The 60,948-nt window shown below is 40.8% G+C and overlaps 1 long non-coding RNA gene across 1 annotated transcript; it reads right to left on the reverse strand.

Moving 5' to 3' along the window:
• Positions 1 to 22,420: 22,420 nt before the first annotated feature.
• On the reverse strand, positions 22,421 to 47,339 carry LOC146696730 (uncharacterized). Its single transcript, XR_014923115.1, has 4 exons — positions 47,209 to 47,339; positions 34,272 to 34,331; positions 33,428 to 33,513; positions 22,421 to 22,499 (listed from the first exon to the last, which is right to left on the reverse strand). It is a non-coding gene; the product is annotated as an uncharacterized LOC146696730 (long non-coding RNA).
• Positions 47,340 to 60,948: the final 13,609 nt, after the last annotated feature.

A 60,948-nucleotide genomic window follows, 5' to 3' on the forward strand; every position in this document is an offset into this window, starting at 1 on the left:
TGCTTCGATGCTTTTTTTTTCCAACAAAATCCTCTTGTTCGCACTTCATCTTTTGGGTCAATCCCTGAATATTTTTCAAACTCTCTTCAAAACGAGCAAATTGCTGTAAGTACTCTATGTTCCCTTTTCATTCCAATTGGTTCGTGTCTTTCTGAATGTTGAAAAAAAAAAACATTTATCATATCCAATTTGTATACTTGTAGTTCTTTTGCCCTATCTGTGCTAACATTTAGCATGACTGGATTTAGTCAATATGAAAGGGCCTCTCTGGAACATTTAGCACCACATTCAAAATGACTCCTCTTAATGTCAGAACCTCACTTTACATTAGCTGAGGTGTAGAACAAGCACCCAGATAATGTCATTTTGCCACTGTGCTTTGCAGTCACTCCATTTTGACTGGGGGGAGAGATTTGGCCAGCGATGCCTCTCATCTTAAAGATCAGCCTTAATTGTGCCAGTGTGCAGGAAGACCCTGTCATCCTCAGCAAGGCTCTAATTGGCTTAAATTTAACCTTTCTGCAGTTTATTGTGCAAATGCCAGTGAAAGGACATTATAAATGTACCTTTTGTAGAGCAACATGGTATTAGAAATTGCTGCCAAGTCCTGTCAATTACTGCAACAGAGTGGAAAGACAGAAGCATGCAAATGTAATATGCATCTGTGTCACAAACTTTGCGCTGCTCAGAAAGGCATCCAAATAACATTTAACCACATGTGTCAAAACACAAAAGCAGGAGAATCTACTTCAACCCATGCCCAGACTTCACTCTGTGTGTCTTACATTCATTCCCACAAACAAGGGTTATTAAACAGTTAAGGATGACCAAAGTTAAGGTGCACTTTGAGTGCGCTCAAACAGGGTGGTGATAGAAGGCAGAAAATGGGAACCTCTCTTAGTGTCCCCGCGTCCATTACTGTATACTTCATTTAGCGCCAATTAGATTTTCATTTCCCTTTCTGCTGCTAATGCCCAGACTCGCAGGGACCATGCTAAATTAAACACTAGATCTTCATTGCGGGCTGCAAACCAATTGATTTCGCCCCTTAATCAATTTATTTCATTAGTTATACATTCCTCTTTTCCCTCTCGCCTCCTTCTCCGCTGTCTTGTCTCAGAGCCGGCATGAGGAGAGTGACCTATCCCAGAGTGTGACACAGAGGAGAGTGATTTGAATGATAACCAAATAGCTAGCGCGGTCTCACTGGTGTTTAAAGATCATATGTAAATCAAATGTCGGGGTGGGGGTGGGGGGTAGAAATTGCTTGGTGGGGTTCTGTCAGAAAACAATTTAGTGATCGTTAAAAGGGATGCCTCGCCGTCGTGCAAACCTCTGCAAATTAAATCAATGCAGCCACTGGTCTCTGCCCCCTTTCACTTCCATCACCCCCCCCCCCCTCTCCTTCTCTCTCACTCTCATTTTTCTTCTCGTGCGTGGACACAAAAAAAAGATGGGTGCGCGCACACACACAAAAAGATACCTACAGAAGAAGAGAGACTGGGAGCTTGAACCTTAAAGATTTTCTGGATAAGGTAGATAAGGACATTTTTATTACTCTGCTACTACACACTTTGGGGATTATAGCGGAGGGAAAAAATAGAAGTGCTAAGGACACAGCACAGCACATGAACGTTGACAGGCGTCATAATGCAACATGAGATGTAAAGAGACTGAAACAAACCCCACCCAGGATGATCTCACCATTTCTCCTAATGAGATGAGTTACTGTAGGTGTTCTGAAGAGAGTATCACTACAGCAGCAGTTATGGGAAAAATACTCTAAATGCTAACACCCCACCACCACCGCCACCACCACCCCAGGAGAGCCAGTCATGCTTGACTCCTATCCCCAAAGCCTGTGTGTGTCAATCAATGTCCCTGGGGAGAAGCTGCATGTTTCAGAAGACTAAGGAAATAAAAACATGTTGTGGAAAATCTACATTTGTTAGATGGAGGCGACATCACTCACTGCAACATGTTTGCAGAGTTGTGTGCTTGTGCAGGCTACAGATGTGGTTTGCAGTTGAAAAGCAGGATGTGTTTTCCTTTTCTCAGCCTTCTCCAGCAGGGATGTGCAGGCAGAGATGTGGGTGGGCTGGCATGTACGCATGCCCACATGTACATTTTACTGTGTTGTCTGCAGGGTGTGCCGTCATACACAATGTCACTGTGAACACATACTGTGAAAAAGAAAAAGAACTACCCCGTGTGTTGTTTTAGAGACTTGTAGCAGGCACTTTTCTTGAGGATAACACGCTGGTGCTTATACACACACGCGCGCGCACGCACTCGTACACCATGGCCATGTAGAGATTTTGCAGTACACACTCATTGTGTCTGCTTGTCAATTGGCACCTGATATCCACCAGTGTCTGGGAATCAAATTAAGTGAGCGACTGCTGAAAAGGCCTCCTCCTCTTTTTTTCTCATCCACCATCCCTGGGCATAATTAATTTTATCATCAGCGTCATTATTATTGTTAAATTGTTTTTCATATTTCTTCTTTTTTTTTTTCTCCCACCTCACGCCCCTCCTTCCTTGACTGCCTGGAATGCCAAGTGTATGCTAATGTGTTTTGGAGATTGCCAGCGCACACAGAGACGGAGAGAGGTAGAGAGGAATGAGAATGAGAGAGGGTCTGAGATGAGGAGAGGGTGGGAGATGGAGGTGAGACAGAGAGAAGGGGGTGGGGTGGGGGGTGGAAAGAGTAAAAGGAGAGCAATGAGCTTGGGAAGCAGGTGTGGGTGGGGGGGGGGGTGTCGATGGTGAAGGAAGACGGGCGGGAGAGGTGGTGGGGTGGGGGGCGGGGGGGTTTGAAGGCGTGGGGGGCACATTATGTATTCCACGGGCGTATTTGGAACCCAATTAATCAAGCAGAGGAGAGGAGAGATGCAGAAAGGATGAGATCGCCCTTCACGTTGATGAGGCCTGGCCGGGGCAAACGCTCAACCACCTGAGCTCCTAACAGCCATGCCGGCGCACAGGAATTATAGCAATACCTTCACTCTTTTCTCCGGCTCTCAAACGCACACGCTCTTTCTCTGTTTCTCTTCTCGTCTCTTTTCCCTCATCCCTCGCTTTGTCCTAGTGTAACACAAAGTCTCACCTTCTCTTCTTCATCTTTTTCTTTTAATTTGGGCATTTTTACCCCCTGAAGTCCAAGTCTGAGAGTTATTTTCCTTCTTTTTTTTCACTCTGTGAAATGCAATGTTAAATGTGAAGTTGTGAAAATATAATACATTGATAAATGTAAGCAAAGTAAGTAGAGAAACTAATATAATGGAGGTTTAAAGGGTGTTTTTTTGATTATGAAATTATACGATACCCCAATAACACCATCCCCATTAACACCATCCAAAGGTTATTCTGAGTGCCACCTTCACTGGCTTCTGCATTACTCCAACCTCGCCTCTTCTTCATCTTTTTCTTCACACGTTTGGGGTCAAGCTTGTGGCAACCGGCCACCAGCAGCGATCATTGGGAAATTGACAGTCTCATAGAAGAGGAGCGGCTGAGAGTAAAACTCCAGTCCCTGGTTGACTTAATTTGATTCCCCTCCCTAGAATGCAGGCCAATAGATCCCGTATCTACATAGTGCTCTGAGCAGGGTCTATAAATATTGACCCTCCATTTCCTGTGTTTGGCGTTAATGAAGCATTTAGTATACCCACAGCATTATGGAGGACCTATGTAAAGCCACCTCTCCCTTTGTCAATGCCAGTCCCTCCTACACACAAAGACACACACACGCAATAGGTGCCAGGAGCTTTCCCAAAGGTGGGGAAAGGTCACTTTAAATTGCTATTTTAGCAGTAGTACAAAAAATAAATAAGAATCTTTTTCTTCTAAACGAACTATAAGAGTGAACTGTGAAAACTATTTCCCAGAGCAAAGCAGAAACAGACTTAACGGCTGTTTTTTGTTTTGTTCTGGGGGGGGGGGGGTTGGCCCCCTGAACAGCTGCCTTTTCTTGCTAACTTAAAATACTATTTTTCCCACTCTTTATATTCTATCTTTGGTTTATTTCTAGAGCTTTCAAAATGCAGCAGAAGTAAATGCATAAAGTAAATCATAAGAAAATTCTCTGTTTATTTGTTATGTAGGTACTGTAAACATCACGTCTCTGCTCAAACTGGATTACATTGTTTGTCAAAGCAGGTCTTAAGCAAGGATTTAAAAGTAGCCCACTAGTAGCCCTAGTGTCAGACCAGATTTGAAGAAGCAGTCTGTTCCAAGGCTTAGAGAAACATAAGAAACCTGTGCTGAGATAATTTATGTGGTATGGTCAGAATATGGAGTGCAAAAGTTTGGGGAGATGAAGCTTGCCCATTAAAACTACTTATATACAAATAGTATGCAATTGTGTGCTGCAGCATTTGCAAACAAGAAATGGCTGACAAACTAAGACCTAACTAAAGATGGCTGCTGTAGTACAGTCTAGTACTAGATAGGGATGGGTATTGATAAGATTTTCACGATTCCGATTCCATTTTCGATTCTGTTTAACGATTCGATTCTTTATCGATTCTTTTTAAAAAGGAGAACACACAGGTCGATTAGCTTAGAACTTTGTTTTATATCTTCTCTTTGAACAAGATAGAAATTTAGGAGTAACATGGCCTTACAAACCTAACAGTGAGATCTTAAGAGATCCACAGCCTACGGCTCTTCAATGGGGTGTCACAGGGTCCCCAGGAAAAAAACAATTGTAAATGTAAAATAATAAAATAAATATTCTTCAAGGTTCAAGGTTCAAGGTTCTTTATTTGTCACATGCATAGTTATACAAGTATAACACACAGTGAAATGTAGCCTGACACGCTCCTCGACATGTGCAAAAAAATTGGGGGGGGGGGGGGGGGGGGTGGAGCGGAGTGGTCAGGAAGGCGTCTGGACGTGGCCGCGCCATCTTGGAAGTTTTCCAATCGTTTGCAAAAATGGCAAACAATTCCAAGGAATTGAAACAGTGGGATCCGCTTCTCAACAAGAACCGGTTTTCGATACCCATCCCTAGTACTAGAAATCATTGTTTTAGACCCAAAACCTTGCCTTAGGCTACGTTCACACTGCAGGCGAAAGCGCATCAAATCCGACTTTTTTGACCCTATGCGACCCATATCCGATCATGCTATGACAGTGTGAACGGCACAAATCCGATATTTTCAAATCCGATCTGGGTCACTTTCGTATGTGGTACTGAATCCGATAGATATCTGATGTTTTAGAAAGCGACTGCTGTTTGAACGGTCATGTCACATTAAGTCCATCTTTTACATCACTGACACAAGACAGACGCCAATTATCAGCGCCCGTGAAGACACCGTGAACGCTTCCTGACCATCCCATGTAGATCCCAAGTCTTTATATTAACGGCCATCATTCAAACAATACTGTTTGCTCTGGGTCTAAACAGAGCACGTTGTGAGTGACGTCTTCTTTTGCAGATGCGGGCCGCTTTGAGGGTTCACACTAGAGAGCGTTTGCTGTCACATTTTATTTGTAGTGTGAACAAGCAGACAAAAAAATCAGATTTGATCAAAAAATCGGAATTGAGCATTAAGACCTGCAGTGTGAACGTAGCCTTAGTTTTTGTGCACAGTCCAACCGTTCAGCCAGAGTATTTCCTCATGACTTGTAGCAGGCTGTTAAAGAACCAAGATGCAGGTGAGGAGTTCTGACTGTGACTTGATGACCACATAAATATTGAGCGTTAAAAGCTGACGTACAATAAAGGTGAAGAGCCGACAAGTGACCCTCTACAGAAGTTTGTTTTGACCAAAGGTGGCGGCGTCATCACCACCAAGCCTGAGCTATGCCTTTATTTTGTCACGCACAGAGTATGAAGGACAGTTTCCCCAACACGTCCTCGTGGAGTTTCTCTCTCTCTCTCCATCACATCACTTCCCACATCTCTCTGCTGCACCCCTTGTCTATCACCTCCACTTCTCACCTGTCACCCCCTCACCTCCCAACCAAATACCCTCCATCCTTTTTTTGGGAGGGGGAAAAATGAAATTATTTTGTTGTGGGGTCCCCGGGCGGTTTTGTAATTTCATGCCTGTGTATGATAATTTTATGCTGTCCTGCGTCGCGTAACTCAGGGCTGCCAAATGCTGACAGGTGATAAATACGATCTTTTCCGCCCCGTGTGCAACAGACCTGAAAAAAAAAAGAAAGATAGACAGAGGGGAGGGCGGCTGGGGTTTGGGAGCTGAAGGTTTGGGGGCGGTAGGGGGGGACCAATTGCAGGAGACTGGCTTAGGCCTTGGTGGGAACAGTGTACACAACAGTGTCGCCACTGTTGGAGCAATTTCACGGCTTGCCCACCCCACCTTCCTTCACCAAGACACTTTTATTCACTTCCTGAGATCACCTGCTTCCCCACATCTGCCTTATCTCCCTTTCCCCTCTCTCTTTATCGCACATCATTTTTGTTCTCTCTTTCTCTCACTCTCTCTCTCTCTTCTATATCTCCCCTCCCCACATCCTCCCCCACCCAGGAGAGACAGAGAACCTTCAGGTAGCCTTGAACAGCAGGTATAGTGATCAGTGCATTCTTTGCTTCTCAGAGGAATAACGGGAAATAAATAAGAGGACAGTCTGTGGGCAGTTTTCCACCCTGTCAAGGAAACATTCACTGTATGTGGCAAAGGGGCAGAAGAACAGGACACAGGGGGGGCGGGGAAGAGGGAGGACAAGTAAGTGACCCAAGCGTGGAGAACTGATGGCTTTCTGAGTGACGTAATTATTCGCCTCCTTGCATCGAGCAGTTAGAATGATGATATCCTGAGAGAAAAAAAGAAAAAAAGTCTGGCATGTGCACACATGCAGACAGAGCACACAGTGACCTTCACATTATACTACACGCGTGTCATGTGCATTATAGTTTACAGGTTATGGCAAACACATCATGAGGATAGTTATTTCATGTACAATATGATGGGCTTCTATGCACAAAAATACTTATATGGAAAGTCACATTTTGACATTAACAGTTTAATTCTCTCTATCTATTTTTTAGAGGCTGGTATAGGATCCTGCTGGCATTTAAACATGGAAGTAATATGAAAATTGAATATGATCGTTCTTCACAGCGTATCTGTGGATTCTGCACCATGTCCAAGAAATCCACTCAATCAATCTAGAGATGTGGGAGAGGGGAGGGGTGTCGGCATCACCACAGTTCCAAGTCATTAAGCAGCTAGAAATTAATTGACTTCACGGTGCTTATATGGCTGAGCGTGGAGTTAACCCTGGCATGGCAGCCTCTATTACTATTGTACTGCATGTTCCTAGAGCTGCGAAATTGGTGGGACACAGCAGCGGTAAAGTCAGCAAAAAACGAGTCCCGGTGTCCCATATAGTATGATTAATAAGGTGATCACATGGTGATAAAGCCCCTCAATGATACATTGTAAACGAAAGGTTAATAATGTACACGGCACCGCTTATTATTTGAGCCCATTATGGTGCAGCTAACTATATGTCAATAAATTCCAGCATAAACTGCAATCAGTGGGCTTTCTAGTTCATAAGACGCTCACTCGCAAGATGGCAATCTCTGTTACCATACGGAACCGTGTGTTTTTATAACTACCAGAGCGCACATGAATCGACCAGAGGCTCACGGCAGCACACCCACACACACATGTACACATGCACACGCACACAGGACCTCCTGAAGGCTTTCTTTGACCTCTATGTTCGATTTCTCTTTTAGAATTGAAGTCTCCAGAGGGAAAACAGAATAGAGAAAGAGAAGGAAGGAAGTTAAGAGCACAACACAGAACAACAGGAACTATCTGTGTATGCTATGCTATATTCTGCCCATGCATGCCATTAGAGGTGCGTTCAGGAGCAGGGGGTGTCAAGTACGGCATACTTGATGTTCCTGCGCACTGCCAGAATCGAGGCAGTTAATGTGAAAGGGATGTGAAGTTTTCTCTCTCTGTGTGTGTATGTGTGGAGGGTTGTGTTTAGACCTGATCTGATTTGTTTTCTTTATGCTACTTTGTGCATGAGAAGAAAGACTCTGGCTAAAGTCTACAATTTATGAATGAAGATGAAAGGGTGGGTGGATGGATTGCAAGAAGTAAACAGAGAAGTTGTTAATTTTCCCAGCCTTTCAATTTTCTGTTGAGATCAGTCCGAGACTTCTTCTGTTACTACAGGCCTTGATCAACCAGGGCTCCCAAAGTCACAATGGATATTTAGTCTAATCTGCATCCACTGCTCTTCGTCTAAATGCACCTTAGCATTAAAAGCTCTTTTCCAACTTCAGCAACATAAATAAATTAAAATCATATCAAAGGGTAAAGTAATACGTAGCTTTCAGTACTTTACACTCCACTAATACACACACATTATAGAAAATCACTTTTATAGTCAGATATCAGAACAATGTCTCGTGTACAATGTGTCTTTACGTTTCCCTCTTATCTCACAGTGCTGTCCATGTAACACACCGTCTCAACAAAATGCTGATCTTTTTACAAGAAATCATCCAAGAGGACATCTTATCGTTTTAGTGCGACAGGGGAGGGGTGGCCCATCTTTTTTTCAGTGAAACTTGGACAAAGTGTTGTGCTGTTGGGCACACAGGCTTGTTCAGTGAGTCCAGTGAGCACCTACTCCCGCATGGGACAGAGTGCCACCTATTGGTGCCCAGTTGGCTACAAGATATACATAGAGTATATACTCTGCTGTGTATGAAGCCAAAGGTTATAATTCAGTGTGAAAAAAACCAATATACCAATGTAAATACATTTACTGTGATTGTATGAAGCCTAATACACTTACAGTAGGTGAAGGTTGATTCGACGACCCAAACATTACTGTATATTGTCAGGTTAATTAGATTTTCAGATATAAACATCTACATAAGTAGGATCAAATATTAATAAAAAGTGGAGGGTTTAATGTTAACTCTTACATAAAAATCTATGCTATATGCAGTGAAGGCCAAAAATGTCAATAAAAGGATAAATCAAATGTATTTTGTATGAGAAATGTATTTCTTTATGCTGCGACTTTGACCCACTCGGAATGTGGATACAACAGACCGGGCATGGTGGGCAAATCATTAGAACTATGTCGAGGAAAAATCCCAGCGAGCTTAATAAAACAGTATGATTAAAATTCAAGCAAGGATGGTAGTTATTTCACACACAATGGCTGTCTGCTTAATATACAGCAGTATGCAGGCCCCAGGTCTCTTTGTCCCAGGCCTCAGTGCTTGTAAAGAGCAAGGTCTTTCTACATTTTCAACAGTTGTGAGAAAACAAGCTGCTCACACATTCATGCTCCACCGCGGAGAAGACTTTTGGATGAAGGGTTGCCTTAGCTCTAGCACAAAATCTGAATCATCAGAAGCTTCTCCTTCTCTCCCTCTTTCTTTCTTTCTTTCTTTCTTGCACTTGGTCCCTTGTTATGTTTCTTTTCAATATAAGGAGCAATAGCTGCTAGAAACATTCTAACTCTTTGCTTGGCTATCGGTTTCATAAAGTGTAGACAGTCTGAAGGGCACTGAATTGGGAGATATCTCTTCAGCAAGTTGTTGGAGAATTGTGATAGGTGTGTGTGTGTGTGTACAGTACACTTGCCGACTGACTGTGTGTGTGTGTGTGTGTGTGTGTGTGTGTGTGTGTGTGCGCGCGCGCACTCTGTCAGTTCCAGCACAAGGGAACTCCTAAACGGATCGGGTCACTCCTGATCACATGGCAGAGATAATGGTCCAAACAACCTTGACGAGAGTGGAAGAGGTCTATCTATTTAATTAGAAACTTTAATATTTCATTCTCTGCTATGGCTCATTAGAGCCCTTCCATCATACCCTCCCAGGCCCATGAGCACTAGCACACAGTCTTTCTGTCTCAGAGGATTCTCATTTGCCAGGTTTTCTGTTTCAGCACTGAAATAAAGCTAAAAAGAAAAAGGGGGGAGAAAAAAAACTTTATGCTTCACACTTTGTCAGTCACTAAACGCTTTTGTATTATACCAAACTGATTTTCACAAGTGCTGAATGGGTTACATCAGCATGTGCACTCATTAGAAATATAAAAGGGTAAAAAGAAAAGTATGCGATCACGCTCATGCCATTTTGCAAAATTCTTTTTCCTTTAGATGAAAGTGGAGACGGTAAGATGAGAGAATTTAGACGAGCTATTACAATGCAATGGTCATAATGAGACAGATAAATAGAGCAAGATGTGTTAGTAGGCTACTTTTCACCTACCCACTTAGGTTCTTTCATTATGTTAAAGTAAGTAAATCTTTAAATCTTATTTAAAGAAGCTTTTAATAAACATTCAGTATTTTACACCCTTTTAAACAGGGTGTTCTGAGTTCAGTCAGACACTGAGCTGAACACTAACACAAACTTTCGCTACCATACTCACCAGCCAACACATTGTTGGTACATTCAGTGTTTGAGGTAAACAAACGGTCCCCTGCTCAAATTTGTGCAAAGGATGCAAGTGATTGTTTGCTTCACTTTCTTTGTGTACGTCTTTACAGTTGTATTATCACAAAATTTCCAGAGTTTTTCTCTAAGAAAGTCCAAGAAAGGAGAAAAAGAAGATCTCAGTGTAAAAGTGTTGAATTCTCATTTGTTCTTACTATATGCTCATAGTAAGAGTTACTATCCAACCAATAGTCAAAGTATATAGGATAATATTACATGGTCTCAAAATATGTGTTTAAGACAACCAATAAGGACTTGATTGCACCCTAACTGTTTGCAGTTTAATATTTTTTTTCCCCAAATGGAGACAAAAGGATCCCACCTGTTACCTCCCCTTTCTTTAATCCCTCTCCTGACTTCAGGGAGCGGGCTGTTCAAGCCTGGTTAGGAAAGGGAAGGCTTTGCCTGATCACGCAGTGTAGTCCCAAAGGTGCTCCGGTCCTAGGGAGGCAGGAATGTGATGACAGTACACTTTAGAGGTGATTCTGTTCAAGGGCGTGTCACTCTGTCACTGACAATATTTTAATACTGATCGAGGTGTCTCTGTGGCCGCTACTTTCTCTCTGCCCTGTCACTGTAGTGTGTGCTGTATATACAAACACACAAAGGCACAAGAAGCACCTTGTCGAAATGAGTGAGAAATTTCAAGAATTTTTTTTTTGTTAGAATAAACTGGAAAAATTCTGACATTAAAATGCATCAGTCTTACAAAACAATCACAATAGAAAGATTCATGCAAACCAGTATTTAAACTGTGCTTGTATATGTTTTCACTCAGTTTCTGTATATGTGTACGTGAAGTCATTCGTGACTCTGGCAAAGTGTGTGTGTGTGAGTGTGTGTGTTTATGTGTGGTAAGTTATAAGTTTGTGTGTAAGCAGGCATAGAGGGGGGCATAAAATATGCAGGATAATTACCAGGAAGAGGTTGGGACGCAGATGAAAAGCCTCGTATTGATTCTTGAAAGGACCTGACAGCTCGCCTGAATGTTTTATTTCCTCCGCATTGTTTGTTTTGCATATAAAGGATTCCATTTTCTTGTGAATTTTGATTGCAGTAAAAGCGGCAGACCCTCTGCTTGCTGTGGGGAGGACAAGAGCCGTGTTAACTGTTTAGAGACAGAAAATGGATGTGGGATGCAAGTGACCTCAAAGACGCCTGTTTCCCTGTCAAGCTGCCAAACGACCAGACTGCCGTGTCACACGTATGATGTATGAAAATGACCCCAGACAAAGAAAAAAACTGTTGTAAAGACATGCCAACAGGAGAACCTGATTTTCACATATTAACTGCAAAGAATCAATTTTCTGCTTTTTTACATATTACGATGTAGATGCAGGCACACTTTTATGCACATGTTTAGTCAATGAAAAGTCAAGCATGAAAACGAGGCTCCGGATCTGGTGAGCCCACCGTGAGTGCTGGAATGCATCAGCGTGTAGCGTCCCGTCCCAATGTAAACAGCCAGCGCACGTGTGTGCATGCCTCCCTCCACTAAAGCTGCTTTCCATTTCCCTCTGGTGCCCATTTCTCCTCATTCAGACCTTTGTTCCACCAGCTACCACAGATGAAATCCCACCGCAGGATTTCATACACAAACACAGCATCCGGATCGCCGCCCGCCTTCAACCCGCCCCTCTCACAGTCCAGCTGTCCTGACCATTACGCTGTAAAGAATGCCGCCGTGGCTTTAGGCAGATTTTACACTCATACAAGAAAGTGCATCAGATTCATGCTGTATGCTGTCACGCTTCAGGATCTCATTTTCAAATTTTCCAAACAACAAAAGTCTTCATAATCCACAGACTTCTTTTTTTTTTTTTGCAAGCATTCTTTTGTTTTAATCTCACAGTTTCAGAATCCAGTTGTTTAATGTTGCTTGCTTACAAGAGCTGCTAGGCTGGCTAGAAACTAAAAGGATAAAAGTAGCTGTTGCCGGCTCTGTTGTCAGCCAGTTGGACATTATTTGATTAGAGTAAATCACATAAGAGCTCAGGCATAACAAAAAGGCAATAAAATCGGTTTTATTCATATCTGTAATCTAATAATTTCCAGATTGAATTTAAAGGCCTTTGTACAAGAATAAATATGCAATACGGTATTGATCTCTGAAGGAAATTCTCCTTTTGCTGGTGCACTAGGGGCAAAGGTCAGGGTCAGTCACAACACTTTGGCTCTGGAGTCTACGGGGATTGAACAGCATTTTCAGGGGTTCAGATGCTCAGTGCTTTTGTGCGCTTTTTCTTCATTAAGTAAGTGTCTTCATAGACACAATTCCATGCTGCTGCCCCATCATCTATCATCTATCAGTGATTGTATATGCAATACTTGTTCTTCTCACAGGGATAGATGTCGAGCCCACACTGGAGCTTTTACAAAACAAAACTTGTGCTGGTTGCTATGCAGCACAAGAAAAATGAAGGGATTTCACATCAACTTCTCGTGCACAGTTAAAAAAAACATATTCTAAAGAAAGTACAGCACAGAGGATACGCCAGCCAGACATCTGCTGTCAAAAAATGAGCATCATAAGGAGTCAAACATCCTAAAATTGTGCATTTTGTTCCAAGCGTTCAGCTCTATGTTCAATGGGGAAAATGTGAATTTTATATTAATATTATTATTTTTTTCACCAAATATGTTTAAAAAAGTAATAAATTAAGGAAGATTTGTTACACTTTCAACTCCTCAAAGAACAAAATACAGCTAAAAGTGAGCTGAGGGCCAACACAGTACCTCCCTTCAAAATGCACAGATTTATTTCAGATTAATGAAACACAAGAACAAACTGTATGACACATCCTGACGTAGCCTGATCCCTGCCTGAAGGATACATGTATTATGTTGATACTCATTTTTGCCTGGGCTTTTTTCTTTTTTCCTTTTTCTGTTTCTACTTCACACCTCCTGATTTGGCTCCAACCCCTCATACAGTTAAATTCCTAACACACGCTCAACCAACAATTCCACCATCTAAAATGTCAGTCCTCATCCCACTGTCACCCCCATTTCAAACCATCACCCCCATCAATGCCATTTTGCTCCTGGGCTGAAAAGCAATTGAAACAATTTTCTTGCAGAAAATTATTGTCCTTAATTGCAATGAAGGGCACGTCTTCCCGTCATTCCTTGGGAGTGTTTTTCTCTCTCTGGGTGGAAATGTAGGCATTGCCACTGAGCGTGGGCTCTCTGAAAGAGGTCATAATTACATCCTTCAGTATGCTCGCCGTTGGCAAGGATTTTACGCTTCATAATTATTAAATGGCAGATTCACTCTGCGCGCGTGTGTGTGTGTGTCAGAGAGAGAGACAGAGAGTGTGTGAGTCTACTCCTGCAAACGTGTGCATGTGTTAAAATTCAGGGTGAAAAGACTTTGAATTCTCTCTCCAATGAAAGATTGAGGAGAGACTATTTGTGTATTCCGTGCACACACTTGCCAAAAGTTCTCCCTGATTAGTTGTTTCTATCTCACTAATGTTTTGCCAATCACACTCAGCACTATTGGCTGTCACCGAAGTAAACAATGCATGAATAGCATTAAACTCATTTATCTGTTTCAAGAAGCACAGCAAATTGATTTCAAGTAGGCTATGTAACATATTACCAAAGAACAGAATAGAATCCCACATATATAAATTATTTTGTAATTGTTATTGAGACATTAGTAATTGATATTGGAGATGGTAGGCAAAGTGCCATCCTAACAAGATAAGCTCCAGTCTGCCCAACTTTCCTCTTTCAGCATCATTTCCATATCATAATTATACTGTCTCATTTACAGCTGAGATAACATCCCACACTCTGCAATCCTAATCTCCCTCCCATCTCTCACTTTTCTTTCTTTTGGCTCCCTTGCTGTCTTGTCGCTATCACAAACTTTACACCAGACACTAAGAAAAAAAATATCACAAAAAGGCAGATTTGCATGTTCTTTTTTTCACCAAAAGAAAAGCTAGCAAAGGCCAAAAATAGGTAAGTCTTTAATTTCCGCCATAGAAATAAAAATAGTGCCAAACATCTTTTTCAACAAATAAAGTGTTGGGGAAAAAAGATAGCTGGAGTCTCAGTTTGATGCTTTATTTTATCAAATATTTTTACAAATTTGCAGTCTTTCTGTAAAAAAGACAAAAAAATCAGATCACGGATCGCATCAACACAAGTTGCTCGGATGGATATTTTTCTTACCACAGATGAGTAATTTAGACTTCTATAACGCGTCAGATTCAATCTCTGTGCCCCCCCACCCCCCTTGCCTGCACCTCTCCTTTGATGAAGTGATGCTGGGGATGATTGGCCCCTCATCACAGATCAAGCCCAGGTCCCCTCCTCACTTCTATTCTCCAGGAATTCATTATGCAAAGAGAGCAGTGGTGAGCGATGGAATATTTTACTTTATTATAACCAACAGAAGAGTAAACAATTAGACTGCACCATTTATACTCCCACTCCTCATAATTGTTTTATTTCGCATGCACAGTACGCACTCAACATAAACACATATGCATGAAGACAATTTGGATACACGCGACTAATTACCATCTAGTTACTGTATAGTGTCCACTGACGGTGCTTGCATCTTCCCCAGTGAGAGATATTAGAAGTAATTAGAGGGAAACGCTATGCCGTTGCTGGGAATGGGTTTATAAAACGACATTTGCAACCAAAAGTCTGCAAGTTTATTGGGGGATTTAGCATTATTACTGAAATTAGTGCAACATAGTAGTTGTTCAACATATTACCGTACACAGAAGCATTGAAAATTACAGTTCTGGTTGTTGTGTTCTTACATGGTTATGCATCGTATACAGTGAGATGTCCACTCTTAACTACTCAGAAGATAACTTTCTGAGACTTCCATCCCAGTTTTCAGAAATTAGTAGTAAAGTAACATTTACTTGAGGTTATTTGTGTTCTTTGTGACATCATGCTTTTTAAAAGATACGTTGAATTTTCACTCGGTCCTTTACTCACAAACAGTCTGAGCTTGTACGTGTCTGTACACTTGTACTGCTGATTCATTACTAGTTAATTAATTGTTCATATGAACGTAAAAAGTATCTTTAAAAAAGGGAAAAAGTATCTCGAAGGTCTGTATATGAGTGAAAAATAAGCAGCACACAAGCAAAATTCTAAGTGTTTATTATTAAACTGATCATCTTATTCTCTTTCGTTTTGGCTTAATTGCTTTTTTTATATATACATTTTGCTAATTATATTGAGCTTACCTGGAATATATTTGTTTGTCAAATAAAATGAATTTTAAAAAAAGTCTTTCGTGCATCAATGATGCCACATTTTGTACATGTCAAATATAGAACAAGACAAATGGGACAATTATTTTAGGTGCAAACTGTTAACAGTCTAGTAAATTGCATCCTATGCATGTTGAACTTCTGAAGGTTGCATTGTGTGTTGCCTGCTTGATAAAAATGGCAGCAGTATAAAGTCCTTGAGAAGCACTTACCTACTTGCAGAAAGGGAGCTGTTTTAATGTGGGAGAGTCAATTGAAAATAATAAAAAAAAGGGTGACTCATATGTCTCTGGGGAAAACCAAACATCTCCTGCAACAAATCAAAACTTTTCCCTCTCTACTGCGGTGAGCGTGCCGAAAACACCCTGTTTAGTCTTGTTCTATTTCTTCACAAACACACATTTTTAGGTGAAAAGGAGAAATCAAGAGTTTTCAGTTGTCTCGCTGGAAACAGACACCCGAGTTGGAAAGTGGGAGAGAAGTTGAGCTGTTAGATCTCAGTGGCATACGTTCCCCTGGGGAAAGCCACAGCTCAGGGTATACATCCTGTGCTGCTGTGGAGCTCGCTCAAAATACTGTTGTCACATAGCGATCACAGGCATCCGCTGATGGTACACAAATAGTCCTCTTACGACGCTCTTAAAAGCCCATTAGACATCACCACGCGCCGTGCCGAAGACGCCAGTCTTAACTGCTCCTGATGCCAAAGGAAAGGCATGAAGACAGACCTGATGCAGAACAATTCCATCTGAATGTGTTTGTTGACTTTTCAGCTCATTTTATGCGGTAAACATCTAAGAGAGTTGCAGCAAACCTCAGATCAGGATGTGACATTTTTCCATATTCATCTTGTGACACAGATATTTAGCTTGTGACAGCTGACTTCTCAAGAGCGTTTTACTTTTGGCTTCCTATTACCATTTCAGAGTGTAACACTGCAGGACCGAGTATTATCCCGTAATTGTAGAGGTCACGCATGACCACTAACTTAACGAGGAAGCTGGTTCTGCATCAGAGGAAAGAGCCATTAACACGTACTTGTTGAGCTCTTTTTACAGTGTGTGAAAGCTAAATAGTGCCATCTGGTGACTTTAAGGAATGTGATGACAAACTATAAAAAAAATTAATTTATGTGATCATTTAAGGTAATGATGAAAACATTTCTGAGAGACTCCGTAACGTGTTTTTGGACAAATCTAACATTTCAGCTCAAATCAGTGCTGTCTATAATTAAAAAGCACTTCAAATAGTTTTACTCCCAAAAACAGTTTATTAAAAAGTTAACTTGAAGGAGAAAAAAATAGCAAATAATAAGCGGAGGTGAAAATGTGAAAAGAGCGAAGCAAAAGCGATCGAGGTGTGGAAGTCTGGGTGGAGAGGGCACGAAAGGCATGCGTGTGTGCCGTGCTCGGAGAGCGGTAGGTGAGGATAAATGGAGAGCAGAGCTCCCGTTTGAGTGTCAGAATGCGTCGGCAGCCTCGGGAGCTCAGCGATCACTCCTCCAAACGGTTGCTGTGGGGATTGTGGCTCCTGGAAGTGGAAAAACTAACAGGTTCTAAAGAGGTGTGAGCCCAGAGGGAGGGGAAGCAGTGCTTACAGCAATGGATCTGCTCAGCCAGTGCCTCTAATTGCACTTCATTATCTCATATTGATTTAATTAGCAGCTGCATTGCCTTCTGTGCACAGGGTTATGGTATGCCTTCAAACAAAAGGGGGCCAAAAGATGCATGTACTCTGCTGTATGGGAGCCTCCTCAATAAAGCCCGTCATATGACAATACTTAGCTGAGTCACCATAATTACCCTCGTGCGATCCCGCTCGTACCGACACGGATAAATATGTGTTTCGACCACAGGCCACAGAGCCGGTCTTGAAGAACAGCAGGTCACAGAGTTGAAACGCACGCTGGGCAAACCTGGACTCAAGCTTCCTGTTTGCTCTTTCTTTAGAACTGCTCTGACGTACGCGATATTTAAATAGGAAATATGTGAAAGGACGCTTTCTGTTTTTCATGCAGTAGCTGCAGGATCAACGTCATAAAGCCTTTAAATATGTAATTATGTGGTATGTGCTAATACACGCTAAGTGCAGAGCTGTCAAACGAAGCTGCCCGGGCACAAATATACATCAACTAAAATACTCTCTAACGTCAGAAGGTAAATATATTACAATAATGGGCGCTATAGTGACTTCAGTGTTTAGTCCACAGTTTAAAAACAGAGACACAAAGAGCGCTATTAAGGCAGCCAATCGGCTACACAGCATGCTAAAAGGATGACCCTCGAGTTGAGTTTTGCAGGTGGAACAGTTTTACTATTGATCTATATAGAAAGACAAGAGTTCTGCATAAGTGAAGGGAAAGAAACGTGGAGGGCAGCTAAGCAGGCGCTGCTGAAGAAACAGATAATTCTTTTTGAGTTGAGCACTTCTAATAGTGGAAGAGGAAGTTCACAGTGAATAGGGACAAAAAGCCTACAGAGACAGTTAGGATGTTTGTCTTTAACGATCCAAGGTGGCTCTGGATACAATCATCCTTGTAATAAAATTTACTATATTCTTTCCCAGCCCACTCCCTCCCATTACGACAATCTGTACCGTATGACGGGCAACAACTGCAGAGAGCTATTTTAATCAAAAGAAGATGTCCTAGAGGAGAAGTTAAAATATGTTTTATATATCTAAAACTTGGAAGACTCTGTTATTAATTTTTATACCTGTTAAATATCTTAAAGATGTATTTGACTTATCAAACAGAGCAGCCAACAGAGGCCAGATCTTACAAAGGAACCCAAATTTATTTCATATCCACAGACTTCCCTGATTGTCACAGCCTTTTTGAACACCCTCCTCCCTGCCTCTTTGACACCGACCCTTTGAAGACTGGAATACGCTGGCAGAATGAATGAAAAGTTCAAATCAGTCATAGGGTTTAAAAGGGGTTAGCTTGACTTCACCTCATTGCTTTTCATCCAACTGATATGCAGTCTTTTGACAGCTCTGTCCTCTATTGGCTCACACACACACACACAAAAAAGAAAATGCTGTGGTACCTCCTGTATGCTTCGCCCCTCTAACCTCTCTAACTTGCCCCATTGTTGGATGCTTCACAAAGAACCTGTAGTATCCTCACACGGTTCCTTTCTTATTCCCATCTACCTGATTCACCTAATTTCAAAAATCGTGCGGCGTGAATCACCACATGCAAGAGGAAAGTGGAGTGCACATTAAAGTAAACACAAAGAGTCTGCGGTTCTCAGAGAGAGGAGGAAAGTGAGGGAATGGAGACAGCAAATAAAAAACAGCACTGGTTAGTGGAGAGCGCAGTATGGAATGGAAAGCCCCAGCAGCAATCTGCTAGCACTTAGAGCGAAAGCAGCCTGGGGTCAATATCTAAAGCCAAAGACTTGGACGCACAGACAATTTCAGCCACTTGAACTTGTTAAACAAATAACAGATTGGCGAAGGTATAATTCCCTCCTTTTCTTTGCATTCCTTCTCTCTGATTCTATACATTTTCTCCACTTTTCTCCACTTGGCATAACTTCTCCTGGAGTATGTTCCTGTCTTTTTTCTCTCTCTTCTGTCTTGGCACACCGAGGCAGCGATAGATGGATGGACTTGGCAGGCGCGCATAGCCAGCCTGGTGATGCGAGAAAATCTTTTGCCAATACAGAGATGGTACAGATGGACGTGACATGTTGCTGTTTTCTGTTTTTGTTTAATATTTCTATATTCTTTCCACGTCTGTCTTCTCACATGTGTTTAAACCCGTACTCGGATGGTTCTCACAGAGGTCTTTGCTCACAGGCTTAAAATTGGCCATTAGTGTATATGTTCAAAGGGACAAATCATCAGCGGCTAATTAACCATTATTAACTGTTCTGCTGTGAAAGAAGACAAATTATCATAAATTACAGCCTAATTAAAATGTGATTGCTGGCTCAATAGTTATAAATCATTAATTTTTAACACCCTTATCACATGCGGACGGACCAATTCAACAAAAGGTCTATTAGACAAAAATGAATTCACTGGTTTCTTTCAACACGCACACCCCACTTTCTACTCCTCTCTCCCACTGCAGTCATTAGCCATAATTACTCTATGTACCGCACTGGCTCTATCCATAGATATTAAAGAACAATTAAACCACAGCCTAATTGCATTAAATGGAGTCTTGTGTAGAGGCTGCCCAATCTTAAATTCTATGCAATTAGTGCGCAAGAGATGTAAGAGTATACTGAACTAACCAACTAGGCAGGTACGTAAAGAAAGAAGGAAAATGCGTGGTGGAAGGAAACTTCATTACCAGTGAATGATAAGTTCATTTTTAAAGACTTCCATATTAAAAAATACTTCAGCAGATGTACAAAGGACTCAGCAGAAAAATGAATGACGTTAACGATGAGATTTTGAAAAAAGGCAAATACAATAAAACCTCAATTTCCCATACTATTTTATTTTTTTAGGTTTCCGTTTTTTTGTATCGCTGTATTTAAAACCAATGATTTCACCATCTCATCATTATATTTTTACAGTGCTGCACTCACATTTACTGCAGGAAATGAACCATGCAGTCCTGCACAGTTTCCAATGTTTACCGTTCACTCTCCTGCCACATCACTTACTGCTAACACAAAAAGAGCATTTCCTACGGCTATGGAGTCGCACTACCAGCATTCAACTGGTGGCGTTTTCTTTTTTTTTTTTTTTTTGGATTGAGAAGCTGCTCCAGGAAAAACAGTATCAACATAGTTAACGCTAAATTATGCAAGTTTAGGTGTACTTTAAGCAAACAGGTCAGCTTCTCTTCAGCTAGATAGTGCATTAAAAGTAAATGCACTAGTAGAAAATGCAATTTCCAATTATTTAATTGTCTGTTTTTTGCAAGGATTCAAACTGCAAAAGATTGGGATACGTGTTTTGTGTGAATTCAGCTCTACAGCAATAAGAAAAACTGTAGTAAGGGGAGTAAAACGTGAAATCAAATTCAGTTGAAGTATAAAGTTTTACAAAAGAAAACACTGTCAAATAAACTGCAAGACTTACTCATGTAAATATACTTTCAACCCTATCCACCATTGCTAATTACCCACCACATATTTGTCTTTCCTTCAAGTTAAAAGTATTAGATAGTATGTCCATATTGCCAGTCACCTTTAGGTGCAAAAACAATGTTCCTCCTGTTCAGTTCAACATCTTCTCCACATAAGTGTTGTGTATTTGCCATCCCAGGGCTCCTGTTTGTAGTTCTTCCCCCCATTTTCCTTTGCCTTCGATCTCTCCTTCTCTCTCTAACAAGCTAGCTCTGGACCCAGTGAGGTGAGCAGAGGTGAAGTTATGGGTGCGGGGTAGGTTGTGTGTGTGTATGGGGGGAGGTATTGTTTAGAGTCGCTTCCCACTGACATCCAGGTAAATGGGTAAATGTGTACTCTCATCCATATTCCAGTAACCCAGGCAGAGGCATTTGGCCAGAGCATGGCTGGGGCCAGGACATGAAATATTAAAAGGATAAAGTGAAAGGTGGAGTACCCAGAGGGCCTTTGGACAGTTAAACAGCTCTTTGTGTGGAGGTGTCTTCACTGCCTGTATCCCCACCTGGCATCCACCTCTGTGAGAGGCTGGGATTTCAGCATTGTGTACTTCAGCCAAGGTCAGCGCACAGTACACCAAGTTAGTATCAAACTGTGCTCTGTGATCAGCTCTTACCATCCTAGAGCAGTGTCAATGATGGACCATGTTTACAGCTCACAAACAAATCAATAACTCTGTGGATTGCATGACTGGACCTGGGAAAGATGTGGAGAAAAAAATGAAAGATGGTGCTCTTTCCATTTTTTTTAGCCTCACTTGGCAGGATGAAGCTCAGCCTGCTGTTTGACTGGTAGTGTGCCAAGTAGGGACTCAGATATATCAGATTTCAATTAACCACAGTTCATGAGGGCCGTCCACAGAGGTGACATGGTCCTCACACTCTCCATCCCCTGCTTAGTTGCAGCCCCAGGGAGTAGGTAATGAGATGGCTCTCTATCTGGCTCTCCATCTCCTCTCTCTTTCAGGAGGAAGCCTGGCACTCAGGGCCAAGGAGGCCTGTTGACACCTAGGGCAGGTGCTTGGCCCATTTGGCTGTGGCCTGCAGCCTCCAAGCACGTTTGGCTTGCAGTGGCCACACAGTTTGCCCCTCTGGACTGCTCTAGGCGCCTAGATAATGAATAGTCTGAATGCAGGTGTGTCCAGGTGCAAGCGTGTGTGAAATTGTGTGTGTGTGCAAGTGCACGCGTGAGTGTGCGTGAACACAGACAGATAATGCATGTAGAAATATTAATATTTTATGTAGAGGCAAAACTACTTTCACATGCTTTCTTTAACTATGATGGTTATGATTCATTTGTTTAACTCTCATAACAGAATTTCACGTGGACTGTTTGACAATAATAAAATATTCCTGCGGTCACATCTGTCACCGGGAAAGACAAGAGGCCTCCAAACCCGTAGTTCACTGCTCAATCACTTGAGCTTAATTTGTATGCTGATTCAATCACAGAAAAGAAAAACAAAGCAAGGTGCGGGAAAAAATGACAGCCAATCGATCAGAAAGCAAAGGAAGGAAGGACTGGCAATTCTTCAAGCACACCCCAGCAAATTCACACAGTTACTCAGTGTTACCTGCTGCTGCTGCTGGTGAAATTATGGTAGATGGTGGTCGTGATGAGACGCCCAGCGTGTTGTGAGGGAAAACCAATCTGGGAATTTCCAAGCTGAGACTTCTGCGATAACGATGCCTAGGTAAATGATACAGAAGCTTCTAAAGGTGCTGTTTTTGCATATGTTTGGATTATTAAGATATTTAATGATCAAAGCATTGACGCCTTTGATTATTTTACTCTATTTGTTGTGGATTTCGGCTTTCAAAAGAAGGAGAAAAAGACTTGCCCCAGTGTGTCTATGCTATGCCAGCAACATTCATAAACAGAGCAGGGCAGAGAGTTGGGAGGATGCAACAGTGCATCCGTCACCAAGAGGAATGGTCGTGTCATCACCAACTGTGGTGTGGAATCACACGCAGTCGCTCTAAGATACACTTCTTTATGGAGGCACTTTTTACATTCTGCTGAGTAGCCCTGGAAAAATAAAAGCTAAATCTTAGCTGTCACCATCACGCTCTGCTGCACTATAACACTGTCCGGCGTCTGGGCACTCCGCATGAGGCAAACAGAAACACAGAAATTCCACATATTCGCTGATAACAGCATGCATCATGAAAAAACATGGGAAGGCTGTTTGTGCCTTTAAAGGTCTGTGCTTTTGCATGCGTGCGTGTGTGTGTGTGTGTGTGCGTGCGTGCGTGCGTGCGTGCGTGCGTGCGTGCGTGCGTGCGTGTGTGTGTGTGTGATTGTATGTCTGGTGGAGAATAATAGGGATGAGAAGGTCTCGGCGTGGCTGCACAACAGCCGTTTCAGAGAATCAAATGGCTGAGCAGTCAGTAATGAGGCAGACAACAGAGACTCAGCCAGACCCAAAAGATTTGAAGGGCAGACGGGCAGGAGGTGCGGTGGATCTGTGTGTGTGTGTGTGTGTGTGTGTGTGTGTGTGTGTGTGTGTGTGTGTGTGTGTGTGTGTATAAAGGGGGGAAGAAAAATGTGGAATTAGTCAGACAGTAATAGCAGAGAGAGATGAGTATATGCATACTTGCACTTGGGGGGGGGGGGGGGGGGGGTATGACCTGAAATATAAAATTGTGCAAAACAAAAGGAGAACTAAGAGCAAATAGAAATGATGGTGATAATTGAATTGGTAGGTTGATTTGCATTAGCATCGGGAGAGGAGAGGAGAGAGGAGGATTTGTGAGTCATTAACATGCTGTTGATCCTCAAAGTGCCACAACTCGCCCACCATCTTTCCACCTTCATACACACACTGTCACACTTGCAAAGCCACCGAAGTTTTCACTGACTAAATAATGTTTAATATAGTCTGCAGCGTTGTTGTTTTTTTAATTAGTCTTAGTAATGAAATTGTTGCTACTTGGTTGATCCTGCTGCTACTAGACAAAAAAGCACAGCCCTTTTAATGAAAAAATACCAATTAAATGTATGAAAATAATGAAATTATATTATATCAATTATATATAAAGCAGTGAGAATAACAACTATACATTGGTACATGTATTGCATTATTATACAAATTTTAATGCCAAAGGTCTGTGCTGGCTAACAACTAGCCATGAACTGGACGCAAACTCCATCTTCTGAATTAGTCCAGAACACAGGACTATGTGTTGGCCAGTAGGGGTGGGTTTTTATAATCGATTCATCGATTAAAATCGATTCTGGCTTGGATAACGTAAAATCGATTCATTAAAATCCTGAATCGATTTTTTAATATAAATTTATTTTGTCCGAAATGCCAGAATCTCTGGTGACATCTCACAAAATTTCAAGAACCACCAAACAGTAAATGAGAGCAGGTACAGGGATTCTGCACATAGACTTAAACACACAGCGCGACCCGCGGATCAGAATCAGTTAGATGTCGCCTTTCTCACAGTCGGGGCTGAAAGCCGACAGCTCGCTGATCCGGGTCCGCGCTTTGTGTTCACGCCCTTTATGCGCTGATTCTAAAGCTGTTAGTTTGATCTCTCTCCAAACAATATTGACCGAACCAGCAGCAAAAGAAGATCCAAACGCTTCACATAAACATCGTCATGAATTCACTCTTTTACTGTTTTGCTTCCATTGCGATGCGCAGCTCTCTCTCTCTCTCTCTCCCTCCCTCCCCCCCCCCCTCTCTCTCTCTCTCGAACAGTTTCGCTTTCTTCATTATTCGCTTGCTTGTTACGCACAAGTCTACTGTTGTTTACAGCGCTGTCGGCCGCTGTTTTTTTCCCTTTTACATTCTTCCGAAAAGAAAACCTCATTTCTGCTGTTCAATACTGAACAAATTTAAACTTTTTAATATTATTCAAAATGCAAAATGCTTAGCCGTGTGTCTAATAAAACCGCTGTAACGTCAGAGGTAATGTTCATTAATTAATGATTTTCTTTCGTTTTTGATGTACTGCAGAATATTTTTATAAAATCCCAGGCCAGGAAAATCACCTTCATGTTTTTCTGTGTTTTATCTTCAGCTACTTTGACACAAAGGCATCTGCTGTGATGCTCACACCTTGGATAAAGTCTTGCGAGTGTCAGCTTCCTTTTTATAGATACAAAAATATGTAAATGTTCTGATCTGAATTATACTTCTGACTGTCAAAATTTCCCAGATTTAAATCGAATCGAATCGAATTAAATCGAATCGTGGATCGAATCGATTTGGGACCTTGTGAATCGGAATTGAATCAATTCTAGAAATCAGTGACGATACCCAGCCCTATTGGCCAGATGTGTTATTGTCCAAGACACATGGCCAATAAGCGGACTGAATATTTTCATTTTGTTTGTATTTTGTAGCGATTACTTTTTTCAAGTAACGAGTAAAGTAAGGGATTACTATTGCAAAAATGGTAATTAGATTACCGTTACTTACCCGTAGGAACGCTGCGTTACTGCATTACTAAAACCGTGATTTTTTTGCGAGAATGTCTCATGACAGTGACGTAAGCGAGTGCGACGTTCGTGACAACAGCTGTGTGCAGATCAACAATGGATAATATATCGAGCGGGGAGAGAGAATGACCGTGCAGCGTTTAAAGCGTGGAAGTACTGACCGTACTTTGAGTTTGATTCCATAAAAAGTGACAAAAACATTAGTGTCCGTTGTGCGTGGGAAGAAAACGTCTTTTTACAGCGAAAAAGAAGAAAACCCTAAACTTCCAAGCAAGCACCGAGTGCGCTACGACGTAATGGGAAACCCACAGAGAAACTCGCGGATTCTTCAACTGACCGCTGCGGCACACCTGCACCAGGGTAAACCTCCGCCTACCCTACTCCTGCTTTACAGGTGAAAATAGAGCAAAAGGACCGCTAGTCTTTGACTTTATTTATTTTCTGCTGTGTTTCACTTGCATCTATTTGAAAGACTGAGTGTAAACACAAAAAATATTTTATTTTATGTGCTGGAATGTGCAGAAAATAGGTTTAAATGTTAAACAAATTTCTTCCAGTCAGAGAATGTTGCATATAATTAAATTCTTTGCTTCATGCATAAAGTTAAAAGATTAAAACTAATAAAACAAGTTTTAAAAAGAGACTTTTCGATTTTGTATGATGGATTATGCAGAAAAAGTAGAATTAGGCTGAAAGATCTATCGCTTTGTTACCTATTCAGGTTGTAAATCATGTTTTTAAAAAGTAACTAAGTAACTAAGTAATTAATTACTTTTGAAAATAAGTAAACAGTAAAGTAATGGGATTACTTTTTGGGGTAAGTAATCAGTAATTAGTTACTGGTTACTTTTTTCAAGTAACTTGACCAACACTGCAGCAGAATATTGTCCTCTGTCAGTGTGCCTTCTTCCCATTGTTGCATTCTGCTGCCAGCTGTTCCCCAGGTAAGCACACACCTGCCCACCCAGACGAAGTTAAAAAAAAATGTGATTCTTCAGACAAGGACACTTACATTGCTTCATGGTCCAGTTCTGATACTCATTTGTTGAGACTTTCAGCAGTGGACAAGGGTCAGCATGGGCACCCTGACTGGTCTGTGGCTATGCAGCCCCATACGCAACAAACTGCAACGCATTGTATCCTGACACCTTTCTATCAGAACCAGCATTAACTTTCTCAGCAATATGAACAGAAAGTCTTCTCTGGTGGCTGTCCTGTGTGGTATAACAGCCTTGCATCACCGAGCCCTGGCTGTCCAGGACCCTGTCACTGGTTCACCACTGTTCCTTCCCTGGACCACTTTTGATAGATATTGACCAGTGCAGACCGGGAACACCTCACAAGATCTGGAGATTTGGAGATGCTGTGGCCCAGTCATCTAACATCATGAAACTCACTCAAATCCTTGCTCATTTTTCCTGCTTCTAACACATCAACTTTGCGGACAAAATATAGCTTCCTAATATAGCCACCCACTGACAGGTGCCATGATGAAGAGATAATTAGTGTTATTTACTTCACCTGTCAGTGGTCATAATGTTCTGTCTGATGGGTGTACAGTGCCAATTCACAACAACAGCCACCTCAAGGTGCTTTGTATTATATGTTATAGACCTTACAGCAGGGGTGCTCAATACGTCGATCGCGATCGACCAGTCGATCGCAAAGGTAGTATTGGTAGATCGCATGGCATTAAAAAAATAGATGCCAGCCTATCATCCATCCCGTCACTTGATTGATACAGGGAAGCCAGTCAGATGACATCAGATTTTTTCTGACGCTTAGGTCGCTGTGCATGCGCAAACAGCGGCGCGAAGTGTAGTAAAACTGACAAGCTAGTCAGCGAGTTAACTCCAATTTTTAGCTCTCGGTTTTTTCTCTTAAACCTGGCCGTCAGCAGCTACTGTCCGGACTATGCATCCCTGGCTGATTCAATTCAGTGCAAGTCATCAGAGTAAACTCAGGTAATGACAAAAAATTTACATAGTTAATTGTGTTGTGAAATATTGGATATTGCGGTTATGCATGTATACATTGTAGATATAAAGAATCCTCAATATATTTATAAATAAGTATATGTTTTGGATTTTTGTAGTGGGTAGATCATTTTGACTTGGTCATTTTATAAGTAGCTCACATGCGGAAAAAGTGTGAGCACCCCTGCCTTACAGTATTAGAAATAACAATCACATGACCCCCTATGAACAAGCACTTGGTGACACTGGAAAAACATGAAGAAACTTCATGCAACTGGTTGGGGTTTTCACAGTGAGCTAATGGAAAATAAAATATCTAGTATCTCTAGTCATTCCACATAGTGTCCAGTGTCCAAGCCACAGATGTGCACATTAGGTTGATTGGTTATTTTAAAGTTCCCATGGACACGAATAAAGTGAATAAAGTGCTGCATCAAGGTATGAGTGAAATTTGTCTCTATGCTTCTGCATTTTAAGTGGTCAGTAAGACTAGAAAACCGTTGTATGCATTAAGTATTTGGACAATAGCAGATATTTTGTAGTTTTGCCTCTGTACTCCATACAGTGGCTTTTAAGAATAAAGATGTAATTGAAGTGCAGTATTTCAGCTTTAAGGGGTTTTACAAAATATTTCAATTAACTTTTCAGGAGTTACAGACATTTTTCTACATAGTACTCCTCGTTCAGAGGCCCCAAATTAATTGGACAAACTAACATTTTTAAATACACGAACGGTTTTTAATATTTGAAAGAAATTCCAAAATGAAAGTGTAGAGTTTAGCCCTGTACACTTCAAAATTTATCTTACTACTTCATAAACACAAGTTACATTGTCCACTGGCAGCCATATATGCTCGTGACATAACACTGTCTCCACCATGTTTGACAGACAACATCATATGATTCTGAATCATGAATTGTTTCTCTTCCCTCTAGTTTTTCTTCCCATCATTCTGGTCCAAGTTAATTTTGGTTTCATCTACCTAAAGATTTTTATCAGCACTATGTAAGCTCTTTCAGGTGTTTTCTAGCACTGTCTAGCCTGACCCTTTTGTTTAAGTGTAATAAGTGCACTTTCTTGTAAAGCCTCTGCATTTCTATTTCCATGAAGGCGTTTCTTAACTGTAGACCTTGAAAGGGATACACCGTAATCATCAAGAGGGTTATTGTCTTGGTTAGATGTTTTGAAGTTGTTTTTAGTTTTGAAGTTGTTTTTAGTATTTTAGTTGTGTGGTCTTTGGGCTCTTTGGTATTGCTAAAACCATTATTTTTAAGCTTGTACTAGATGATTTGAACACTGGTTTTTGGTTTTCGCTCTCACACTATTTCGATTTTTTTAGCCTAATGAGGCCCTCCTTAACTTGCACTGAAATCTCTTTGAATCTCATATTTAAAATTACCATGAGAACCTATAAAATACAAATTCAACACTTTGATTCAACTTTAGATATTATGTCTGCTTCTTTTGTAGTGAAATAACTAGGGAACAGGTCTCACCTGGCCCTGAAACTGCTTGTCAGTCAATTGTCCAATTAAGTTTGAACCTCTGAAAACAAGGGACTGTGTATAAAATGGCTGTAATTCCTTAATAGTTAATGTCAATGTTTTGTAAAAACTCCTTGAATTGAAGCTAAGTCTGTCATGTATTGATTGTTTAAAATACACTGTAGTACTATATAGCTTTCAACATAATATATTGCACAACTGTCCAAATACTTATGGGCTGGAGTCCATTTGATTCCCAACCTTGAACTTGAGTAGTAATACTCCAAAATGCTTACTTACCCTTAGAGAGTTTAACATAGAAATTGCTTGACTACACTGTAATATTTAAATACTTTGTAGTTAAGATAAAGTTCTTAGTTGCAGTCTGATACAAAAAAGTTTGCATGTTGTTAGTGGACAAATCCCTCCAAACCACGAAAAATGTGTGCGAGCAGACGATGGAAGTACTGTGATATTTCCTGTCTTCCATCTCCCCGAGAGCCCGGCTCTCTGGTACTCCTGGAAGGTGGTGATGCAGTGTCGGATTGTCGCTTCCTCTGATCTGCAGTCACACAGCGGATTCCCAGGGAGCGTGTCACCGAGGGCGGGTGGGAGACGGGGCTCAAATGCTCTGTTCGTTACTCTAAACGCTGCCTAATTAATAATGTATCAGAGAGGACGCGCTGAGACACAGCAGGGCTCCTCGGCTTGTCATAAGCACTGCCGCATGCACGCACACACATACGCGTTCGAGAAGAGACTGATCAACCCCCCGCCCTCCTTCTACAGAAGCCTCCACCCAAATCTCTCCTCAGACACAGAAGCAGCAGGAGGAAATAGACACCAGCCTCTGAATACACGTGTCAGTCCATTGTTGATGAATCCCTCATCCTGCTGAAGCCCTGTACGTACATGCATGTACATACTTACTGCAAAAACTCGCAGAGACAACAGGAAAGGAGGAACTTTATTCTTTAGGGCTTTGTTTCTGACGTATGAATTTACATAAGTGAAATTTTATAGTAAAAAGAGCTGTTGTTGGGAGGAGTGGGAGCGGCGATGAGGTTAGGTTCTCATGACCTCTATGAGACTAGTTTAAACACACAAATAATAACAAGTAATGGCCTCTCTTGTCCAGTTGAGTCTCTCAGTGGTAGGCCTTAAAATCAACCACATGTCTATTTGTGCTTCGATTTTTAACATGTTATCATCCATAAGCCTCTAAGCAACAAGGATGAGAGGACTCACGCCTGTTTGTGCCATAATGGTTCTATACTTGCACTAAAACAAAGCAAAATATTGGTTGATACAGAGGCTTCAATTTCAATCATCACGAAATCAAGCAGCGTTGCACAACTATAATCTATTCATAGATTATCAACAATGTGATGGTTATTTATATATATGTTCTGAGACTGACATCCAAAGCTTCTCTTTGCCCTTTTTTCTTTCTCTCTTTTCCTCGCACTTGATTTATTTTGCTTCTTTGTTTGTGTTTGTCATATGGAGAGATGTAAATTTAGCCACCCCAAGGGAGAGCATCCTCACTAGTGGCATGAAAAAAAAAAAGACGACTGGAAGAAAAAAAAATCAGAATAACATAAACCACAAAAAAGTGAGGGGTGGAAGGATAAAGTAAAGGAGGGATTGTGGTTTGAGCAAGATGGGGGGGAGTTAAGAAGAGAGGGAGGTTTGAGATGCACAGGACTCTGTAAACAGTCGACGCGGGGGCTGGAAAATTAACGCTGCATAAATTGTGCAAAATATGTCCTATTTTCCTTTCCCTTTTTTCCTCTGCACCCTCTTTTAAAAGGGTTCAGGATGCAGGGCTGTCAGATGAACGCCAGACAGGCATTTTCCGACTTCGTTTGATCCCAGCTCCTTCTTTTAAAAACACTTCCCAATGACAGAGGGGAGGCAGAAAGCAGGTCGCAGTTGTATGTGTGTGTGTGAGGTGCTGGTGGTGAGCTGGAGGAACAGGAGAGACGAGCCGACAGGAGACACATGTAGACAGACTCTCACAGTTATCACACCCTCAATGACACTGCCTTTATAGTCCCTGCAACCAGCGCTTCTCACTGGGAGAGCGGCAGGGATTTTGTGTCTGATAACTGTGTCAGCACCTCAGCACAGCAGATCAGCACCTACTGATGCAGTGGGTGTTAGGACAGGGACTAATAGGACTCTTAAGGGCCAGTATAGGTGGACCAAAGCAGAAGAAATATATCAAGGAAGAAAAAAAAGACACTCCTGCTTAATTGGCTTGTTTCTGTTTTATATATAAGTCCAGGTGTGTAGATTTAATTTGCTCAAAAGAGGTGTTAAAGGTGTAATAATCAACATGACAATAACAAATGAGAAGCAGAGATTTTATTTTACGTCTATCAAATCACTGCAACGTTCAGCTTTCCTCTTGGTTGGAATACAATAGCCGTATTTATATACAGCCATTCTGTCCAAAACAATAATGCTAACTTCTCTCCTCCTGCTTCTGCTATTGACTTCACCCTTTGTGTCAAACTACATCTGCCTGTGCTTGCTTCACCAGCTAATGAATTCCAAACAGAGTGAAGAAAAGAGAGGGGGGGGGAGAGAAAAAGCAGGGCATCTCTCAATGGTCTCTCCCTTTCTCTCTCGATCACAACAACACCATTTCCATTTATAATTTCGATTGTTAATTTGCATGAGAAAAATTAGTTGGGTGACATGCGTGATGTTTCCCCCCCCCCTTCCCCCCCTTTTTTTCTTTCTTTTCTGCTTAATTTTCCCACTAATTATAAGCAGCAATGGCACATTATTTACATAAATAATTGTTGTTCCTTCTGTTCACTCATATTTTCCTCCTTTCTTTCTTTGTCAGAGTTGTTTTGGCATTTGTCGTCCGCGGGGGCATTTCTCCTCTGAGAACGTTTTCACATCTCTCCCGACTGAAATATCTTGGATCTTGAGTGTTTTCACCCGATGTTTGTTGTGGTGTTTTGCTGTCCTTTGTTCAATAAATAGATTTATCCTACATTTTTTTCCCATCCCCTCAAAACTTCTGAACTCTCATAAACAAATATGTCAGTTGAACTTTTCTACTATTTTTACTTTGAAGACAGACCACCTCTCCACTTTGTTGCCTGTACAGATAAGTTTGTGGTACAAAGGATCAAACACAGGACCTCACATGTGCGTATTTTTATTCATGGTATTGTTGCTGTGAGGATAGCAGATACGGCTTTCAGTTATCCGGTCGTTAAGTGATGACGTGACGAATCCTACTTCCGGGCCTAAAGTAGTCTGCGTTTAATATGGCTTTTGTGTTGTTAACATGTTTAATGTTTTGTATTTTCTTCTATTTAATCTCAAAAAGCTCCTAAAACAGTCAGTGATCACTGTTGACCTCCCTTGGCTTTTATTGCCGCTAATCATTTATTTAAGCTCAGTTTTTAAAACCTTAGGATGTAACTACAGCCCAGCCCATGCAGCAGTATATTAATGACTAACCTCGTATTGTGGATGGATTATTTCAGTTGTTCTCCTGGCTGAAGTTTGGTCCTTTTACAGCATCCTGCCATGCGATTACATTTGTTCCTGACCACCGAGAACACTCACGTTAACTTTTATCGAGTGGAAAAAAAGTTAGCCTGTTTATATTATGCTAACATAGCTGTGTCGCTAGCGGTCATCATTATATACAAGCTAGCCAAACTTCAGTAACCCTACAAACGTCACTGCTGTTTAGTTTTCTGTCTTCATTTACGTTGGAAGTGATAACAGAGCTGTACGTTTTAATTTGTTTCCAAAACCCCGCAGTCAGGACATGCTATATTGTATTTAGATAGAAGCTAGCGAGCTAACGTCCTGCTAACTTCTAACTCCATTAAATGTCATAAATTCCGTTTTCATGGATGCCTGGGTGTTAAACTCAATTGTTACACCTGGTAGAGCAGAACGCTGATCATTTTATTAAAGATGAAAGACTTTAGACAGTTTTTCAACTCTCTGCCATAGTGATCATTTGATATATGGACCTGCAGCGGAGTTTAGGCCCAGACACGGCTAGTGACATCAGACTTAACGACCGGATAAGTAGCATGCTCTTGTGTGCATTGCAGGTGGAGCTGTAAACTGCCCCCCTGCTTATCACAGTCTGGTGCTTGTGGGTATTTTCTTCTCTGCATGCCAGGGCGCGGGTTCTGACACCAACCTGTACACTTACTAACAACATGATTATTGGTTCTTTGCTGGACATTGCAACTTCTCAGATCCATCCGAACACATTGTTGCCTAAAGCCTCAACAGCAATGATTTCTCTGTTTGAGATATTTAATGTTCATTAACTTATTACTGTGGAACATGATGGTGATTTTGTCTTTCAGTTACAACCTTGTTCAAAACATGTTTATATGTCCTGTGTATGTTGTCAGAAAATAAGCAGTTAGGACAATTTTCTGCTGACGCTGAGTAACTGAATCTTTGCACCATTGCTTATAACAGCTGTTATACACATAAAGCAGCTCACGAATATCTGTTAAAATATCATTGCAATCTTATTTTTTGTGATTGATGCAACAATACTGTTGCTTTAACTGTCTATTTTTATGACGTTTTTAAGTAACTGCTAATAGTATGCTAACGTTAATGTGTGCTAACATCTATAATAACACATCTATGTTAACATTTTTAACACTTTAACGAAAAAGGAGAATTACTTACCACTTAAAATTCCTTATTAACATCTGTGCTGTAAAGTGCTCCAAAGCTGCATTCTTTTGATGGCCATCGGGAACAATCGCTGATCCCTGAGTAGTATTTTGTAAAATACAATTAATACATCTAAAAACATGCATTTACCAAACTACTACTTTCTACTTAAATAATACATACCAAAGGACCAAAAATGAATAACATTTTAATAAAGATAATATTTACATTAGTTGCATAATTTGTTTATGCATGTAATGATATGAACATGTTAGTAAAATTAAAGACTGGCTGAATCATATACAGATTATAATGTCATTTTCTTTCATTTCATTAAACCCTGTATAAAGATCCAGAAACCAGGCCTAAAGCCCAGCTAAATGTTCTGTCATTCAACAGTTTGCTGTTTCATCAGCCTCTCTCTGTGGCATTTGTAAGTCTGACAGTTCCAACTAATGGAAGATCCCAGTTTCATTAAAAAAAAAAAATTCTTGGTAATGTCAGAACACAACCGGTCAGTTCATTGTTGGATACTTTTATGAGATTAATTAGGCAGGGGATTTATACACTCTAGTGTTTTCAGTGACACTTCAATACAGCAGCTGTGGGATTGATTTTTTTTAAGGCAGTACCTCTGTTGATCATAAAGAAGATAAGTTCCCTTGTGTAAAGGATCACTGGGGGGTTTAATACTAATAGTAAAGAGCAATGGCAGGGGTAAGTAACATATATGAATTCATTTATTAACAGGCAAGCTATTTCTTTTCAAAAGGCAAAAACCGCTTTATCATTTGTTTACAGTTAGTGACAATCACTGCATAATCTAATAGACTGTATAAGTTCTTGAGCTTCTTACTTTTACATTGTCCTTTTCCCCACACTGGTGCTGAGCTCAGATGTGATGATCCAGTTTGTTCTTGGTAACAAGGGGAGAGAGAAGTCATTGGAAACAAGGTAAGAGGGCTGCATGTGGGGTACACACGTTTAATTGAAGGGAGGAAAATGAGCATCATAGTGCAGTGAGGGGCGGCGGGCAATCTTCAGAGGCCAATTAATTTGGAATACAAAACAGTGGTGCAATCTGCTCAGACTGTCTGTACGCACGGCGAGCTCACAGCAGTCCTGTCTCAAAGGCCTCGAAGATCAAATTTATTTAAACACACTTCCTTCACAACCCCTGACTCCCTAGATACGACTGCCACCTCTAACGCACACTCATTCACTGTCCATATGTTCTTTATTGTTGTTCTGAACTCTAAAAAAGCAATTACTCCTACAGTGCAAACTTATTTTATTACTGCACAAAAAGTAACAACACACGCACACACACATGTGCATGCACATACACAGACTAAGCGGTACCTTTCAATGTAGCCACAAATAGCAGGACTTTCCTCTCCAGATTATTCTCTATGTACCCAGCAGAGAGGCACACAGAAATGGCCAAAGCTCATGCAGTCACAGTGCACCTTGTCTGGACCAACTGGGAAAAGGGTTTAAAATAAATAATGAAAAGAGATTAAAGTTGTCCTAAAGGTGAAGGTAGGTCTTTAGTGACTGTACTACTGTGTTACAGAGTATAGCATGGTGGAAAAGGATGGAGAGAATCCCCCACTAAGCTTTTGGGTTGGCATTTCTTTAGATTTTGTTTTGTATTAATTGCATGCTTTGGTGTTTTTTTTTTGTGTTTGATGTGAGGTGTGGGCCACACCCATGTGGGAGTGGAGATTCTACCCTAGTCCAGCTGCCAGCTATTTGGAGTTGAATACAGGGAGCAGCTGATTGGGGAGGATTGGAGCCCTTCTCTATAAAGGGGAGAGGAAACAGGAAGTAGGGGTTGTCGTTGTTTTTTAGTAGGACACTGGTGAAGCAGGGAAGCCTCGAAGATCCAGGATGAAGTGTGCACATTTTAATGGAAAAGATTTTTAACCTGGCCTGGTTTTGCTTTTAAAATAAACTGAGGATGTTGGAGGGAGGACTCATTCTTATTGGGATGTGAGTGGATGTGCTGGAAGGCAGGAAAACAAACACTGGACTGGAGACTCTCTGTGCCCCTGACAAGGAAACTGGACCAGTTTTGGGGAAGTTCCAGCTCCCAGGATGTGATGTGGAGACCCAGCCTCGAACGAAGTCAGGCCTGAAAAGGCTAACAACCCTGACCGCGGTGGCTTTGGGCCTTGGATTCCTGGCCAGAATTGTGTCTTCAGCCAGTAGTTTTACCCGGAGAAAGAACAAATAAATCTTGTGTAACCCATTACAGTGTGCGTGTGGTGGTTCGTTACTGGTCAATATTAGAGCTACTACTTTCTTGTACGGAGGCCATTTTGGGCCTTACGTAACAACTACAAAAAGTGTACGTTTTTCAGTGCAGCCTCGAGCAGAAGACAAAAGCATATGAAGCTGCAATGTGAAGAAAACAAATAAATGAAGTAAGTATGAAAATAATTTTCTTTTTTTTAAATGGTGGAATCAATAGGATTTTTTTAGGTAATCACTGTCAAGAAAAGAAGACAGTTGGCCACATACTTATTTCAAGTATGAATTAGAAAAACAGGTTATGGTCAAAGTTTTTTTTTTTTGTTACAAAGAGTATACTTGAGCTTGGGGGCATGGCAGAGGTGAGAAAACGGATAATTGGGTTTTGCAAACAAGTGCTCTAATCTGAAGATATGCATTACAACCAAACAATAGAATATATTATGGACAGTAATGAATGAATAGCTAAAAAAAAACACAATGCAATGACACTGTGAAAGGATCCTAAGCATGCAGTGGTTACAGAGTTGAGAAACTGTAAGAACTACAGTCAGTCAAAATGTTTGCTAACGTTAATCCTGTCACAAGTACAGTTTTGCAGCATATTTTAAACACAGAATTGCTTGGTGTAAGGCAACACCCATAATATTTTAGCTAATATCCACAGACTACTGAAAACCTGGAACTTTCCAAACACTTTATTTCTGGACATTATAAACAGACAAAATCAGATGAAAGCTAAAAACAGGAATCGCTTGGTCTTTGTTTTCATTAGATGTCCTCTTGCCTTTCTTGATAATACTTACACTCTATCTACGATTAATAATGATAATGATGGGTTTCTCACCCTTTACTCCACACACGATGACTTCAGACACATACATTTGCATTAAGACAACAGAAATGAGTAAATTGGAACTGTAATTTTTTTACAGTAACTTGTTCTGTAAAGACATTTATTTTAATCAACAATAATCAAATAACTCTTTCAGGAGGTCCAAATATTTGCTAGTGTAGTTGGTTTTTTCAGTTCTCAAATCTATAGTAAAGAATCTTTTAGGTTGTATAATTGAAAAAATATTTTGGATTCATAAATATACATCGATAAATGTGTAAATATGTCTTCTAACAACTTGCTGTGTTATCATAAAGTTAGAATTAATCCATTAAACGTAAAAAAAAGCCTCCACGTCGACCGCCATCTTGAAAGCAGTGGCTAGTATGACATCCACCTAACTGCATTTTAGGTATGTGGCTAGAGGCCGGCCACATACAAGTTCTCTTTAATTTAAAGATCACAAATAGCTCTTTCAAACTACATATCACTATTTAAGATTTCAACATGCATATTTTCATAATTTCTTTCTCATGATGCCTTTTTCCTCCTCCAGCGCTGCTCTTCCTCCTTCATCATTTCCACCTCATTCTCTTTCTCCTCACCTCAAGACTTATGTCCTGAACTGAAGTCAGGGCTCTAACACATGAAAACATGCATAAAAGTGCTTTTTTATCCCCAATATTGTCTCTGGGCAGCTGACACACTTTCCCTCTGATGAACAGTGTGATTATATTCTCACATCGTATGAGTTTATTGAGTCCAACAATGTTAGATCCACGTCAAAGAAATGTTGTAATATTTTACAAACTGCAATGCTTCCTGAGCAAAAAGTTTAGGATATCCTCAACAGCTCGCCTTAGTTTCACTGTCATCGGACAGAAGATAGCCTCACTGACTCACCGACTCATATCGGGCTCCTTTCACGAAGTTTTACTGCCTCCTCGAGAGTAAATAGGCATGGACACATATTGACAGCTGAGATAAACAATGGATGACAACCTACAAAGATGAACAGCAGACACAGTTGTTTGCCCTACAGCGGCCAACGTAGCTAGGATTACGTACTTGAATTGGGAGTGGTAAGAACACAGAATTCAGCTGACTGCAATCTACTGACATTTAGTGATGAGATGTTACACACTCTACCTTTAATTTATTAACTTTGAGTATTTGAGTGGCTTATATTCAGAAATAGCCCTTGAGCTTTCAGTATAAGCTACAATTTAACATGAAAAACTTTGTTGAACTTACTAAAGATATGTTTTGGCATTGTATGCATCGCTTGGTGAGAAAATTGTGCCTGTGTTTGCTTCTTATAGGTCCAAATTTATGTTTGTGGAAGATTTTTGATTGTCCTAGTATTTATAACCCTTGCTTCACAAAAACCATGATGAATGGAGAGGATAAAGGACTGAAAAATGGTAAGAAAGGGAAAATTGTGATGTATGTCCATGCTGATGAAGGCCTTGGTAAAAGAAAGAGTCGGGGAAAGCTTACAAAGAGAGAAACCTAATTGTGTAGGAGAGAGAGAGGATTGCAGAATTGAAGTCCTCTGTGAGCTGGTTAATTTATAAGAGCAGTGGTGGGGGTAACGTGACAGGCCAAGTAATGGTAGGGAATAGTTGGAGAGATTCCTTTGTCTCTCAGGTCAGGCATCCATTCATGTCACTCAGCTTCCTCTTCTATCTTCTTTTTCTCACTCTCCTTTTTTTTCTGTCTCTTTCCCTTAGTGTATATGCTCGTTTCCCCATCTCTTACAGAAGTAATCAATCTTAATCATGGTTCGAATGCAATATTTGCCTTGGCTCACGGAGGGAACGGCACTCTCTGGGCTGGATCAGGTTTTCTCCTGTTTACACTAAAGCCTAGAAGGTCTTTTACCACAGGAAACCGGGGTGGGATGTGATACACCGTACTAGTGTTTCACAAAATTATACATATTATGATTCTGCTACATTTTATGTTTTTATTTTCTCTTTAACCTTCATTTTTATTCACTGTGAATCTGACAACAAATCCTCTGTTTACTGTTAAAGTCACCCTTTCTCTCACTCATCCTCGCTCTTTCTTCGCCCTCTCTCTATCTGTACCTCATTGCCAATGCAGGGAGCATAGCGGCGGCCATAGACTTCAGCGTGGAAACACCCAGCAGACAAGAAAAATGACGGCCAGCGCAATCTCATTTTCTGAGGGGCTGCAAGTCAGGCAGGAAATGGCTATTATTCCATCGACACTGTCGGTATTAAGTTATTTCCTTCTCTAAATACGAGAATGTTCATGAATATCTATTGAGTTCCAGGTGCAAGCGCTGGAGGTTTTGTCGCCACACACTTGGATGATTGCAGCCCTATATTCTGCCCGCTGCACCCTCACTTCTGAGATTGAAGTGAAAGACAATGGTAGTGGAAATTGGCTAATAAATCCAGAGAAGGCAAAGGGCTGTTTGAGCAATACTACCAGCTCATGCATGCTTTTTAAGAAGAATAAAACCTCCTGGCTTTCTTCGACCTTATGCTGTTCTAAAAGGAGGTGACCTCGCCTAAATTGCGGCGATGGTCCTAACAGCACTGCTTATAGAATTTTGAATTGTGGTCAAAAGGATGGCACACCATATCTCCATGTACACAGCATCAATATTTCAAAGGAATAAGATTATGCATTTCTGCTGATAGCGCCAGAAACAGTGAGACGAAAAAGCTCAGCGGTTAGAGAGAAGAGGTTCATGACAGAACTAGGCAGCCTTTGCATTTGTTTTGCACGTGCTTCTCTCGTTTCTCCTCCTCCAGCTGTGCACTTTGTTTTTCATGAAGCTCAGCCATATAGCTGCTTGTCGCGGGCATGAGCAGGAAGGTGAAAGCTGGGGGAGGACACCAATGAAAGGGGGTCACAAGACCAAAGTGAAAGCTGTAGGATGGTGACCAGTAGCCAATCTAAGACTCGAGTGCCCAGTTACCTCCCACAGCAAAGCGACACAGAGGGCAAGAAAAGAGAGAGACAGAGAGCTGGAGCTCTGCTTACATGTGTCCAGTCACAGGCAGTGCATTGTGGGGAGGAGACAGGGGCACAATTGATTGAAGGTGGTGGACCATAAATGAAGGTATTGATTTCAGGGTCAGAGCCACAGGATGAGGTCTTGAAATAAATTGAAATAAACATATCAATACATCAAGTATATTACACTATGAGTGCACACATACACTCTCACAGATATATTATGAACCTTGTTTAGCCTAATAGACGGTTGATTCATGCACATGTAATGGTTTTGATCCAAAACTGGATAATACATTCAAAATAAGATGCCATGATTATTTTGTGAGGGATAGTATACGTTTAGTTAAGCTAGAAATTGTTGACAATAATATAATCTTTGAGCAATCTGGAAAAATGAATTTGAATGTATTTCTTTACACTCAAGTGAATACCTGCTAATGGATTTACATATATTTTGCTATGAGTGCAGTCTTTAAAACGTGATTTCACAATAAAATGTTAAAAAATAAAAAATAAAAATAATAGACAACAGGTGTGGCTGACATAAGTGGGAATTTCAAATCTCAGGGGGAAAAAAATCATCTCATCTGCATAATAAAAGAATAAAGCGAGCACTATAAAGTGAACACTCAGGAAAGGTTAAAGTACTTCCAATTTATAGGTCATAAGGAGACGCTTTAGCTGAGGAAAAAAAGAGAAAAAATTGGCTAGGAGACCAACAGAATCTTAGCGTAAAGACATGGCAGCCAATTAAGAGAAAGGTCAAACCATAAAAGAGGAAGAAGCACAGGAAAGGTTCTGCACACAACATGTCCTTTTCAGCTATCTCTGGATTCACAGTCTACCTGCTGCTCGCAAAATGTCTTTATGTCTTTCATAATAACAATTTGTTTTATGAACCATGTTTCAGACAGAAAAAAAGTTTATCACCAGCTGCAGGGTATTCAAATGATCCGTCATGTTTAAGCATTACTGTATGTAATGAAAAGCTTAAATCAACACGCTTTACACAAAAGATGTGAAACCCTGAGGATGTTCTAAGATGCTAAACCAAACTAACATTACTGATGATAATCTCCTCTCTTTAAATGTCTGCAGTCTTACAGACATAAGAAATATAAAGCCAATATAACCTTTCAGTTTCTGACAAATTACTTATAGATTTCTCTCTTTTGTTTGAATAAAATCATAATTTTACAGATACTAAGAATCCTTCCTAAGGTGAGAATCTTTACCATAGTCACATGACTTATTGATATGCACAAAAATGAAAAAGACAAAATATAAGTTAACAGTTCTCATCATGCATTATGATGATTTCAGACTGGCTTGTTTTAAACTGAATGTTAACTCTTTGGTATTTTTTGGTAAATAAACCACTGCTATAGAACTTACATGGTAAATTATAATGATAAAAATGGAAAAAGACGTGCAGTAACTGACAATAATCATTTTTTTCACAAGATGAAAAATAAGTAGACTTTTTGGCACCTTGAAAGCAACTTAAACAACACAGTTTATGGAAAATTGGAATGGGCGATATAGCATTTAAATGATATTGCAATATTTTAAGAGAATTTGCAATAAAAATATTTGTGACAAAAAAGAAAAATTGAATGTTTTATTGATGCTTGCAGGCGGCAGAATCCGTAGCTCTGAGTAAATAAAGGGCATTTTCCATCCGTCTTTTCAAATGAGCTGCAGTCACTGATGACACACTTCCTAATCTGAAGTGTGAATCTACTGATCCAAGGTGCCAGCAGTAGCAGCATTATAGTGCAATAGTAGTGACACAGCATAAGTCAAATGTAAGGACAAAAGTAGCCTACGTAGTGTTTCTCTGAAGTAAAAGTATTAATTTAACAATAACTAAAGTAACTTAACTAAAGAAGTCCTGTTGCTTTTGCTTCCAAGCGCCTTAGATTACTATAACCTGGATGACTGAGAACCTATACGATCAAGCATAACATTCAACCACTAAAACTGATTTTTCTGATCAAGAATACAAGTAAATAACTGTCATTTCAAATTACAATAGTAAAGGTGTGCTTTACTATTTTTTTCGTTCATTTTTTGCAAAACAGTAAATTTGAAAATTCATCTTTAATACAGTAAATACAAGGTTGTTAAAATCGTAGCATAGCAACAACAGTGGCTGCAGTGACTCAAGACATGCTTGAAAAACTATGGGACAAGTGTAGACATATGCCACGTGTCCAGAGGGGGACACACTGAGCACTCGTGAACATTGTAAGTTTTTATTGTAAAACATTATATTCATTTCAGTTTTATTTTTTTATATGGCCAAATCAGCCATTTATTTTTAAATGTGATGCAAACTCCAATGCCCTTTTTTTTTTAAATAGTATAGTAATTTTAAATCTGATGATTCTTTTTGACAAACCCTGTGTTTTTTAGCATCAGTGATATAACTCTGATTAAACAGTTTGTGCATGCAGGTGGATTAACCATTACAGAAACAAGGATTGTGGTAATTATTACTTATTTAGGTTTATTTAGCTCAGCTGTGGCATAAACCTTACATTGGGTAATGGTCCAGTACATTTGTTTTTAAGTGTGAGCTAAAGAGCTTTACCTTTGATGTAAACTATAGCTGCAGATTTCTGGAACTGTGATTGGAGGACTTGTTACTGTTAAGTCATTTCATGTAAACACATTGTGAATACGTGTAGCATTTTTCTGTTACGCTTAGTAGCTAGGTGCCAACTTCACCCATCTGCTATTTGATGCTAAGTATTGCAGTTTGCACTTTAAGGAACTGCCTTCTGCAGCTAAAGCAGTGCTCATGAAAGCAGTAAGAACAAATCACATAACTTTTCCAAAAGCCAAATTAAAGAGCTGGATTTCTGAAATAATCATTAGCAGCTGTTTAACATAAGTTCAGAAGTTTTTAAAAACAAGAAAATCTGCAAGATAAAATGATCAGTTTGCTCCCATCCAATTTAAGATTTTATCCCCCTGAAAAAAGCCAGTAAACTCCTACTGTTCATTATTTTCTAATGTTTGTCAGTTATTACTGAACGAGCTTGAATTAAACAGGCGCTGTTATAATTGTAACTGTCGCTGTTAACTGCTCTTTTTTTCATTAAACTGTCTCACTAGTTTCGAAGCTGCTAGAAAACAATTGTTGCATTAAACCAAAGCAGAAGCACGCGCGCACAAATACACATTGTGAAAATGATTTAGGATGCTGACTTGTTGGTCAGGTTAAATGCCCCCCTCCCCACTGTATGTTTCCCATGAAGGATATTGAAAATGGCTCGTGGAAATAAAAAGGTTTGAGGAATTCTATTATTTCTCACTCTCCCTTTCCTTCTCACGGTGATTAATGTGTGTCATGTGTGCCTGTATGAATTTCTGCCCCCACATTTCAGTGCACAGCCCTCCTCCTACAGTGGCTTCAGGCCAGCCTCTCAGCAACACCATCACAGGTCGCTCCACAAGACCTGCCATGCAGGGAGTGAGATCATCACTACTGTGAAACTGTCTCATTTGCTTCAAATGCTTCAGGTTCCTCCTCCCTACTCCCCTGGACAAAGCCTTCACCTTAGGACCAGTCAACCATGTGGCCTCAGCTCCCTGACTCAGTCGCTAAATATAGTTTCTGCTTTTGTTCAAATGGTGGCAGGTTGGGGTGGAGGAGTTGTCAGGTGCAACAGCTCTAAAAAAGGAAAGAGTGTACCTGGGAAATACTATGTGATGTGCTCAGAAGAATATTTTTCTCAGTCCTAGATTACATTTGCTGAGGTAATGAGACAGAACAAAAGCTGTGTAATATCAAGCTGTTCTAATGCATTCCTCGTGTACTTAACACTGCTTTTTCCAGATGTTCCTGCCCAGAGGCTGCATGAAAACTCACAGTGATTATAGTTTTCTTCTCTGAGTAACGTTGGCAATTTTGCTGTTTGTGAAGTTGCATTAAAATGACAACACCCTCCTTTATAAAATATAAGGACACTTATACTAACATGGCTAGAATACCGCAAACTGTAACTTAAAAATAACATTTTTAATGCATCTGGACAGACAAATACTTGCTTTATTAAACAGAGAGTGGATAGAGTGATAAAATTATTATCATTAAAATGATTATTTACAATGTTTGCTCGTTTCTCCAGAGATTTTCTTTATGTTTTTAGTCTGGTGAGGAAGAATAGTTCATCAAATTATTTTTATTTTATTTTTTTAATGGCTAAAGTTTGAGTGACACCAATATAAACACTTGCCCTTGCTTCACGTTCCCTTCCTTGTGTGCAGCACATGGGCATGGGAGCATGGCATGAGGAATGACATGTGTAATGGGAAGTGGCGTGACAATTAGGAAGCTTATGTGGTACTGAAGGTGGGCTGGGTGTGGAAATGCAGTCTGCTGTACTACAGACTGCTATGACGGGTAACTAACAACATTTGGAACAAATTGCTTAAAATAGCAAATGAATAAACTCCATCACTAACGGCTCAGTCTAAAATAGAAAATCTCAAAAAGGTTGTTTATCTAGATTAAAATGTTACATAAAAGTTGCTTCTGTTTAAAAAAATCTGAACTTCAGTCAAATGTAAACTTACAACTTGCTAGCTTTGCCCTGGCTTCATTTTAATTTGTAGTTTTACTAAATTTCTCCTATGCAGGTAGTTCTTGGCACTTGCATGGTTTTCATGTTTGCATGGAGACATCTGAACTTTACCACTCTACATTTTAGCAGCCCAGTGCCCGGTTATTATTAAAACCTTTTTCTAATTTTGTTTTTCAATACTGGTTGGCAAACAGTCTGTAGGTGTATTACCACCACCGTCCTATCAGACGATGGCAGACAAGTAAGAATATGTATTTATTTCAAGGCAAAAAAAATAGCTGAATAAGAATGTAAGTAGTTTCTTGTTTGTCTGAACAGACAATAGAGTTAAACTGTTACTGAGATTAAGACTCTTCTAATAAAGGTATGTGAGTCTACACCTTTAGGCTTTACACCTTTAGTTTTATTTACTGTGACTGATGACTGATGGGTTTCTTGGTATTTGTTTCCAAACAGTTCTGTTTCAGCTCATCCAAACTCGAACAGGGTCAGAAGCATTACCAATGTTTCTGTTTTAGGGGACTAGGAGATTCATGGATAATGTTGATCAAGGTTAACAATTTTCCCCCTCTATTCCTTGCAGAAATTATTTGTGCGATAAACTAAAGAATGTGTCAACATGGAGTTTTTGTCAAAGCCAGATTATTCACATCTGCTGTGGAAAAATCACTGGTTCCAACATGATCACTTGAGCAACGCTTCCAAGGAATCATCCCTTAAAATTAAGCCTTTTTTTTTACAAAGGGAATAAGATGTACATGAGATAGTATATGAGAAGGTCAGGAAGTCAGATGGAGGACTGGCACAGAATCCAGTCAATTTTTAGAGTAAAAGATCTGTCTGCAGACCAAACTTATGAAACACACTACAGCAGATGAGGTTTTTGCTTTGGTAATGTTACTGGTTCTGTGATTTATTTTTACATAATCTCTTCATGATTCCATTAAAATTCAAATTCTGCGGTACAAATTTGGTCTCGTAGGTTCAACATCTAGAGCTCTTGAGAAAACAACCAACGTGTCTGTTCTGGTATTACTGCTTTGAACAGATTAGATGGTTATTTAAAAATGAGTGTTGACTCATTTAATTAATTTCATTTATTCAGTTTCATTAATTCTGCTTCGGATCTAATATTTCCATGCTATTCCAATTGTGAAGAACCAAATTATTCACTGAAATAAGTGATTATTCAGAGAAAAAACTTCATTTTACAACAAACGTTCTACCAGAATGGCCCAAGACTCACCTCCAAGTGAAACCAAGTGAAAAACTGGACATTAGCCATTCATCAGGAAAATCTGTCCTTTTGCTCAGAGAGATGCCTACAATAAATCTGAATGACTACAAAATTTGCAGCCTTGCAAAAGTTGGAATTAGTTTTAACACAGTTTCTCTCTTCTTGATTGTTCACTGGAACATTTCATATGTGTTAATCTTTATTTGCCTTTCTATGTTAAAAGATTGAAAAATAAATTCCAGATTTCCTTTTGTAATGAAGCAAACTGTGGGAACAATTATGAGCTTCTGACCTGTGGAGCGCAGGCATCACCTTCATTCATTAGCCATGACTAAATCTATAATGTAGGTACAAGCAAATCTATTAAGGCTTTAGAATTAATGAATAAAAGTTGAAAATCAATTCTGATTCGATTTGACAAATAGCCAGTGCAGTGTAGTGAGGCTGGGGGTGATGTGGTTTTGCTTGCTATAGTAGCTAAGTTTTGAATGAGTTGGAGGCATGAGATAGACTTGTGACTGGGACCCAATTACAATAGTTCAAACATGATCAGATGAAAGCAAATAACATTTACCAAACTCCAGGCAATGTCTCAGTAAATCCAGAATAAAATAAAGAATGATGACGAGATCCTCTCTAGCGTCACATCCTTTTACAGTATCCTTTAGTGCTTTTACAGATACTAATTTAATTTATTAAAGGAGATAGATGTACTTTTGCATTAAGTATTCTCCAAGTTTATTTTATCAAGTAAACTTTTGTTTCACTTAATGTGCAAATAGCTGTTTTTGAACAAGGTAAACTACTTGACATCACGTACAGCGGCTTGGACAGATAACATCTGCTTCCTTGCAAATCTCTGTTTGCCTTAGAAACCAATACCACACAGCTGTGGCCCATCTAAACCTGCTCCTTGCTTTCAAAAAGTTCTGCTGCATCCACAGATAATCCTTCCTTTGGGAACATGGTGTGATAAAGATGTACAAAATAGACTTAATTTTACTATTTGTCATGACCAAAACCAGCGATTAAGCCCATAAACTCAGCAGAAAAGTGGTTACAGAGGTCCCAAAAGGTTGATTCTGTTCATCTAGATGTAGCGTTTTAAGTGGGAGAAACGCTTCGTCACTCATCCAAGTGACTTCTTCAGTCTCAGCTGGCAGGCAGGTTTCCCCAACCTTATAAAAGGTTCATTCGCACAGTAACTGAACCTAGCCCACTGAATGAACAATGGGCTGTGAGGTCAGTTCTTTGATCATTAATATGGAAACTGGTTACAGAAGTCAGGACAGAAAACTGTTTTTCTGTATATTTCTATAGGACCAGAAGTCTTTCTACAACCTTAACAATCACCAAACAAAGTGCTATTCTTTTTCTGCTTCAGCAAGTAAGGATCGATTGCATGTGTACCTCCTTCAGTCTCAGTTAAGTTTCACTTGACTTTGCTATTTAGTCATCGATAACTTAGACCCACATCTTACCATCCATAATTACTTAAACAGTCACAGTACTACTCTAAACCATCATCTGCATACAACGTATTTTTTGCTACATGCTGTCCTGCATCATTTCACTGAATTTCTGTCCACAGTCAGCTCCACTAAAATGGTCTGAAAGTATAGTCATATGCATATATCTACATTATAAGTATAACTGAAGTATATCTGTCAACACCGAGATTAGAAAATATGAGAAAATTTCTAGTGCCTTACCCTGTGGCCATCCCACCACTCTACCAGTGGTACACTCAATAAATCTGAAAATCAGCACCAGGCAGCCAGTTTCTTTAAAAAGAGATTGAATTAACTAGTTCCAGAGCTGGTCCTGACCCTCCTGGGGGCCTAAGCAATATTCTGCTAAGGGGCCCTCCTACCTGACCTGTGAGCCATGTAAACCATTTGCCGCTGCCTCACATGATAGCCCAGTCGTCTCACTGTAATCCTCACTCCTGTAAAACCGTCTCCTCTATGGGTGAGTCTCAGAATAATACAGCCATAATATCAATCCATGTTTTGAATCTGTGGGAATCAGAAGAAACTGAAAAGTAAAGAAAGAAAAAAATATTAAAAATAAAATGAATCATGTATAATTTAGTCGAAAGAAACAGCAGATTACAGTTAATAAAGTCTCTGGACTGGTCTCCATATAGCTGCTGGGGAGCTAGCTGGAGAGCATGAACAAGTTTTCTAGCTTCAGTTTGAAAATACTTCTAATAATTGTATTAGTTCCTAATAATTTGTGATTAATTCATAACTAAAGTCTCTAAACAATAAATACCTGGAAGTGGCTGCAAGCAAAATGACACACTGAGTGTTGCACGCCGCTTACCCACTAAGTAAGCTAGGCAAAGAGTGCAAGAATAGCACATTAAGCTAACATTTGATGACATCAAACTAGAAGGATACGTTTACCAGACTGCTGTTCCTGTGAGCCAACCTCGTTGTATTTTACCTGTTTTGTGACCAGAAGGGTAATTCTTCTTCCTCCTTACACCAAAGTTCATCTCACAGTGGCTCCCCTGAGTAGAAACTGTAACTAATGAGTAGCCACCATTTTAGCTACTAGCAAAAACCTGATTTACTTATGTATGGCACAGACGTGTATGAATCATTCATGTTGTTATTCTTAATATCAGAAAAAAAGAAATATTATTAAAGTTATATTAGAATTAATCAAAAAGAACTAATAACCCAATTATTGCTGTGCTGTTTCTTCCCATTGTTGTTGTTGTTTTTTTTTTTTAAAGAGGTGCTTTAAATATCTTAGTTTATTTCATTTAAATTAATAACTTTATGGAAATCTGGTGAGATGAAACAGTAAAGTCTTTTTACAGCCTCTGTGGAGCACAAACCCATTATGAAGAGAAAAGTAGTAGTAGTGGAGTTGGTAACAAGCAAGCATACTAGACCAGTTTAGCCTCCCCTACTCGTCGCTGCTTGAGGCAAGTGGCTTGAGGCTACATTGGCTGCTACTCGCATAAAGTCATGTTGCAGGAAGTCTAGAAGGAATCCAGTGCTGCAGTTCAGCGATGGCCTGCTCTTTTAACATAAACTGTGATTGCAGTGGAAATCTAGCACATGAAAGATGTCTCAGATGTTATACATTTCAAAAGCCTCCACTGACTTTGCTGTAGCCATATTTCAACAAGCAACAAAGAAAATGAATATGTGGATAAAACATGGAAAATAAATGATTAAAACATTACCTGATAGGTGAGCTTGCTGTTAATGGTCAAAGGTTAAAAAATGGCATTTTTTAAAAGTAATATTCTACTGCCACTTAAAGCAGTTTTAATCTATCCATGTTAAAACTGTACAATATGGGGTCCATGCTGTTCTTTAGACAGCAGAGCAGAATGGGAGGTTACGGTACAAAGGCCTCACTCTAGGGGTCTAGGGTTTTGGCAGCAGTATGTGTTTACATTGTAATTAGGACTTAATTGTCCTAATTAGAATCCCCAAACCCTGATTACTCAGAGCCTTGCAACCTGCTGGGCCAAACGACCTGACTCCGCTTCAGTCGTCAACCTAGACACCCTGCATAATGCCTGCTCCTAGTGTAATATTCATATAATTTTGCAAAAAGGCTCTGATGACTGTGAAGGGACTACTCAAGACTGCCCGGGGAGTTTTGAGAAAAATAGATTTCCTGGAAGTGTGTTTCTTGCCTCAGGGTGGGAATATGTTAGCATAGGAAACCGTATGCACAGGCATATACACAAAAGGAAAGCCTCTGTCACAAACTGCATCCTACAGGACTCTCCTATCGATTTTTATTGAGCAGATTTTATTAAACTAGTTTTCATTCCATCACATCATCATGGCCCTTTATTGCCCTCCAAGCCATACCCTCCGTGGTTTGTTTTTCTTTCCCCTTTTCTGATTTTCTCCAGTTTTCTGCAGAAATCAATGCCAGGGCATGTGTGTGTGCAGAGGCGGGTGAGGAGGTGGGGGCAACAAGTGGAACATAAAAACACCTGTCTCCCTCACCCTTTCTACCTGCCCTCGTGGGGCTGATGGGCAGAAGGCACCATCAGCAGTCCATCTGAGTCCTGTAACTAGGACTGCCAAGCCCAGCTCCCACAGAGCACACCGGGGCTGACACGCCAAAAGGTGTGCGGGGAAGCTGGGCAGCCTGGCTGGCTGCTGCTGCTGTGCTGGAAGAAAGCATGGAGCATGTCAAACCACAGCCAGTCTCTCCGGGGGTTCTGCACGGCTGGACAGGCCTGACGTTTTCAGACACAGGGGGATGCATCGATCCACAGCCAAGTCATGAGAGGCTATCCAGCGTCAATGATAGGGAGAAAGAAAGGAGAATAGCCCAGTGTGCTTGCTGCCTTTAAGGTGTCAGTTTTTAAATTCCATACGTGCTTCATACTTTTATTTTCTAAAGAACTCAGAGGTTGAAGATGCTGGTTGTATCTTTAAAGTTCAGCTAAATTATAAATGTATTTTGGCTAAAAATCAATATCCTGCGTTTGGTCCAACCTTGCAACAGAGAAGAAATTCCACCTTTTTTTGTATTACATGCATAAAACCGAATGTTTAGTCCCACTTATGGCAATGCAAAACATACATCCACATGGTGACTCGCTAAAATACCCTTCATTGCATACCTGCAAATATATTTTTTACTCAGGTGTGAAAAATGAACCCAGTTTGCAATGTCATATTCCATGCCGAGGTGTGTGAGACCAGCATTTGGGCCGCTTCTCAGTGTGTGAGCTGCGCTTAGCCCACGCCACTCACTCACATCATTTAATGAACCCAGTCCTCTCACTAATGAGGCTAGTAAAGGACTCAAGGGTCAAGTTTTCTGTCTCTCTCTCTCTCACACACACACACACACATACACACACACAGACACGCACACAGTTCCCATTTACACTCTCTTTTGAAGCTCTATTAAAAATGTGGGGATACAAAATTTAAAGGCTCTTAGTTAATTAGCAAGGACAGGTCAGAGTGTGTTCATTTGACTCAAGTTCATTAACCTTCAATGACACCTGAATGATGAGGAGCCACTTTTATGATATTGTTGAAGGAAATCATAGACGACTCCATCTGCTTTTTTTATAATCCCATCAAGTATAAAAATGGATTGTTACATGTTTTGATGTTCGAGGCTGCTATAAAAAATATCCCCGTCATTTTAACAAACCTCTGTTGTTATTATCAATTACTCTTGTTGCTATTATGCTTCGTGATCTGCCTGGAAACATGAAAAAATTTGGCTCGTTGTTAGCGTTTTTGTCCAAATATCTAATGCTGTGCAGCCTCAAAGCAATAAGTATGAAAGTGGATTTAGACAGCCAATCAGCGTTACAGGAACTTTGTCTTGGCAGAAGTCTTGTAACTTTGAAGAAGATTATTTTGAATATAATGCAAATAAACATAGCTGTTCTGCAGTCTGAGGCAGACACTGGTGATGAATCTCGTATCTGTACATCTAAAGGCATCCTTCACTGAGAGGCGCACACAATCACAAGAAAATAATGCCTACATGCCCGCACGCACACACACACGTAAGCACATGCACATGCACATACACACACACACACACACACACACACACACACACACACAAAATCAGATTCTCCATCTCTGCAGGTGCTGTCATGGGCCCACTCTTCAGCCTCCCATCTTTCCTCCCAGCTCGCCTCTCCTTCCTTTGTTCCCAGACTGCACACCGTCATGTCCAGGTCTTGCCTCTGGGGAGTTCAGCCTGGCAGGAGGCTTGTTTTTAGAGCTTTGCTCTTTTTTTTTTTTTTACTTCTCTCCTTTCTCCTTCTTGGGTTTTTCGTTTGTACTGGTGCTGGCTAATTACCGGCGCATTCTCCTCCTGCCAGCAGCGTGCTGCTGCTGTCGAAACCCCCCCCCCCCCCCCCCCCACACACACACACACACACACACACACACAGCATCACTTCTACCACCACCTCCACCCCCACTCCTCTGTTTCTCTCTTCCTCCTCTTTAGGAGTGAGCGGAGGAAGGAGGCGGAGGGGAGGGCCAGGTTACAGATGTGTATTAATGAAGCAGTGAAGGGCAGGGGGTGACTCATAGAGAGGGAGAGAGCGAGGGAGTGAAAGAGGAGCAAGAGGCGATTTGCATGCAGAGACGAGATTCACCGCTTCTACAATGCCTCTCTCTCTCTCTCTCTCTCTCTCTCTCTCTCTCTCTCTCTCTCTCTCCTCTGTCTCTGTCTGCTTCTCTCTCCCTCCAAATCCTCCTCCCATCATCCTGCATTCTCTTACTGTTTTAGCTCTCTCACCCTCTCTCTCCACTACTTCCTTGCCTCTCCTTTGCTCTCCGGCTTGCTGCCACTGCTGATTTGAATAATTCAGCACAAGCCGGTATTCTCCAGGGCCCCATTGTCTGCGCGCGGCAGGAGAATGAGAAGGAGAGAGATAGGAGAAGAGGGAGAGAAGAGATAGGTGGGATTGCAGGGCAGTGTGTGTGTGTGTGTGTGTGTGTGTGCGTGTGTGTGTAAATGGAGAGGGTGGAGGGAAGGGTGGGGGGAGGGAGGTCCACGCTGCCTTCTTTCACCTAGCTGTGGCGTAAATCAGCACTAATGAGGTAGAGGAGGAATACCGAGGCCTCGTAACACACTACAGAAGCTTCTATTTTTTCCATGCAAACGCACTAACGCACACAGGTAGACACACATTTAGCAGTCTACATGCATACAATCACCCATAACCTTCATTGCTCTGCTGTGTTGTGGTTATTGACTTGTTGCTAACCCTCACTCCAGCGCTATCAAAAGGAGGAGGAACGCAAGCAGAGAGACAGAAATGTTGTCATAAGAACACACAGGAGAAAAAATGGCATTCGTTCTTTGCGTTTGTGAGTTGGCTTCAAATATAAAACACTTAAAAGTGAAACAGACCTTTTTAGTAATTGTTGTCATAAGAAAGAAACTTTCTGCCCTTTTGTTTTCAGCTGGAATGCAAAGTGTGAACAACTTGGTCCAAAGCAAATCCTGCATGTGCACAGCAGCTCTGTAGTGCAGATCTGCTCTCCCTCTCTGGAGGTTTTCTGATGTAACATATTTGTCCTGATGCTGTGACCATTTTAGTTTTTACAGCTGCTTGAGCGAGGACAATTTAGCTTCGTTTAGTGCAAAGAGGAGGTCTGTCTGCTTATCACATACCATAATTTGACTTTTCCACCCTTCTCAGAAATAGATAATCAGCTTCTGATTGAATCCTGAAAAAGTGGAGGCTGAAACCAAATGAGCACACCAGGCACAACAGATGCTCTCACATTCTGTCTCTTTTAGCTCCCTTTAACTTTGCTTTTAAAACCTTGATCTCCACTGCACATCTCATCTCCTGCCAGCCCTCCGTCTTACCATCCACCCACAGATTCTGATATTGGGGAGTGGGCCCAGAAACTGTCCCATCCATGAGAACTTTCCCAGACAACAGGCACCACACACTGGACTGAGATCAGCTGAATGCGACAAAGCTCCGGAGATTGTAGTCTACGCTGCTGCATCTTTACACCCAACTGGTGATTTGTTCCCATAAGAAAATATGTCAGTAATAGCTCCACCTTCATGAATATGGACCAATGTGGAAGCTTTGTACTGTCTACACAGTGACTTCAGTCAAGTACCTCTCTCTTAGGAGATGACATACTAGTCCGTCAGATGTAGGGTTTTTAGTTTCTCAGAAAAAAAGAAGAAGAAGAAGAAGAAGAAGAAAAGAAAAACATATAATGTCTAGACATCAAAGGAATGACGCAAATGTTATGAAAGGGCTTTCTTTTGTAAGTCTTGTGAACTCGCTGTCAGGCATGGGTAAAATATGCATTTTAAAATGTTTGGAAGGGTAGACTCAAACCGAGTATTGCACATTATTTCTATCACATCTTCAGCTCTATATTTGGCTCCTGTGGGTGAGGAACTCAATAAAAAACAATGAGCATGGGGGAGGAACTGATTCCCTGGGTACATTTTATAACTGTAATAATATAATCTGGGGAACATTTATTGGGTTATTTATCTGAAATAACAAGCTAAAAACATGTTAGATAGGCTCAATTAAGCAGCGAATCACGAAAGCAACGTAATGCTGGTGCACTCTTTTTCTCTTATCTCAGTTTCTGCTTATTCGCTGCCCCCCCCCCCCCCCCCCCCCCAGCTCAGCTATTAAAAAGGCTCAACCAATAGCTGTTTGTTAGCCATCAGGAAAAGAGGAAGATTTTTACCTCACACCGTCACGGTTGAATGAATTTACCCACATGAGTGCAATGGTCAAATAATCAGCTTCGGGAGGATGCTTAACCAGTCCAACTTTATCCCTGGAATAATTTTAGTCAATGAAGGGAGGAAGGGGAGACTTTCACAGTTTGCACCCGCTCACTTTCGCTGCGGCCCCCCCATCACTAGTCTCGCCAAAAGCAATGGCTGGAGGAGGGTGGAATTCCTCAAGACTTACTGCCAATTGGGAAGGTTTGAAGACAGAAAAAATTATTTAAAAAAACAGCTGTATCAAATGTAAATGATGTTGCCTTACCTGTTGTGGGGATTATGTGTGGCTATTACTGTGGCTATTATTACTACGTGAAGAGAATTACAAATGTAGTCATCATCAAGAAAGAAAGCAAAAAAGAAACAAGGAAAGTAGGAACGTATTCAACATCTGTTTTGCAGCTGGGAGTATTTCTAAGGGACACCGGGAGAAAAAGGAATTAAACACAAGAAAGGGGGAGGTGGGGGGATCTCTGGGAAAGCTGGAAGAGAAGACAAACACGGGATCCAACATGGCTGGACTGGATTAAAATGGCTGGAGTAAAGAACACCTTTCTATTTACCCAGTTTGAACTTGCATGTCATACAGCTCTGATGTCTCTGCCATGATTAACTGGAATCTAGTGGAGAATTAGACTTCACATGCTGACCTTCTCTGGAAAAATGAGGTCATTTGCACCTTGAGCAAAGTTTAACATAATAAGTACCACGTTTACGGCAAATCGGGGGGTTCGTGTCATATGCAGCTGGTGACAAATGCCAAACTACCCGCTTGATAGCCGCTTCCTAACAGCTATAAAATGGCAAAGAGCACAGACCACAAACACCAACAGAGTGTAGCAAAGCCCCAAGCCCGGCTCTACAGGGCCTGACAGTAATCAGGAGAAGAAGTGAGTGCTGAGGAAGTGTCAACAGAAACAAACCCTGTGCTTCGTTTGAGCCAGACTGAGCTGATAGCTCATTGCCAGTGGCATAATTTAGATGAATGGTGGGTGCAATCCATCAGAATCAGAGTATAGCTAGAGTTAGTATGAGCGCAAGGAGGAAGAGGAGGGGTGCGACCCTTTCCTGCGCTCGCCTGCCAGTAACGGTATCCCATTACCCTACACCTGTTAACAACACCAATCCCCTTGTATAAACAGTAAAGTGATCCACTCATTGAAGGCAGAGGGACAGAAAGAGACAGACGGTGGGATTGAGGTAGGAAGAGAATGCAGAGAATGGGACAGGAAAAAGAGGAAAGAGCAGATGAAGCAGTGGGGATAAAGAAATGTTTTCTTGTTTGATTTTAAAGAGACTAGCACCTCTGGACATGATGGATGAACCCAGGGTCTGGAGAGACAAGTCATGGACAGATGGCTCAGATGCAAACTCCAACAGCACTGCAGCAGCCTTTACAGTAAAGCAACAGGGACATCTAGTGGCACAGAGCGTAACTTCCCCAACGCTCTCAACGTGCATTTGGAACGTGCACTGATTTTATCAAAGCAGCTTTAGCTTGAAACATCTTTGAAAGGCATCTGTCTGTTTTCATTGATATGTGACAGGTGCAATTAAAAAGTTAGAGGCAACAAATCAAAATTAAAATCTTCATTTATAAACATAACCCTTGAAATTGTTTAAAATGTGTACACAACATTAAGTAGGCTGCATATCTGAGTATTTTGTCTACATTTTATTGTTGATTAAAGGAGTAGATGTCAGTTTTGTCATAGCAAAGGACGATATATTAAAAAAACAGGTTTATTTATGAATGAAAACAGCTGCTGTGTTCATTTCTTTCTTAAGTTTTTACATTCGGTTACGGCACAAGTCAACCACATTCCTCACCTACCTTTGCCACAGAGACGATCCCTCAGCAAAGAGACATTTAATGAGATACAGAGAAGAATTGTTAAAGCCACCAAGTTGCCACAGTCTTCCTCTGAAAGGCAACTTTTATGTGTGTTTATTTTATTGTTCCTGAATGGATGGCTCATGTGAAAAAAACCCTGAAAAAGTAACTTTTAGGTAAAAGCTATTGACTCAAGCGGTCGGCTAATTGCCCATTTTCAGGCAGTGAAGATAATGGGCAAAAAAATAAAGAGCCATCCAAATTTTGACTAAATTACCCTCCTATAGCTTGGGAAGGTATTTATAGTCAGAATAATAATAATAGTCAGAAAAACACAGCGCTGTGACCTGGCAGATTAGAAGGTAACCATTAGCGGTTTGATAGCTTCAGGGCAGTCGAGTATCGACCCGCATGTAGCTGCATGCTTTTGTCATTCTTGTTCACTGTCGGCTCTCTCTCTTTTCTTTTCTTTTTTCCTTTTCTGGAGAAGGAAATAAAGCTCTTTTCATGGCAGATGGCTGTTTTTCAGCTAGTTCTTCTCGGCTACAGTTTTACACCACTGACACAGATGAGGCGAGCTGCAAACAGCACATCAGGGCTTCAGGACTGAGGTGTGGACAGGCTCGCTTTCAGTGTTTCGGGAAATGTAGGTGTCTGTGGCATTGTCTGTCACACTCATCCTTTTATGCAAAATCTATTCCCTGTTTGGCTTGTGATACTTTTATTTTGGAATACTTATCAGCAGCACAAAGCCTTATTCAGATTCCTTCACAGGGTAAATGTCCAGTTCAAAATAATAATGCAGCAGCTGCACTGACATGCCCAAACATGCCAAAATTTATAAAAATGCATTTCAAGGAATCTGTTGAAGAGTCGATTATATCTTTGGGTCTTTGGGGAGTTTTATAAAGAAATGGCCAAAGTGGGCTAAGACTAAGTCATTATTCGGCCTGTGAACTACATCATCATGTGTCGTAAAACTTTCAGCAGAGTGTGCGCTTGCACAAAAGCTTAAATTTGAATTGTGTGCGTCTTTGGGGTAACTTCTTAACAACAAACCCAGCGCAATTGTCTGGAGTCAAACTGTGACTTGTTCTTTAAATAGAAGCTCCAAAAAATCAGAGACAGGGAGAATTAAGGAGTGGGAAACCAGCGGGAGAGCAGGCGTTTAATCACTCCCCACGCAGAAGATATAAAAAGTCTCCAGTAAGAATTCGAATAAGTATAAATGTAACACACATTTCCAAAATGACCATCAGCTCTTTGCAGAGGGCCCAAATTTTGCATCTAAGACAAAAATGAAAAGCTGAAGAAAGTTGATAGAGAAGATGAAATGTGAGTGTAGAGCTCGCCGCTGTGTGCAACATTGTGCTTAAAGGTGATTCCTCTTTGGCTTCAGCATCGAGTCCTGCTGCCTACTGCCTTCACACCTGGCTTTTTTGTATGCACAAACAGGATATAATGAGTAAATAAGGGTCTCGTGAGCTTTAGAGGCCAGCCAAGATTTTTTTTCCTCAAGCTTACCAGCTGCTGTTTTTAGGTTTATATTTAGCGTAAAGATAAATGAGTGGTGTTAGTCTTCACTATCTCGTCACCATCAGATACCTGATAGTGGTTTCTTCCTGGTAAAAATGAGTTTGTGCTTACTCATTGGGGTTGTCGGATGGTTGGGGTTTTCTTTAAAATACTGTAGCGTGTTCACAGTACAAAGCACCTTGGACTATTTTTTTCTTGTAGTTTGAATTGAAAACCTGAATTGATTTAAGTCCAATTTTATCTATTTTGCAAACAAACAAAAAACAGTCAAATTGTGCTTTTCAACATGTCAAATTACAAAACTGGTGGACTAAAAGCTTAACAGTTTGCACAGGTAGTGAAAGTGGGGTGCTTTTAAGCTAAATATCACATTCATTTATAAAGCTATTAGAATTATTGTTATTATTTTTTATTTTATGGTGCAGTGAATGTGTAATAGCCTATTAGAGTTGATTACAAAGCAGCGGATACTGTGGGAACCTGTGACCTGCGAGGAAAATCATTCAGGAATATTTTAGCTTTAAAATGAAATATTTCCTATTCCAGCGCTAATGACAGTCCAGCTACCCCACCATCACCCCCTCCCCACTATCAATTCATCTTATCAGTCCACAGTATCACTTATCAGTGAGTTTGTGTAAATGGCAGTGTGTGGGAGAACAAGTGCTGCAGCTCAACTAACAGCATTCCTCCTCAAAGGAGTTTCTCCTGTCCTTCCTTCCTTCCTTCGTCCCCTCCCTCTCTCCTTTCACTCTCATATTGTGTCTCTAACGAGTCACGTCCTTCTAGCAATTATTATGAAATTAAAGCTATTTTCCACGGCCGATGTTTGCCCCGGTAATAACCACACCGAGATAGGCTTCATTCATTTAGCGTTTTAGTTCAGCTCAATTCCTGTCGCATTAGCAAGAGGAGCAAAATCAGAGTGTCACTCAGATATTCTGCTTAATGGTTTGGCGATGGCCTGGCCCCTTTTCTTTTTTTCCCCCTCCTTTTTCTTTCACGATCCCCCTAACCCTATCTCTCTGCCAATTACGCTGTTTAATCTATATGTAGATAATGGTGTCCAGGACCTCCCTGTTGAAATGTCAGGTGTGAAGAGGTTATTAGCTAACTTTTAATTACTGTCCATCATTCACCAGGCAGCAGGACAGATTGGTCTTCTCCAGCTGTCCGCTTATCTGGTCTCCGAGTTGGGTGGAGGTGTGGAAAAGAAAGACGTTTAGGAAGCACCAGGTCTTCCACTTAATATCACCATTTTTTTTTTTTTTACATTATTAACTAGACTTAGTGTTTGGAAGGAAGACACAGAAGCGAGGAGACCAAGTAGATCATGTGTCATAGGGTTTAATAGAAGCTGTCCATAAGGTGAGTTGCTCAATGGAAGGTGACTGTGATGCTGTGATGGCACTGTATAATGTGCAAACATTTTGCAGAAAATGTGCAATCATTTTAGCATCAAAACAAAACAATCTCTGCTTTCCAAAAATCTGAAAATAGTTGGCGCTGGTTATCAGAAATGCCAGTCTACCGACACTTTGAACAACCTGCATTCTAGTTTAAAGTGAAGCTTAATAGAGATCAGCTAGATCATAAACGTTCCAGCACAAAAATATTTTATGAACTCCCCCCAGTTCATGTGTCAAAACCTATGTTGTGCGCTGAAAGACCAACAACCCCAGAGCCACAATTTAGTACCCCTGTCTTCAGCACTTGTACTTGCTCTGCTGTATTGCTCCAGCAGGGAAGCAACAGGATGACTAGTGCAGACAGATGCCAAGGAGAGTGGCCTTGGAATTGTCTGTGGAACTGTTGCCGGATATGGTGGAAGAATTGGACTCAGCGTTTCCCAGCAAGACACAACCGCTGAAAAGACTGATTTCTGATGGTTGGTGCGAGACCATTTGATTCAAGACTGTTGCACCTGTACATATAATGTATAAGTTGGACTTCTAGCCTGGTTTCAGTTTTAGTTCTCGTTGTTTCTTTAATGCCCTGGGTTTGCTTTACTGCTACGAGCACTCCTTTTTTTTAGCTGCTCTCTACCCGATGGAAAAGGAACTCCCTCTTCCTTCTGCTTGTTCCTCTTCTTTACATGTGTAACTTGTCTGCTTCTTATCCAGACTGAACTGAATAGGAAGTCTCCATTAATTTCCACATACATTTTTGCAAATGTATGTGGAAACAGGACACAGGTTGTAAAGGTTCTACAACACGACAACAGCGCACATACAGCAGGCCTGGAAATCACTTTTCCCCCTAAAAAATAGAAAACCTGAAGAATATTGTAACTAGATTCACGTCTTCATTCAGGAAGCAGCGACACGTAAAAATACACACTTGCAGCGAGAGCGATCTCTTTTCAGTCCTTGAACTGTCTTTCAGTGGTTTTACTATTTTAAGCTCTACAGGGCAGAGCACTGCTGATTACAGTGCCACAAAGAGAAATACTTCCCGGGCTTAGGTTTTCTTCTTCTTCTTCCTCGCCATCTTTTACAGCCTACACACACATTCCGCTGGAAGTAGCGGAGCTGTTATTTCAGCAGGCATCCTCCATATGATGGAGGCTCTGGTTACAGAGGGCTGCTTCTGGATCGCACACATAATTACGCACGCACACATGAGCAGTGTGCTAAGACATTCCTTATTTTATTCAAACAAAGAAGAAAACGGAAATGGATAATTGGTAAAAACTTGCAGAAATTCTGACACAATTAGATAATTGTGGAAATTACTGATTGCTTACATCAACACACACATGCACACAAGCTCTCGGTCTCTGCCTCTCTCTGTCTTTGGGACATAAATGTCTCTGTGGTATCCAAGCCTGTATGAACTTGAGCATTAGTGTGTTTTCAAAACTAACCATGCGCTAGAGGACATCATTAAGCCGATTAAGGCTTTTCATGCAAACATACCTGCCTTTGAACTGAGGTTTGTGTGATATTTAAGACTTTAAGTGGAGCCTCACTTTTCTGCGCGGGGTTTTGTGTGTGTTAAGACTCTGCTTTCAGAGCTCTGCGGTGAATTACCGCTGACCCATGAAGACCCCGGGCCCCCCAGCTTCTGCCTGTGGAAACCCCCCTGTCATCTGGATCACATTGGGCTCAAATGGGGGGCAGAGCAGAACCCAGTGTGTCTGACCCATGCAGATCAGGAGGATGCTGGAATGAAGGTCCACTGCGGTGTGTGTTTCGCTCTTTCTGTCTCTGGCGCAGACACACAAACCTGTATGACGTGATGGATCTAATGCACACATTACAAGCGAGTTTTAAAGCAATACACTCATATCCTACTAACATTACTAACCACTTTTGTTTCACCTTTGAGTTGTAACACACTTTGTGTATTTGTAAAATCAACATTGCTGAAAATGTGGTTTAAAAGGAATCTTAAATGCAGTGTTTGAAGCAGGCCTGATGTAAATGTGAAGGAGTATCAACAGAATAGTTTGAAACATTGCCCCATCACAAATATGTGTCCGCTTGACTTAAATATAAGAAGAAACCTGTGCTAGAATTTACATCGTTTTTATCTCCCAACATGATGAGTTGCTGCCCCCTGCTGGAAGTTTGCATCCATGAAAACAATGCAGTTATTTTAGACAGTTTGTATGTATGAATTCACAGGAGGAACATGGTGATCTGACTGATCAGCCAGACACATGCATAATATTTAAGTTAGTTTAGTAATACAACCACTTCCCACTTTGATGCCAGCGCTTCTCTGCCATTAATGATGATTTAAGGATCCATGACATTTCTTTGAGAGATAAAGTACTACAGGTATGTAAGCATTTCAAGATAACCAGAGCTTCATCATTTGACCTTAACCAGATCCTTTTTTTATACCTGAGCAGCTGTCAGAAACAAATACAAAAGATAAATGTTGAATGATGTCATCCCTGTTATCAGGTTAAAAAAAGGTTCTTGAATTCTTAAAGGTTGTTGAGGCACTGACACAATGAGTGTGTTGCAGTGTTTA

This window comes from Copadichromis virginalis, linkage group LG12 (assembly GCF_057382275.1).
Source record: "Copadichromis virginalis isolate Kocher_CV1m ecotype Utaka linkage group LG12, C_Virginalis_male_GT1.1, whole genome shotgun sequence".
NCBI lineage: Eukaryota > Metazoa > Chordata > Actinopteri > Cichliformes > Cichlidae > Copadichromis > Copadichromis virginalis.